The following is a 61,304-nucleotide window of genomic DNA, read 5'->3' on the forward strand; positions in this document are numbered from 1 at the left end:
GATCAAAAATACACTGACAACGTCATGTCTGAAAAAGAAAGACAAACAGACAAATAATAGTCCACAAGATACAACATAGAAAACTAAAGACTAACCATCACGAACCCCACCAAAAACTAGGGGTGATTTCAGTGTAAGCAGACCCTGCTCGACATGTGGCACATTATGTGTTCCTAATGTTATTAAACCCGGTAAATAGTCTTATTCGGTAGGTCAAATTCGTGAAAAGGGAATTGTAGTTAAGACAAAGGAACACATCCAATATCATCTGTAAAACGGATATTCCACGGTCAACCAACTGATGATGTCGTCCGTAAAATTTACGAAGGGATGATTTCAAATTCACTCTTTGGAACTTTTGTTTTAATAGCTTCCTTGTGACTTGAGTGTCAGCTTACAAATAGGGATTTATATATATTTTACTGACATGGTACACAATTGGAACAATACCACAGAGAGGTTGATAGATTTATCTAAATTTAATGATGGATACATACGAAAGCACACACTTACATGAAAACACGGTTGCTATAGTTTCTCTCATAAGTTTGTTCTATTTATATTTTTATCTAAGGAATGAGTGAAGTTTTTTATGTACCACCTATTCAGAAGATCGATTACCGGTACTGAGAGTGATTCAAAACGGGTAACCAAAAATACTGAATGTTACATGTTGTACACAGCAGACTATAGTTAGATTAGATTCACACGACTCTTAGAAAAAAGTTTTACAAGATCCCAACTGTGGTCTGCAGTGTAATAGATAGTGTTGCTTTGCATAATAAAGGTGTAACGTTTTAAAATTTTAAAAATAAACGAATGAGCCGAAATCATCAAGAGTATTCGTCAAGTAAAAATTAGCAATATGAGAACATTGTCCGAAAGAAGAAAACATATCGATTGGGAAATTCTACAGTATCGGTTAAATATCAACCAACATCTTGATACAATTCAAGGGAAATTCATATCGGAATTGCATGGAATAGAAAAGAGTAAAAATTCAAAATCTATCACTTAATGAAAGCTTTAGATGAGTGTGAACGTAAAGTTGTAGCGCACCAAGAGAACACTGCAAACACAAAACAACACGCATCAGATCTAAAGACCTTCTTACCTCTGAAACAACTTGAAGGTGATGTTTATGAAAAATGTCAATTCATTGATTCATTAATTGAAAGTGGTTGATTACATCGTGTGGAAATCAATACCAAAAAATAAGATGTGGTATGATTGACAATGAGACAACTCTCCAAAAGAAAAGTTACACATTAATGCATCGCTGAAAGAAATTGCAAATACTAGTAGTGTTCTTTTGTTCGCAAAAATAATTATAGATAATTCTAGTGCTTCTGTAGTTATTGCGAAGAAAAGACAACAACAAGCCCAACTGATATTACCCAGAAACTTGCATGTGTCTTTTGAGAATATACAAACTAAGTAATAAGCAACACGACGGGTGCCACATGTGGAGCAGGATCTGCTTACCCTTCCGGAGCAACTGATATCACTCCTAGTTTTTGGTGAGGTTCGTGTTGGTTATTCTTTAGTTTTCCTTGTTGTGTCATGTGTTCTATTGTTTGTCTGTTTGTCTTTTTCATTTTCAGCCAGGTGTTGTCATTTTATTTTCGATTTATGAGTTTGACTGTCCCTCTGGTATCTTTCGTCCCTATTTTACAACAGACTATCAACACCTCATCGCATTTTAGTGGAGTGAATACGTCAACAAATTTTCAACTCTAAATGACCACCCTACCTGCTGGCTAAATTATGACTTCTTGGAAAGAGAAATGTTTATACTTTAATTTTTGCCTGGTCGTAAAATCGAAATATGGTGCAATTTGTTTTTAATGAGGTCAAAAGTTAGTGATTGGGTTTTTTACTAGTGTTAATTTATTTCACAAGAGGTTATAAAAATTCGGCAAATAATATCTAAATTGTAACTTAATAATGAAATAAACCGTGACACTAAATTTTCAACTAATGTTGAAAATAATAAAAGCACAAAATGCCAATTTTAAGGGGAATTCAGACTAGTAACTATAGGAAAATATAAGACGGAACAATAACCCACTTTCAATTCTTTTTTTTTACATTGCTTGTACTTCCAAGTATATTCTTATTTAGGGGCTTTTCAAAAAAGAATCGAAGTTTCCTTGGTTTTAACTTTGATGTATATTTATTGCCAGTTTTTTGCCAGTCTATTTCACAGAGCAATTAAATCAAATGAGTTAAACAATAGACTGAAGGTTCAATGTATATTCAAGCCCTCTAAGGATTTCTGAGGTTTTATTGGCTTGTGCCTTACAAAAGCAGACAAAGAACCTCAAAAATTTTGATTGAAGGGTATTTTTACAAACAAAGAGCCAGACTGTTTCGCATACCTGACATCAGTTTAGATTATTTCTACAATCATCAGACCCTTCACATGAACAAATATTGGTACACGCTAAATTATGTTGGTTGCATACACAGTTTTTATTGCAATGTATTTTGCCCTTGCACGTACAAACAAGGTCTTGAAGGAAATCTGCTGACATAGGTGCATTAAAGAAAACCTGGAGCAAACCGTTTTTACCCTCTTGCCAACAAGAGTCTTTTTGAAGTAAAATCGTTCGTTAAGCAATATGAGTGTTCATCCAAATTTGCGTTTGAAGCATTGCACTTAGGATGTGCTAAAAAAATGAGGTTTCACAAGGGGGGATTCTCACAAGATTGGCATCCTAAGTGGTAGCAAATTTCACCCTTAGCTTGTTTAAATCATCATGCAGATGGCTGAACTTTGCCTTGGGATCATTCAATACTGCAACAAATGCACGTCCATTGTTGACGGCGGATTCCCGATCTCCTGTTGAAAAAAACTTATGGAAGAGTTGGGAATTTTTCTTAATCCCTCTGCAAAAGCTTTAAGATGGATGTTTTACCTACACCTAAAATGAAGAATTTGTGTCGCAACCTGTCAAGGCATGTGAAGCTAATAGTAAATTACAGATTGCAGGACCAAACGACCGCATCATTCATGTCCAGTGCAGGATGTTTATTCAATATTGTCGACATCGCGATATCTACAATGTTAAAACGATATCGTGTAAACATCGTTTACATTGTTTGAACCCTTATATATTGTTTACATCGTTGACATCGTTAACATTGCGATGTATACAATGTAAATACGATATCGTGTCAACATCGTTTACATTGTTTGAATTATTATATATTGTTTACATCGTTGACATCGTTAACATCGCGATGTTTACAATGTAAACATGATGTCGTGTTAACATCGTTTACATTGTTTGAACCCTTATATATTGTTTACATCGTTGACATCGTTAGCATCGTGATGTTTACGATGTAAACATGATGTCGTGTTAACATCGTTTACATTGTTTGAACCCTTATATATTGTTTACATCGTTGACATCGTTAACATCGCGATGTTTACAATGTAAACACGATGTACATTGTTTGAACTGTTAGATATTGTTTACATCGTTGACGTCGAAAATCACACTAAACGCATCGTTTTCGGTGCCGCTATAGTGTCGTGACTGTATTATGACGTCGCCGTTTTCGAGTCCGTCGTAAAAATTGCTAATTTATAAGATAGCGAGTCGCCCAAAGGAAAGTTCAATTAAAGCAGGAAAATGATAATGAACATATCATGTTTTTACAACTGTTATAATTAAATTAAAAATGCGTGTCCATAAGGAAGGATCTGATTGTATTGGGGCGTACGGAATACAGAACAATGTATAAATACTGCAGAATAAAAGTTAAAAAAAAAAAAAAAAAGAAGAAAAGATTAGAGAATGATGAGGGGCTAAAATATAAAAAAAAAATACTGGTAACACAAACTTAATATTAATAAATGAATTACACTCTATCCAGACCCTTATGATAAAAAAGAACGTATCTATTCAAAACACATAATCAGTAAGAATGTTTGAAATTCATAGCATATTCAATATTATTAAGTCTTAAGGAAACGATGATAGTCCGTCGGAAGGGGACGATAAATGGCTGACCCGTGTTAAGAGAGAGCCATATCTCTTGCACGTTAAAGACACCCTTGTAGATTTCGAGGTTAATGCCGCTACAAGGCAGCACTCGCACCTGTAAAGTGGAAGGGGATTAATATAAGTTGCAAAACTTGTTTCCCAATCCACTATAAATAAATATGTTTAAACTAATATTATTAAGTACCCTCTAGAACCATTTTCTTGAAAACAAAGTATGTGACATATACTTTTTTTGGAGCGTATTGTCGCGATGCTGTATGTAAGGTTCATGGTATATTTTTTTTTTTTGGGGGGGGGGGGGGAGGGGAAGAGGGATATTAATAGCTCAAGAGTAACAGCATGTTAGCGTACAGCTTCCGGAATCTGTAGTTTTCTGTTCATCCAAGGAGGTTATATGATAACCTTCTTGGTTCATCAGAGTATTGTAAATAAGAACAATGAGTTTCGACTTTCATTATTTTCATATTACATGCAGGAAACGTCATAATTATAGTCTTCTATTCTATATGTATAAATAATTTCGTCTTAGTCTGTCGGGTTAATACAAAGCAGGGTCAAAATTAATATGTTCTAATTCTGAATATTGCATTAAACTTGCCACTGGACGTAAATTATGTTTATAAGTGCTATTTGAAATCGTTATTTATTTTACATGTGACGATAGCAATTATCAAAGTGTTGTCCATCTTTCCCAAATGTTCCTATGACATCTTACGTCTTTTTTTTTATTGTTTTTAGGGGGTGGGTTGAGCATGGAAATGAGTGATTCGTATCTAGTAATCATGTTTATTAAAATATAAAACGTTAATAAAATAAAGCACCGTATTAAATTGTACATGTTGCTCATAATTTTGACAATAAAAACATTATTTTGACAATAAAAACAATATTGGCACAAAAATAAATTATATTGTGTTGTACTTCTTCAAACTTTCGTTAACGCACTGTAGGACCAGCAAGTTAAACATAAGGCCGCTATAGACGTCAAATAATCTGGGAATATCAAACGATATGCCTAGTTCTATATTTTGGTACTATTGATTAACTACAACAACAATAAAAAGCTTCGCTGAGAGCAGCCTTATACGCCCGCAGATGTTGAAGCATGAACAGTTGGGGCACGTATGGACACAATTTTCTGATACTGTCTGAGTTTGGATTGTGATCATCAAATTTTTGAGATAATATAGGTTTCTGACACAAAATATATGTGGTCAAAGGTCTTAAAAAACTATTGTGCAAACCCCTCTTAGAATAATTACCCCAAAACTCATTCCCAGCCTTTCCTTTGTGGTATGGAACCTTGTAGTGCATTTTTAGATAAATCCACACACTTAAACACAAGTTATTGTCAAATAGTAAAACTAGCAAAATGCTTGTTTTTGGCCCCTAATTCCTGAAGGTTTTGAGCAATTACATGCACCCTAAACTCAATTTCAGCCTTTCATTTGTGATATGAAACCTTGTGGTACAATTTCAGAGAGATTCATCACTTCTCAATGTCATATTAGAAATTTATTAAAATCTAAACGGAATTTACATCAACAAATATAAATAATTCTTTTTTTTCTAACGCAGTCAGTAGAATTTCAGTTTGTAACCAGTTTATAAAAGACGCGTCACTATGGTTATAGCATGCATGATGTCACAAATGTTTACACTGAATGGGCGACATGACGGAATCGAACAAAAACCGACAAAAAGATGTATGTTACAATAAAAGCATAACATTACGGACTAAAACAATCAAACTTAAAAATAAATTCTGAATAAATACCCACAAAAATCAAGACGTTGACTTATATTCCGTAATTTACGTAGCTCTTGTGTGTACTTTAAAAGTATATGAATAATGTGGCTGGTAAAAAGAACATTGTCTACTCAACATTCTTTCTCAAACTGAGAGATGATTCAGGTATAAAAAACATGAAATAATTTAAAATACAGGTAAAAATTATTTTTTTAAGAATATTTTGAATTTTGATATTCATTGCATAATAAAAAAAAAGAGCGCTAGTTGCCTGAGGTTTCTAAAAATAGCAACACAAATAATTTCTGAATATGATAATTAAAGTACTTCATTGAAGAGTGTATGAAGAATTATTGGCAGTGTTTAAAGGTTATCGTTATCCTTATGGACCACCATTATCACCAATATCAAATTGTTTGGATTTTTGTAGACTTAGCATGAATATCTAATTATCACTGACAGGTGCAGAAGATCTACCAGGTCAATGTACTGATTTCTTGTGAGCCTCAAATAGCGAAGGAAGATTAATGATTTGTAAATGCTATTATAATTTTCTCAATATAAATTGTACAAGTAATAACTTGTAGGATGGCCTCATAAAAGTAAATATTTGCACAACTTGTTTGTACAAGTAAATATAATTTGGCACAACATTTTGGAATTTTGGGTCCTCAACTTTGTACTGGTTTGGTTTTAAAACTATTTTGATCTGAGCGTCACTGATGAGTTTTATGTAGACGAAACACGCGTCTGCCGTATTAAATTATAATCCTGGTAACTTTGATAACTATTTACAATTTAATAACAAACGACATATATATATATATAAAACATCTTTTTTTAGGAAGACATTACAAATAAAACCATTTCAAAAATCCAAATGTAGTAATGAATATTTGTATTACTTCAATCTTAAAAACAAAAAACAAAGCTGTTGTTCCCTTATTTCTATTTAGAATTATCAGTTAAACCATATAAGTCTTGCTGAATCGCAAATAACAGCTTTATATCTATGAACACAAGTTTACACGAAAGTAAAGCCTGCTACTTTAGGATTTATTTGTCTTTTTTGAAATTGTGTGAACAGGTAAAGTACTCACCTTGTGGATCTCTTCTTAATTTTACAGAATTCGGAGTTCCTTCAAACACTTGTCAAAAACAAATAGATCAAAGAAGACTGATAATTTAATTTTACAGTCAGGTATCTTGATGATGTTCTCTCCTTTAAAATTAGAACTTTTATAATTGAATTCTACAGATATATCCACTAAAACTAGAAATTATCAAAACAAAAGAAGAAATGCCTGTACCAAGTAAGGAATATGACAGTTGTTTTTCATTCGTTTGCTGTGTTTAATTTTTTGATTTTGCTATTCAATAAGGATCTTTTCGATTTGAGTTTTCCTTGGAGTGTAGTAGTTTTGTTATCTTACATTTTCATAGTAATCGGTTTTTTTTAGAAACCGATGTACTCTATTGGAATCAAATAAACGTAGCTAGCTACTCGATTTAGTCATTTGTTTGTTAAATACTAGTATATTGTATTTTTCAAACGATTTCTTATTGTGTTATACAAATTTGACCGTAAAACCCTTTCCTGCATTGAATTTATTAATCAATAAATTTATAAATAAAATCATATTTTCCTTACATATAACATCAAAATACAAATTGCACTTATTGTTTTTCCAATATAAATATAAGAAGATGACTGTCAATGAGACAACTCTCCACAAGAAACCAAATAACTCAGACATCAACAATCGTATGTCACCGTACTGTCCCCAAAAGCAAAGACCATGCCGCATAGTCAGCTATAAATAGACCCGAAATACAAATGTGAAACAATACAAAAGAGAAAACTAACGGCCAAACAAAAATAATAAAAACACAAACAATGACATATTAGCATCACATAGAAACTAAAAACTGAGCAAAACGAAACCCGAAAAACGGAGATCTCAAGTGCTCCGGAATATCAAACTTAATATGCAGCACAAGCTATGTTGCTCGTGTACAAAATAAAATGTATGTTCAAACCCATTTATAAGCTTACTTAGGTCGGTCAAGATCGGGGAAAAGATTGTAATCTAAGTCAATAGAAACATATTCGATCCTATGTTTATGAATGCTGTACCCCTATTACAAATAAAATTGTTAGTTGCAGGGTTTTACTATTGACGTCTTCAAATATGAAAACATATGTCGCTCAAAAGCAACTTTGGTTTTTAGGTTGTTCTTTTATTTTCATCAAGTAATGATATCGACCTTTCGGTACATAGTTACACAGGTCGGGACCACTACCTTATATGGAAATGCATAAATTAGCATACTTATGTTCTCGCACATGTAATTGTTTATTTACATGTGACGCAATTTATTTTCACCTAGGTTTTTGATCAATCCACTAAATGAGTAACAATGCATGTTGGACTACTACGTGTGTACAATCAACCGAGAACACGTGTTATTTACTGAAATACAACACTTTTTTCGTGCAATGCGGGATTCACAATTTCGCTTAGTTTTTCATTTTGTGTATCCTCATTTATGGTTCGTGTTACAAAGTATTCCTTCCATGCTCAGATTAATGAAGAGTTGTTTCTATGCGAAGAAAAAAGGGTTTGAATTACCCGATATATAGCCATTAATATGTTTGATGATGGCACAGAGATTTCATGTATTCTCCCACCAGACAGCAACAAAACAACAGCCAAAAACACAATTACCCATGAGACAAACTTACAAGTGTAAAGTAAGCCGTCGATAACAGCTAATATTCACGAGTACAGGAATTTCCGTAATGATTATTAAAGGCAAATGTGTGATCCTTGAATTGTGTGTTCGTAAAAAAGGCGAAGAAATATTTACATACATGGCAGTGTTAACAAAATCTATAAGTATTTATTTTTGTCACATTTCAGTATATGAGACTTCCAAACTGTTCCCTTTGTTTTGAAGGTAGTGAAGTCAGCAACTGTAGTTTCATTTTGTTTTCGTTTTTTAACGGGCTCGGACATTTGCCAAACTGAATAAAATCATAACAGCTGATTTCCTAATGCTTGCAAAGTAAAACTTTGGTTGGCTTGCTTGCTTTGTGTGTATAGTTGTTTATGCAAGCTTTAAAAATAATATTGAAATCTTTAAACAATATATAAAGGCATAGTTTAACTTGTATATTTTATATTTGAATTTAATTGGTTGTTATCCTAATATGATTGTACAATATACAAACAAGGCAAGCAAGCTAACCAAAGTTTAGCTCTACATGCATTAGGAAATAAGTTGTAATGATGTTATCCATATGTATGTGCGACGAGGTGTAAATTTTGTTTTGTGAAAATTGCAGCGTTGGATCTAATATAAAAAAAGAAGATGTGGTATGATTGCCAATGGGACAACACTCCACAAGAGACCAAAATGACACAGAAATTAACATTTATAGGTCACCGTGCGGCCTTCAACAATGAGCAAAAGCCCATACCGCATAGTCAGCTATAAAAGGCCCCGATATGACAATGTAAAACAATTCAAACGAGAAAACTAACTGCCTTCATTATATAAAAAAAATGAACAAATATGTAACACATAAACAAACGACAATCACTGAAATACAGGCTCCTATATATACAAACCTATATACGTTTTTATTTATTAGATAGATTTTTTCTCCTGTTATGTATTATATTGGGCCGTTTTTATGGGGTTTTTTGTTTTTGTTTTATTTTGTTGTTTGGATTGTTTTACACAAGTAATTTTTGGGTCATTTATAGCGTACGTTTCGGCATTGAACCTATGACTGCTTACTTAACTAGATTTTGTCTTTTTTGGAAAGATGTCTCATTTGGCACTCATATCTCATTTTCTTATTTCTATATAAAAAGCACGTTTTAGAATAAAAATGATAGGTAATATCGCACCCGCTGTGATCCATAGGCTTTAAGTATTTGAGCTATTTCACATACGTCAACATGACAGCAGCCGAACGATAAAAAACCTCTGAGGTATATTTTGTAATAAAATTAGCAACAAACGGACTTTATCGATGGATGAAGCTATACAAAATGTATTAAGCTATAATATACCGTACTCGCTCAGTGGCGGATCCAAGGGAGGAGGGGGAAGGGGTTGGACCCCCCTTTTTTTGAGTGATCAATGCATTTGAATGGGGACATGTTGTTGGAATCCCCACTCTCCCCCCTTTTGTCCTGGGTTAGGACCCCCTTTTTAAAATGGCTGGATCCGCCCTGCCGCTTTCATAACACTTATTTTTAGCATACTGAATATTATGATGTTCTTACTTTCAGTTCATGTCCTGATAAAAATTTTACCGTGACATCCAGTACAGAAAGAAGTGTTTCAATGAAAGTTTTCGTGTTTTTCTAGGCAAAAATGATTTTGGAATGACATTATACAGGTTTGAAAAAGCTCAAAAACTTTCATAGTGGACAGTGGTCATTTCATCTGAAGTTTCACTGTTTCAGGTCGTAAATTATTGCACAGGTACAATGCATAACAATGGAAATAAACCTGTTCAACAAATTTAACTAGCCGAAAAAGAAAGTCGAATAGTGAAGCCCGTAAACAATACTTTTTTAATCTGAGCATGCAAATTGAAGATTATGTTATATATTTTACAATAATCACATTCGCAGAACAAAAACATATATTTTTAGAATCCCAGACACTATATTAGTTGACAGTTCTTCCACTAATTCCACGTGTTTTCCGGTTGTAGTAAACTCGTAGTAGCCCACAGTAGCTCATTGAGTCGATTGGTCAGTTTTTCAAGGCCGTATTAGCCTTGTGTTTTGGAAATTACTATGCAAATATATTCTGACGTAAAGAAATCTAGAGTTCTCGACCTGTTAAAGTTAATGAAGGTAAAAATTTATGCATACTATCTGAGCTTAAACACGTAAAGTTTTAACGAATTGTTGACAATTATATACACACAATTTCAAAGTTTGTCTTTAAAACAAGTCTTGTCTCATAACTTCGTATACTGTCAAAGACGATTATAATACTGTATTACATGTTTTCCCCGTCATTTCTAACAATAACTCACGTATGTTGCAAACGAGTTCTTACATATTGTTTCAAAATCCTTAGCGGCATACTTATTTTTGTAATTTTCATAATAGGCGTTCAGGAGTTATTGAACTTTTACTGTCAAACCCTATATATATCTAAAATGACATGAGAGTCTTGGATAAAAAAAATACTGGCCTTCAAATTACTGGATCTCATAGTTTATAGAACTGGTGTTCAAAATCACGTTGGTGTTTTAATGAAGATTGACGAAGGTGACAAATCCAGCCTTAGAATGATCATATTATTTTTGATTTGCAAAAATTGGCCGATCAGTCATTTACAGATTTCATTATGATTAATTTTGTATGAGTGTATGTTGTCAACTTTGTACATTAGAATAATTCCTAAGTGTTATATAACTATTGCAAAATGATAGCTATCATCAATTTGTTTACAGGTATTACAGTCTGTTCCCCTTTAAATATTTTTGTACCAACCTCTCTGTTTTAAAAGTGTTAAAGGTTATTTTTAAAACTGCTTCATTTTATATCTGGTTTATATATAAAAGAAAAAGAAGATGTGGTATGATTGCCAATGGGACAACTCTCCACAAGAGACCAAATGATACAGAAATTAACCATTATATATATAAATAGGTATGTACAAAAACAATTTTAAATACGGCAACAAACTACAACCACTGAATTACAGGCACCTTACTTTTGACAGGTACATACAATTTTGGGCGCTAACCCTCCCTCTAACCTTGGATTGTTGGGCATGTGGGGGTAAACGGCTCAACATAAGAAAAAACTATGCACAACAATACACAAAAAGCAAATAATATTAGAAACAACAAAAAAAACACAAACACTCGATTACAGGTTCCTGACTTGAGACAGACACATATTGAATGTGAAGGGGCTAAACTGCTTTGAAGTACAACATAATGAAAAAAACTGTAAAAATCATTTGAAATTTGATAAACTCATCAGATAGATAAAAGTAGAAATACATCTCACATCTTCCGTTTAAAGGTTTTCCAATGTTGTACACATTTAAAATGGTGTTCAGATTGTGATAAGGGCCTCTGTATAAACTGCATTAAACATCATGGAATTTCCATAGGGAGAAGCACACATGTAACTATACCGATATCAGAGTATCAAAATCTACCTGATTACATTACAAATATCAAGCAGACATGTAATACACATGATGAAAATTATCAGATTTACTGCAATGAGTATGAATGTCCGTGTTGTAGTCAGTGCATTGTTGAAAATCACATAAAATGTCAAAATATTTCCAATCTTGATGATGTTGTCAAAAACTCAAAGACCTCAAACGCTTTTTTGGAAATTCATGAAACATTAAATGAAGTAGCCGAAAACATGAAGCGCATTCGTCAAGATAAACATAGAAATTTGATAACATTGTCTGAAAATAGAACACAGATCGAAAGGGAAATTCAACAGGTTCGGTTTAATATCAATGAACATCTCGATAAACTACATGAGAACTACATATCGAAATTGCATCAGATAGAAAAAAGAGAAAATACAAAAATAAGTCAAATACTGAAAGCTTTAGATGAGCATGAATGTAAAGTTAAAGAGTATCAAACAAACTGTTCATACATAAAACAATACGTATCCGATATACAGACCTTTCTAGCTCTAAAAAAAAACTTGAGTGTGGTGTTGATGAAGAATGTCAATTCATTGATTCAATAAATGAAAGTTGTTTGCTCAATCATGCGGAGATCAAGTTTAACATTAATACATCACTGAAAGACATTGCAAATCATGCTGCTGTGTTTGGCAAAGTATATATTGACAACTCCAGTACCTCAGTGGATATTGTAAGAAAAAACAACAAAAAGCTCAGTTTATATTACCTAAAGTATCACCCATTGTGTCCATTGAGAATATACAAATCCAGTTGCAACAAATTATAAAACTCATCTATTGTCCGAGGATGGTGCATATTGCCTGATGGTAGAATTGTGGTTACGTATCCATCATCAAACAAATTATCTGTAGTAAAACAAGACGGGACGTATGACTCTTCTTTGAGTGTACGTGAAGCACATGGTGTAGCATACAACAATGAAGATTACACTATAGCGATATCATCTTGTTATGGTAATCAAGCAAAGAAATAACAATAATTGATTTAACGGAACGAAAAGTAAAGAAAACTTTATCACCTGGTGGCCAAACCACTGGTATAGCGGTGACAAATAACACACTGCTGTATCACATTAAAAATAAAGCAATTCGAGCCATGGATCTTGCTGACGAATCAACACGAGATATAACTACTAAGGAGATGGACACAATAATCAACATAACTATATATGGACATAAACTTTATTATTCCAGTTATAAGTATCATACAGTAGTATGGTGCGATCTTAAAGGAACAAAACAATGGACATTCAAAAATGGAAAAAATTTAAAGAATCCATTTGGAATATCAGCTGACAATGATGGTAATGTATATGTTGTAGGGAGTGGGTTGAAGAATGTCGTTGTTATCTTACCAGATGAACAAAACTATAGGGAACTATTACCTATGAGGGAGCCTAGTGATTGCCCACGGTTAATTAACTTTGGAAAAGAAACTAATCAGTTATTAATTGAAAACAATGGAAAAGCTTATCTGCATGTATAATGTGGTTAGTAATTATTAAACCACTGCAATTATATCTATAATGCATTATTGAATGAAATAAAACATTAATGACATTAAAATATACATATATATTCATACATGGAAACACAAATGCTAGCATTTCCTCTCATCGAAAATGTATATTAATGTTGTCATTTCTTTGTTGTATTAAAAGTAATACCTTTAGTTAGTGTCTTGTGTGATATAATTTTCAAACGCTAGATTGATTCACTAAGTGTTTAAGTAATTTATCAATATACTTTTTTTTTTAAATCAAAATGGGTCATATATCATTGCTCATGAATAAATAAATACTATTAGATTACACACACAAACACTTAAAAGAGGGGAGAAAGATACAAGAGGGACATTCAACTTCATATATTGAAAAATAAACTGACAACGCCATGGTTACAAAAGAAACAGGCAACTATTCATAAGATACAACATAGAAAACTAAAAACTAAGGAACACAAACCCTACCAAACACTGGAGGTGATCTCATGTGCTCCGGACGGGTACGCAGATTATGCTCCACATGTGGCACCCGTCGAGTTGCTCGTGCTATTACAAACCCGGTAAATAGTCTAATTCGGTAGGTCACATTCTTGAAAAGGGAACGGGGTTGTAATTACGACGTAAGGAACATATCCGATATCATCTGTGAAACGGGTATTCCATAACGGTCAACCAAATCGTGATGGCGTCTAAAAAATTACAAAGGGATGATTTCAACTTCACTCTTTGGTATTCCTGGTTTAATATCTTCCTAATGACTCAAGTGTCAGCTGACAAATATGGATTTATATACAAGTAACATACATGGTACATAATTGGAACAATCAAATACCACTGAGAAGTTGTTTTAAGAATGATACATACAAAAGCACAGACATACATGGAAACACAACTGCTAGCTTTTCTCATAAACTTGTTTATGACAGCTGGTTTGTTAATCTTTTATTTAAGGAATAATTGAAAAATTTATGTTTATCCTATATAGGTGATTGAATTTGATTACCGCTACTGTGTAGATATAATGAAAGTGGTATAAAACGATAACCAAAACTGCTTAATATTTCACCGTAGTATGATTGGCTGCACATTATTAACCTTTTACAGTAAAGTTGTACACAACTGTATTCTACCCGGTAATAGAAAATATCATAAGAATTATTTATAGTAATGCCAAAATAATAAAGGTGTATAGTTAAAAATTAAAAACAATATGCAAAGTAGCCAAAAACATCAAGAGCATCCGTCAAGATAAAAATTGCATTTTGAAACTAAACTCACATCAGAGTACAAATTCTACCGGATTACATTACAAATATGGACCGTGGTTTAGTGGTTGGCGCCGCATCGGACTAGTAGTACAAAGGTTCCTTGTTCGATCCCACTTCCGGGGAGAAAATTTCAGGGACTGAATTTTCGGCTCTATCTTGACACCATTTGCGAGTATGGTCTTAAAAATATTCATAGTCCGTCAAAAGGGGGCGATAAATTGCTGACCTGTGTTTAGAGAGAGCCATATCTCTTACACGTAAAAGACACCTTTGTAGAATTCGAAAAAGAGCAGGCCAATGCCGCTACAAGGCAGGACTCGCATCCGCAAAGTTGAAAGGAATTAATATAAGTTACAATAACTTGTTTCCCAATCCATTATAAATAAATATGTGTAAACCAAATACCAAGCAGATATGTACTTACTGTTTGATATGGATAAAACGAGAAGAAGCTGACAAGAAATTTATGGACTCTCTTTTTAATTCGGTATGTAACATAGTTGATATACGTATACAACATTATAAAGAACATTTTACTAATAACAACAACAATAATAACGCTATTTCTCGCATCATACATAAGCCAAGGAATTTGTTTTTGTCCAGGCGGCTAAAGCTGCTAATAATATCATTAATGTATGACGAAAATCATACATTGAGGAAATCACAAATTCACCAACATTCCAACTTATTCTATTTGCAGAAAATGACATCTGTAACAAACATTAACTAATAGCTACTTCTTTTAAGCAGAACCAAATGCATTGAAAGTTCCTACAATGTATTGGCTTTCAAAGCTGCATCAAACACCTTACAAATACAGATTTATTTCGTCTTCAAGCCATTGTTCCACTTCTTTTCTATCTATTTTACTTACTAGTTCACTTGGTACCTGATAATAAGGTGTTCAAATAAGGCCTTTCAAAATAGTGGAAATAATTGGAATGTAAAAAAAATGTGTGAAATACTTGATAAATTGCATGCTTATCTTGGTGATTTGGAATCTGTTCAACATTTTGATATTCCTATCCTATATACCCCTTTGCCTCATATTCGTAAGAAGAAAAACTCACACACCTAATTAAATGGTAATTTAAACGTCAGAATGCGAATATATATATATATGTTCAAACTCTTTTAGGTAATTTTTTAGTAACAACAAACAAAAGAAAAAGGTCAATAGGACATGCTTTGATTCTATAACTGCCCTTAAATTTTTACTAGATAAAATAGGTGTTCGCTTTGGAGATTTCGTATATCGTCAAGTTATCGGAAATCCAATGGGGACTTACTGGGGACCACTTATTGCGGACCTGTTACTGTACTGTATTGAGTTATAATTTATGACTAAAGTCGACAAAGACCCATCGAAACAACGACTTATACAAAACTTTGATAATACTTTTAGATATTTGGATGCTATATTGGCTCTTAATAATGACGACCTCAGTATATACACTAAAGAGATTTATAATGTTGAACTAACTTTATTAAATAAAGCTAAATTCACACAATGAACACTGCCCTTTCCTGGATCTTGATATTCATACCATCAACGGAAAGCTTAATACAATTAATGATAAAAGATATAATATGTCCTTTCCTATTGCTAATTATCTAATTTTAGATGGTGACTTCCCTTGTTACCATCTTATGGTGTTTATATATTTCAACATAATCGATTCGCTCGTTTATGTAACAACGTGTTAGATTTAAGAGAAAGAAATCTATGTTTTTCTGAAAAATTGTTACACCAGGGTTTTCGATATCACAAACTAGTCAAAACATTTACTAAATTTAATCATCGATACAAGGACAGCATTCGTAAATATAAATCAACATGCAGGCATCTTATACGTTCAGGTATTTCACATTCAATCTTTTATGGTAATATTCTTTACAAAGCACAAAAATATCGGCATTCACCTCATAAGCTATCAACACCTTTAAAAAGACTTATTAAGAAGGGATATAGTTAAAATACTGTTGTCAAGTCATTAAAGATGTCATATTTTTGCTTTAATATTGATTTACGGATAGGGTCTTTCCATCGGAAATAAACACATTTATTCTAAAACCAGTTGTTGGCATGCTACGGGTTATGTTCCACTCATATATTTTATGATGGTATGATACTAAAGTCCTAACGGGGGTATTTTGCTTGACATTCATATGTTGAAGACATAATCTTTTGATCAGCGCCAGTAAGCAGAGAAAACTATAACACATGTGATCGTTAGAAAGGCACATTTAATAATGATCGTGAGGCGGTAAACAATAAAGGGAAATAACCCATCAATAATCATACATGTATATGACACATGGAGTAAGGGAGATACTACATACAATACATTATACACCTCACCCTGCATGGACTATAGCATTGAAGCGTCCTAACCTAAGAAAACAAGCACACTTCTTGATTTCTGTCTGCTGTATAGTAAAAGACAATGACAATAGGCAATACATTCTATGTGACAGATGTGGTAAAATGTTTTTAGATCCAATAGTTCATACTATTTCTTCGTGTGACTATCTTGACGAAACACGTGAGAACTTTTGGTGTGAAATTATAAACATCGATCCAATTACTTTGAGTATCTTCCTATCAAACATGTCGGATGAAGAACTATTTTATTATTTACTTTCTTGTAATTCGGACAATTTTCTACTAGAAACCGACCAACTAGAGACATTCCAAGCTATATGCGTTCGATATATCCATAAATTTGGGACTTTACTACAATATTAATATAACTGTAATATCCGCTACTGACAATTTACTCACTTCAACTGATCATGACATTTTCTGATTTAATTTAATTGTTTATTTTGTTCAATTGTTTAATTATTGTGTTTATCATGTTCATTATTTTCACTCTCCTCCTGGAGGCAATAAAGAATATATATATAATCATTATATTGTTTAGCTTCGTTTGGTATTACCTTAACCTTTTTCCCTTTGAATACATAGGCTATAATAAAACAAAACAATATATTCATATGGCCGATAACCCAGACAGCTAGACGGCGTGCATGGAAATAAGCTGACCAACAATACTTGCTATAAATCTAGCTCTGAATAAAATCTTTCCATTAGTCACTTGAAACAAAACAAAATTCAAATATTTTTCTAATTTCTCTATCCTTTCTTCCTTGACAAATATGTTACCATTTTTTGTATCCCATGTGAAACCGAGCCAATCTAATTTTTGACAAGGAAACCAGTGCGATTTTTCATGCGCTATTAAAAAACCCAAATCTTCTAATTGAAGTTTAACTTGTTTACTACACTGTAAAGCAGTGGCAAAATCTTTATCACCAGCAAGACCATCATCTAAAAACATTATAATTCTCTTGCCTTGAGATCTGAAATCTTTAACCACTTCTCGCAAAACCTTTGAAAAAATATACCCTGCGGTTGAAATTCCAAAGGGTAAAACAGCAAACACAAAATATTTTACTGTATTATCAAACAGCCATGAAAACCCTAAATACTGTTGATGCTCTTTAAATATCTCAAGATGATGATATGCCGATTTTAAATCGTAACTGAATATGAAATCATTTTCATTGAACAATTCTCTAGCGACTGTACAATCTTCGTATTTAAACCTGTATTTAAATAAGTGTGGATTTATGTGACGACAGTCAAGGACGAGTCTGGGTTTACTCGATTTGTTGAAAGCTATCGTAAGTGGGTTAACGACTAACGGTATAGTGCTTACTTCTTTGATACAGCCTTTTTTCAATAGATTTAAAATTTCTGATGAAACAAAATCTTTGTTGTCTAATGAAGATTTGTTATTTCTAATATGTATACGATCAGGTTCTGTTTTAAACGGTATTTTATAACCGTTCTCGATTATGTCGAGAATGTATTGATTATCAGTTATCAATTTCCATTTATCTAACCTGATCTTTAATCTACCTACAGGTGTGCCAGGTAAGTATAAAACAGTGTCAGATGACAACTGTTCAGTCGTTACATTCTTGTTTTGTATATTGTACTTGCTCGTTATTGAGACAGAAGGTAAAATATTACATGTATGTTCAAAACTAACATTATTTATCTTTGATTCAGATGATAACAAATCGTTATTTAAATGTAATAAATTTAATGTACTTATCTTTGACTTCTTATTTTGTGGACAATTATCACTCCAATGGCCTCTGTTTCCACAAGTGAAACATCTACCAGGCTTGTAGTTTGAGTTCTTGTCTTCAGAGCTCCTGTCTTTGTTATATGGAACTGGTCTTGGACGCTTTTTTGCCTTTTCCGCTTTAGATTTTCTTTCAGCTCTAGATTGGGCCCTATTCATACGTTTCTCGTCCTCAGAATCGTCTGCTATAGGATTTGTAACATATTCCTGCACTACACGCCATCCTAACTCGGAAGAATCCGCTAACTTAATAAGCTTCTGACGCTCTTGAACTAAGTCTATACCTTCCGATATCTTGTCTTTTGCCGCGGCTACTTTGGAGAGGCTGACATCAGGAGTATCCAGCAAGGAACGGGCCTCCGTTAACTTGGAAATTACTTTTACACTGTGTGGAAACTGGTTTTCATTCCCTTTCCTTTGAAACTTGTAATTGTCTGATACACTTTCCTCTATTTTGTTGATCTGTGCGTTGGAAATATCAAACTGAGACTGTTGAATGTTGGATTGTCAACGATTCAATCTTGAGTCCATCATTGCGCTCATATTGTTCAACATGTCCTGCTGAGAACTAGCGATGACACTTTTTACCTCGTTTGCAATGGCTTCCCGAATCGGAGAATCTAACCCGGTGTCCATCTTGACACTACGACTGTTGGGTAGAAAGTGAAGGCTTTCGAAATATTTTCCCGCACATGAAAATTTTCACGTGACTAAATAAGAAAATTCATACGCATCGTTAATACAAATGTTTCCCGCTATTCGTTGAAACGCGGGAAAATGTAATTACCTATTCTGACATTGGACTCGGACTTCTTTTGAACTGTTTTTACTATGTGTAAAATATTTTCTGTGTGTTTGGTTTTTTTTTTCTACATTTGCTAGGGGTATAGCGGGAGGGTTGAGATGTCAAAAACGCGCAGTTTGCGCCTGTTCCAAGTCAAGAGTATAAGGTCTTTGTTAATCTTGTATGATTTTAAATTTTAGTTCATTTATTTATTTCGGAGTTTAGTATGACGTCCATTATCACTGAACTTGGACATATTTATGTTTAGGGGCCAGCTGAAACATCGAGTGCAGACTCTTCTCAATGTATTGAAGACCCATTGGTGGCCTTTGGCTGTTTCGTGCTCTTTGGTCGGGTTGTTGTTTCTTTGACAAATTCCCCATTTCCATTCTCAATTTAAGGTAGTTCACATGATGAAAATTTTCTATTTTACTGCAATGAACATGATTGTGCGTGTTGTAGTACGTGCATCGTTGCAAATAACACAAAATATCAAAATATTTCCAATCTTGATGATGTTGTCAAAAACTCAGACATCAAACGCTTTTCTGGAAACAAATTAAACATTAAATGAATTTGCTGATTGAGTAAGGTCAAACTGGAGAAAAAGGGTTATAGGACAGTTTCTGGACACATCGTGAACACTCAGGCACACAAACACACTCAAAGGAACGGGACAAAACTATATCTTTTTTTATTATTGGCAAGTTTCTCAAGTCGTTCAAAGAAGAGTACTTTGAAGTTTTTGACGATAAAAGGATCATGCTAACACCAAAAAATAGATTTTTAGTCAAATCTGAGATACATACTTTGAATTGGAAATCCTGCTATTTAAAATTCTCCTTTTGTAGATGTTTCGTAAAAGAGGACAACAGAATTCTCCTTCTTTTTTAATAGAAAATTGGATTAAAGCAACCGACATTTAGTCTGACTTCGATTTATCTTCTGTCGTTTATACATTATCCTGCACTTCATACTTTTAATCATATCATTTATGGAGGCCAGAGACATATATAATACAAATAATAATTGAGTCTGAGGAAATTGACGGGAAGATATTGGTCGTACGTCGTCAAGTCCTGACAATTGTCCCAACTCTCCCCTGCACAGTCCGGACGGAATACTCGTTTTCACTTTTTTCTATTCAGACTTATTGTTTGTTTTCACTTTTGTACATACTTAAAACCTACATTTTGTTGTACAGACTATTTATATTCATCCCGTCAAGGGGGTTATGTTTTTCAGTAGTTCTTGCCAGGCCAGAATAATAATTTCGATAGTGATTTCAACCCACCCCCGTCCCCAACCACAGAATAGCAAATGGTTATTTTACTATATTTATTTAAGAATAGTGCGAATCTGCAATTGTATATCAATAAAAATATGTATTGATTGGAATATATCATACTTTTGGAAATATATACTAATTACTTTTTTTCTAATTATAAACACCCTAAAACTGCATGTACATGCTTGACAGCAAAATTCCGCAAGTACTAACAAACAATAATATGGGTTTGACATTATTTGTTAGTCTTGTATGTGTAGATCATTTATATATGTTGGCGTTCAGTATGTCGCCCATTTTCACTGAGGTAGTACACATTGTTTATTTAGGGGCCAGCTGAGACCCACCTCCGGTTGCGAAATTTTCTCGCTACGTTGAAGACCAATTGGTGGCCTTCGGCTATTATCTGCTAAAATAAATGGTCGGGTTGTCGTCTCTTTGACATATTCCTTGTTTCCATTCTCAATTCTATTGGTTCCTTTAATTCATATTTTTTCTTTTCTTTAATGATGACACTGTCCTAGCTCTCAGTTTATACTGGTAGTCATAATTATCAATAAGTATCTACGCTAAGTTCGCATGATAACGCCGTATTTTACAATTGTTGCTTGCTAAATTGAAATATAAAAAAAATATACATCGACTGGATTATTCGGGTTATTTCCCTTGGAAAACTAACATAGGGATACCGTTATGTGTGTATAATTATTGAGTCAAATATGAGTGTTAAAAGTCCCGTGACACTAGAACTACGGGGCGCCGAATGGGACTCTTGTGGTTTTGTACTCAAAATTCAATTTTGTACGGACAAAAGTGACTTTTGTTCAACACAAATGAGTTCAGTTTAACAAAATTTGTATCATACTACAAATTTAAAATTTTGTCATACAAAATTATCTATCAGCGGACAAAAGTCACTTTTGTCATGACAAAATTCATTTTTGTTACACAGACTTGACTTTTGTTACCTAATTTGAAAATTGGGCGACAAAAGTGAATTTTGTATTCAAATTAGTTTAGTTTGGTTTCTGTGAACTAATCTGCATACAAAATCGACTTTTGTTACACAAAATTGACTTTTGTGAGACAAAATTGACTTTTGTCTCAACAAAATTGACTTTTGTCTCAACAAAATTGACTTTTGTCTCAACAAAATTGACTTGTGTCTCAACAAAATTGACAAAATTGACTTTTGTGAGACAAAATTGACTTTTGTCTCAACAAAATTGACAAAATTGACTTTTGTGAGACAAAATTTACCAATGTGATCAACAAAATTGACAAAATTGACTTTTGTCTCAACAAAATTGACAAAATTGACAAAATTGAATTTTGTCTCAACAAAATTGATTTTTGTCTCACGAAACTCAATTTTGTCTCACGAAAGTCAATTTTGTCTCATAAAAATCAATTTTGTTGTTACAAAATTGAATTTTGTTGTTACAAAATTGAATTTTGTTGTTACAAAATTGAATTTTGTTGTTACAAAATTGAATTTTGTTGTTACAAAATTGAATTTTGTTGTTACAAAATTGAATTTTGTTGTTACAAAATTGAATTTTGTCGTCACAAAAATGAATTTTGTCATCACAAAATTGACTTTTGTCTCACGAAACTCAATTTTGTCTCACGAAAGTCAATTTTGTCTCACGAAAGTCAATTTTGTCTCATAAAAATCAATTTTGTTGTTACAAAATTGAATTTTGTTGTTACAAAATTGAATTTTGTTGTTACAAAATTGAATTTTGTTGTTACAAAATTGAATTTTGTTGTTACAAAATTGAATTTTGTTGTTACAAAATTGAATTTTGTCGTCACAAAAATGAATTTTGTCATCACAAAATTGACTTTTGTCTCAACAAAATTGACAAAATTGACTTTTGTCTCAACAAAATTAACAAAATTGACTTCTGTCTCAACAAAATTGATTTTTGTCTCAACAAAATTGACAAAATTAACTTTTGTCTCAACAAAATTAACAAAATTGACTTTTGTCTCAACAAAAATGACAAAATTGAATCTTACCTCACACAATTGACTTTTGTGATTTAATTTCCATATCAGGTAACAAAAGTAAATTTTGTATGTAAATATGTTTATATTTGCATACCTTTTAGACAAAATTGACTTTTGTCATGACAAATATGACTTTTGTCTACAAAAATGAATTTTTCATGACAAAAATGAATTTTGTCATCACAAAATTGAAGTTCTCACAAAACAAGTCTGTAGCACATAGTTTTGTAAGACAAAAAAAATTTTGTTATGACAGAATTGAATTTTGTACAAAACCACAAGAGTCCCATTCGGCGCCCCGTAAGAACGGCAAACCAGAAAAATTTCAAAATCAAACTAGAGTCTTAATTCAACAATTCTAACAACATGATAAAGTTTGTAGTAAATTGACCTACGCATACTTCAACTAATACTTGAGATGTAAACAAAATCAAAAGGAGATTCCAGTTATCAGTCCAAAGTTTTTTATAAAATCAATCCGTTCTGGAGTTAGTGTGGGATATTTATAAACATGTATTACGTTGACCTATAATAGTTAAATTTTACAAATTGTGACTTGGATGGAGAGTTGTCTCATTGGCACTCATACCACATCTTCTTATATCTATAGAATCTGGAGGTTAAAGAGCAACATCGACAAATTTGAGAACCGTTTTCCAAGTTTAAAAATTCAGTTGGCACTGAAAAGCATTACTTGCAAAAACCATCTTATCAGCTCTGCTGCTTTTGTTAAATTGCCAATTAATTATGGCATCCTTTGTATAAATAAACATGTATGTATACGCGTCACGGTATTTTATTGATCAAAGTCAAGGACGTATAATATTGTTAGTTATATCCTTGTCCAAAGAGCAAATTATGCAAATTATTTCAATATAGAGGAAGTAAATCAATATAAATCACAAAGACCATACAAAATCAACACAAACAACAAATTCAATCTAACACACATATTGATTGTTAATAATTAAAAATGATTAAGAACAAATATGGAAATATATAAACTTTAAAGCCAGTACAAAGAGGGATAACTCTATTTGTTTCTCAATTTTCCTGTCTGATCTGTAAAATTTTATTTAGGTACAGTCCAAAAACTGTATTCAAATTTATAAATTTTCATTTCTCATGATCCGGATGAAGATATTATCAAAAAGTAAGGTTTCTCAAGTTTGGAAAGTTTTGAAATAAATTTTGTAAGAATTTAAATCTTGTTGAGCTTATACAGGGCACACTAAAACAAACTGCAATTCATTTGCTATCAATAAAGGTGAACGGTGTTGACAGGGTCTTTATATCATTTTTACTGTTTAGTAATAAATTAATATAAAGGTCCATTTGGTACATCTTGTGGTCAATTTATTTGGCAACCGTTCATTCTATTTTGTCTCTTTAAAATTATATAGTCTATCCTAAATTGAGGTAAATTAGTAGGTACCAAATTAGTATCTATCTCAAACTGTCATTTTTTTTTTCATCATAAAGTAAGTAACTTTCTTAATTTTTAGAAATTTAAATTTGAAATGCTGGACGAATTTTTAAGTATCTTTTGAGTGACTATTTCTTTTGTCTAGCAGTGCATTAAGAAACCTTTTTTTGCTCGGAGACATTAATACATCAAATAAAATTTGATTTAGGGGAAATTCGCATAAATGCAGACATCGGCGATATGCGGACGGAAAACGAATCTCACGCTTTTCAATAAAATTATGAAAAAAAAATTAAAAAATAAGTATATGAAAAAATGTGACTTGTTTTTTATTGACACTCTTTTTTGTTGCAATGATGATATCCTGTTTATTACATACGATTTAATTTGCAAAATTTTTCAGACATATATGATAATGATCCACTTTTTCACTGTAAATCAACAGTATATTCTATACCATGAGTTATTTGACTGGTTACTGTTTGAATTATATGCACTACATCTGCTCAAAATTTAAAGATCAGATGGGGATTGCCCAAATCTATACCAGTACACAAATTTTTGTCACACAGTTTTAACAGTGACACTGTACAAATTATTTGCTTGTGCAGTACAGACTTTTTTTAAGAAACACTAAGAATGTGTTTAAAGAATTTTAAGTTAAGCGTTTCTATTTCCAAATCTTTTAAAATATATTATAGAGAATTTTATTATTATTTTTTTTGGAACACATATAACACAATGCGTTTATGCATCCAAAGGAAGATAACTCTCATCTGGAAAAGTAAAAAACACGTGCAGTTCAGTCCCTTTATGCATCCACAATATATTATACTTTGCATTACGTGGTAGCATTGCATCTGGTTATATAAACAATAACTTTATGCATTTTGCATTGTACAATAAAAACACAAGCAATCGTTTATTATATCCCGAACAATGTGAAGCCTACTTTCGGGAAGACAGATGATGAATATTAATGAGACAGTCCCGCCACCTGGTGTCTATATGAAGTGTATTGTTGAAAAACACAGCTGCCGACAATGAAAGAAGAATATATTTTCTGCGATAATGGTTTTATATACCTGTGTTGTAATATATGACGATCATACATATACATAGTATGTACTTTTACTTGTTTTTGTTTAACGTAGTGGCTTGTTTACGAGATTTTCCGCATTTATGGAAATTTTCTAAGGGGAGGTCACTCTAAATTACTTTTGTGACAATTTTTTTTTTACTTCATTTCCTCAATATATTCGCTATTTAGTTGACCTTTCCAGTAATCCTTTATCATTCTCACATCACATTTCACTTTAATGAAGTAATGTGTTAAGCAAATGTTCTCATTTGTTTACGTTTCAGACATTTCATGGCAACCTATACAGGTAGACGGGCCATCAACGTGCACCAAGAAAGTTGTGATGGCTGCCAACTTGAGCTCTATATTGATTCTATTCTCTGCTAAAGTTAAAAGGTAATAATCTAGACAATTTTTTCCTATCAAATTTTGACCAAAATTATGAAACCATGTCTAAGGCTTTGCCATTCAGAGTAGTAAACAAAATAATCCTGGGACTGGGAGTGTTCATTGAAATGAAAGTGACCATTTTTAGAATTGCTACACCAGTTCCAATATATGAGTTTGTGGTCGAGTGGATAAAACCAATGGTTACGGTTGCTGAAGGTCCCTGACTTGGGCATTTTGGTGGGTCGTTCAAAGTACCAGTACATCAGAAGTGTTATTTTCACCCTCTCACACACATCTCTGGTACCCAGACTAGAGCGTAAACTAGAATATGTACTTTGGGGGCATCTTTTGTTCAAAGTTGCTGCAGACTATGACCTGGAGATCTATCTGGTTTGTCTGTTCATGCCAAGCAACCCAGTGAGAGCACTTAATTTGACTTCCTCCACCATAATAACAGACTCTGCCAAGTGTTAAGTTATTGGGGTGGGGATTGTCGTTGAAAATATTGTTGTAAATACGTTATCCTAATATGAGGACCTATTATTGTCAACCAGTATAATCACGGTAAATCTACTTTTATCGCAAACACATACATACACCAAACCGGCTGTCAAGTTCTGCAACTTATTTATACTACCAGATATTCTCAATTTTTAACATCAAAACCCCAGTTTTACATAGGCCAAGATTCAGATACTATAAAGTTATCTCTATTCTACAAATACAAAAAATCAAATGTCATGAATGTAAATACCAGGCGTACAAGAAGCTTTAAAGGCCGGTGTCAATTGATTTTGTTTACGGAAATATCCTTTTGAATTCACCATGTTTAGTTGCCATGCCAAGACAATAACCTCATTTCACCAAATTTTCGTTTTATGAAATTTACCATGAAAAATAATTGAAATGGCCTTATTCGGTTTTTTTTGCTGTAGAATAGAGATAAATACATATCATATCTGAATCTTGGCCTTGGTAAACTGGGGATTTTGTTGTCAAAATTGAGAATGTCTGGCAGTATAAATAAGTTGGTGGTAACGTGGAACAGCCGTTTTTGTGTATTACTGTGTTTGCGCTAAAGGAACATATTGTGATTATACCCATTGACGATAACAGGTTGTCATATAAGAATGAGTTGTAATTACAGAGTACCCTGTTGTGTTTATATATTCTCCACAGTCAGTTACTGTTTGAGGATGTGTTGCAATATGTTAACTCTGACAGCTTTTGTATTTGAGAATAATTTGAAATTTGGAGTGGAAGTTTTGTTATGTTGAGTTTATACTTTAATAAGATATAAGAAGATGTGGTATGAGTGCCAATGAGACAACTCTCCATCCAAGTCTCGATTTGTTAAAGTAAACCATTTATCTTCAACACAGAGCCATAGCTCTAACCGAACAGCTAACTATAAATGATAAAGTTTATCAGATAAACAACCCCAAAAAATGACTAGTGTTAACCATTCAACCCCCAAAATCCCACCTCTGGATCTGCCACTGTGAAGTTTTTTGGTAAGAAGCACCCTGAAAACAAAACAAAACAACATTCTTTAAGTAGGAACCGAGATAGAAGTTTGCCTCCTATTGTCGAACATCTTGGCCCGCAATAGCCTTTTAGAGGTTTTCTGGCTACAGGCCTGAGAATAAACAATATATTCAAATGGGTGATATTTATATACATGTATTCCCTGATCAAAGTCTTCAGGGGACTAAAATCTAAGCAATCTGACAATTTTTGTTCTTAGATTATCCTGTAACAAAACTGGCCTCTTGTTAAGCAATCAGTTTTACCCTTTTACCTCCAATCCTGTCTGTAGGCGTGATGGCATCAACAATTTTTTGATGGCCCGTATGACCCTTCATCTTTTTTTTTAACTGCCCCAGTTGAACTGTCATGATAGTAGAGACTTTAACAAAGCAGTTCATGGTCCATAAACTCTTCACAGATGTCAGCTCATGAAAATATGGCACTTTGAAAGCCGTATAAGGGCATACGATACAGTTTTGATCCTGTATTTACAAGTTGATGAAAATTTGCATGTATAGACTATTTTTTACCTGATTAAATCAAATATGTAATACAATATGAGCACAAAATTTAGTATATTTTCTCAAAATTCGGATTTGTGGCCGTATTTTCCCTCTCGAACATGTCCAAAGAAAGCCATAACTTTTTTGTTTTTAAAGATGAACACAAATTGTTTTTTGTTGAATAATTTGTAATTTCTTTTTCTTAGTATCTTAAAAATTTATGCATTTTTTATTCAAAAATAATACATATTTATCAAATGGTCATGAAATGAGAAAAAAACATAATTTTTTGCTGTATATTTATCAAAATAAAAAAAATGCACTATTTACAGTTTTATAAAATTTGGTCCACATAATCTTCCTGCAAAATGAAACAAAATGTCATTCTAAAAAATAGGGGTCCATGCACTCGTTTTCAAATTAAATCAGTTTGAATGATAAAAATCAGTGGAAAAATGCATCTTTTCCCGATATTTCACAGTTTGACGTCGGGGGAAAATAACATTTTACGTTAGCAACGTCATTACATCCCCTGTAACAGTATTGTATGCCATTAAGAGTTCAATATCGGAAATGTGAAAAGTAGCCAAACTCAGGTTTACCTTGATATTAATGATACATACATGTATCTTGAAAATTTATGGAGTACGAAATTTCATTGTTTGGTGTAATAAGGATCAGGACAGAAACTAAAATGGAACGTTAACTTTATCAGACTATTTTAAACAAAGTTTGCACAGAGAATAATCTGTATATCAATCAAATCACTACCCTAATTACCCCCCCCCATTGACCCCCATTTTTCTTTTAATAAAGTTCTGCATGTTTTATTATAAGCCTTCTGTAAAAGTCTGATAAAATGTTTGTTATTTTTTGATAGTTTTTCAGAACTTAAAACTTGTCAATGATCATTTGATGATAAAGCTATGAAAATCAAGAGAGGCCATTTCCCAGCCATAATTTCAACGGCTAACATCCTGAAACCAAGCACATTGACCTATATTTTATTTTTGCTCTTTTGATTCCCTTAATAATCCCCTATCATAGTTATATAGTAGTGTTATGAAATGCTTATTATTTTGAAACCGAGTAGCGAAATTCCTTAAGTTTTCAAGAGAAGTTTTGATATTTTTGAAGATTGTAACGCAGCATTATTGAAATATATTCAGAGATCTTTCATAATGTTATATTGAAAGTGCTGTAAGAATAATTATTTTGCTAAAAAAACTCTTACCTAAGTTAGAGATTTTTGAAAACCATACCTGACATGTAGAATTTTCTTTTTTTGTTATTTGTATTTTACCAACTTCAAAACCAAAGGAATATATTATAATAAAAATTGCCAGTTTTCAACAATACGGTATCATGTGGATTTGTTGTTTGTTAAATTTTGTAATTACTATCTTTTTGTTTAACCCATGTGCTAAATATTAAAACACATTTTAGATACATTTTCAATATTAAAATTTAATATTGGCTCAATTGATTTAAGTTTTACACATGATAGTAATCTCTGAAAAAAACATGAATTTTAGAAGTTTTTTAAACCAATTCTCACAACTAGACTTCTAATTTTGAAATTTTTGCACAATGCAGTTTACACTATTTTATTTTAAAATCAATTGAATTCAATTGTTTCGTTATATAACAATAATAATTGCTTTTATTCTCAAATTTTGCTGAATACATGATTTTTTCGAAAAAATGATGAAACCTATGATTATTATAGGAAAGTTTGTAAAATTTAAACATATTGAAGGTCATGAAGAGGAGAAATAAAAGATCATTGATTTTTTAATTATTTGAAAAGTGCATGTCTTATTATAGGGGAGGGAAACCAAATAATAGGGTTGCTTGTTAAAGTATAATTATTATTGATTATTCAATGATAAACATTTGACAGGTGATCTATTCCCAGCAGGTCTGATATTTTAAAAATATATATATCAATTTCTATATGTATCAGAAATTCATAATCATTTCATGATATTTTGTCAAATTGATTTCCTTTAACATGTTTAAACTTAAAATCTTCTTGTGACATGTGAATTAATGGAAGTAAAACCCCCCAAAATACCTATAGAACATTTTGCTGAAATTGAAAAAAATAAGATACATGTACATATTTCCATTTTTAATTTCATTTTATATAAATTTCTAAGAAAATCACAAGGTTTAAAAGATATCTCAGTGAGGGGGGTTTGAGTATTAACAGCAAACTTTATGCATTGTAGATTTTAAAAGTGTTTATAAAACTTGTTAGCATTACATACATACAATGTATTACATGTTTTAGATCTATACACCCATGTCATGCATGTCATGCATGTAGGCTTTATCCTAATTGCATTTTTCGAATAAAAACTGCGACATTATGATTTTGGGAGTTTTGACATTTGAACTGTTGCCTTTAATACATGTTTATATATATATATATGGTTGTCACTGACTCAGAGGTACTTATGAATATAATTATTTTCTGTGACTGTATCTTACATTTATTTGTAGAATCCTTTACTATAGATAATTTAGCTGATCTGTAACAATAACATCTTAATGCCTTATATATCATGTACTGTAGAACGCCGCTAGATTAAAACTGACGTGGAAAGGTAACACATGGCCAGAGAAAGCTCTTTATTTTGAGAGCCCATGTGGTCGTGTGGTCTAGCGGGACGGCTGCAGTGCAGGCAATTTGGTGTCATGATATCACAGTAGCATGGGTTCGAATCCCGGTGAAGGAAGAACCAAAAATTTGCGAAAGCAAATTTACAGATCTAACATTGTTGGGTTGATGTTTAGATGAGTTGCATATATATATATATATTCGAATCCCAGCGAGGGAAGAACCAAAAATTTGCGAAAGCAAATTTACAGATCTAACATTGTTGGGTTGATGTTGAGACGAGTTGTATATACATTATGTACACAGCCATGTATCACCATCATTGATGGCGATCCGATGGATACATCTGTTGTAGGGTTGTCACTGACTCAGACGTACTTATGAAAATAATTATTTTCTGTGACTGTATCTTACATTTATTTGTAGGATCCTTTACTATAGATAATTTAGCTGATCTGTAACAATAACATCTTCATGCCTTATATATCATGTACTGTAGTACGCCGCTAGATTAAAACTGACGTGGAAAGGTAACATATGGCCACCGAAAGCTCTTTTTTAGAGAGCCCAGGTGGTCGTGACGGCTGCAGTGCAGGCGATTTGGTGTCACGATATCACAGTAGCATGGGTTCGAATCCCGGCGAGGGAAGAACCAAAAATTTGCGAAAGCAAATTTACAGATCTAACATTGTTGGGTTGATGTTTAGACGAGTTGTATATATATTCAAGAGTTAATCTAAAAATGAGGGTACTTTCTCTAAAAATGAGGGTGCTTTTTATATGGCCTTCCAAATACTGTTTCGATCCCTAACATCACTGAAGAGACATTTATTGTCGAAATCCGGATATGGTGTACTAAAGAAATATTGACACCGAATGTTTGTGGCACAACATCCTGTCCACAAGTTAACAAAAAAAATTTTCTGTGACGTATTAAATTTATAATAAGATCCATTTTGTTACAACCTGTGATCAATTTTATTTGGCAATCGCCAATGGCAGTCAGCAGGGTTAAAGAACATCAGTTGTTCGACCTGTTAGTCAAATGCGTTTTGTTTAAATATACTTTTTCACTCTTTTGGTCTTTTGGAAAATGTTGTTTGTGCTGTTTTTAGACCCTTCTACAACGAAATTTGTTTGACATGCACACGTATAAAAATTGCGGTTTTTATCCAACGCAGTCATAGGTTTGAACGTAGTTTTCAATTTAGACTCGTTTATATTTTTTGTTTGGGCATGTATCATATTTTCCCTCCGGTTTATATGATCCGTTCATCCTATATATTGACTCTTAAAATTCAAGAGTTAATCTAAAAATGAGGGTACTTTCTCTAAAAATGAGGGTGCTTTTTATATGGCCTTCCAAATACCGTTTCGATCCCTAACATCACTGAAGAGACATTTATTGTCGAAATCCGGATATGGTGTACTAAAGAAATATTGACACCGAATGTTTGTGGCACAACATCCTGTCCACAAGTTAACAAAAAAAAATTTCTGTGACGTATTAAATTTATAATAAGATCCATTTTGTTACAACCTGTGATCAATTTTATTTGGCAATCGCCAATGGCAGTCAGCAGGGTTAAAGAACATCAGTTGTTCGACCTGTTAGTCAAATGCGTTTTGTTTAAATATACTTTTTCACTCTTTTGGTCTTTTGGAAAATGTTGTTTGTGCTGTTTTTAGACCCTTCTACAACGAAATTTGTTTGACATGCACACGTATAAAAATTGCGGTTTTTATCCAACGCAGTCATAGGTTTGAACGTAGTTTTCAATTTAGACTCGTTTATATTTTTTGTTTGGGCATGTACATGTATCATATTTTCCCTCCGGTTTATATGATCCTTTCATCCTATATATTGACTCTTAAAATTCAAGAGTTAATCTTAAAATGAGGGTACTTTCTCTAAAAATGAGGGTGCTTTTTATATGGCCTTCCAAATACCGTTTCGATCCCTAACATCACTGAAGAGACATTTATTGTCGAAATCCGGATATGGTGTACTAAAGAAATATTGACACCGAATGTTTGTGGCACAACATCCTGTCCACAAGTTAACAAAAAATTTTTTCTGTGACGTATTAAATTTATAATAAGATCCATTTTGTTACAACCTGTGATCAATTTTATTTGGCAATCGCCAATGGCAGTCAGCAGGGTTAAAGAACATCAGTTGTTCGACCTGTTAGTCAAATGCGTTTTGTTTAAATATACTTTTTCACTCTTTTGGTCTTTTGGAAAATGTTGTTTGTGCTGTTTTTAGACCCTTCTACAACGAAATTTGTTTGACATGCACACGTATAAAAATTGCGGTTTTTATCCAACGCAGTCATAGGTTTGAACGTAGTTTTCAATTTAGACTCGTTTATATTTTTTGTTTGGGCATGTACATGTATCATATTTTCCCTCCGGTTTATATGATCCGTTCATCCTATATATTGACTCTTAAAATTCAAGAGTTAATCTAAAAATGAGGGTACTTTCTCTAAAAATGAGGGTGCTTTTTATATGGCCTTCCAAATACCGTTTCGATCCCTAACATCACTGAAGAGACATTTATTGTCGAAATCCGGATATGGTGTACTAAAGAAATATTGACACCGAATGTTTGTGGCACAACATCCTGTCCACAAGTTAACAAAAAAAAATTTCTGTGACGTATTAAATTTATAATAAGATCCATTTTGTTACAACCTGTGATCAATTTTATTTGGCAATCGCCAATGGCAGTCAGCAGGGTTAAAGAACATCAGTTGTTCGACCTGTTAGTCAAATGCGTTTTGTTTAAATATACTTTTTCACTCTTTTGGTCTTTTGGAAAATGTTGTTTGTGCTGTTTTTAGACCCTTCTACAACGAAATTTGTTTGACATGCACACATATAAAAATTGCGGTTTTTATCCAACGCAGTCATAGGTTTGAACGTAGTTTTCAATTTAGACTCGTTTATATTTTTTGTTTGGGCATGTATCATATTTTCCCTCCGGTTTATATGATCCGTTCATCCTATATATTGACTCTTAAAATTCAAGAGTTAATCTAAAAATGAGGGTACTTTCTCTAAAAATGAGGGTGCTTTTTATATGGCCTTCCAAATACCGTTTCGATCCCTAACATCACTGAAGAGACATTTATTGTCGAAATCCGGATATGGTGTACTAAAGAAATATTGACACCGAATGTTTGTGGCACAACCTCCTGTCCACAAGTTAACAAAAAAAATTTTCTGTGACGTATTAAATTTATAATAAGATCCATTTTGTTACAACCTGTGATCAATTTTATTTGGCAATCGCCAATGGCAGTCAGCAGGGTTAAAGAACATCAGTTGTTCGACCTGTTAGTCAAATGCGTTTTGTTTAAATATACTTTTTCACTCTTTTGGTCTTTTGGAAAATGTTGTTTGTGCTGTTTTTAGACCCTTCTACAACGAAATTTGTTTGACATGCACACGTATAAAAATTGCGGTTTTTATCCAACGCAGTCATAGGTTTGAACGTAGTTTTCAATTTAGACTCGTTTATATTTTTTGTTTGGGCATGTACATGTATCATATTTTCCCTCCGGTTTATATGATCCGTTCATCCTATATATTGACTCTTAAAATTCAAGAGTTAATCTAAAAATGAGGGTACTTTCTCTAAAAATGAGGGTGCTTTTTATATGGCCTTCCAAATACCGTTTCGATCCCTAACATCACTGAAGAGACATTTATTGTCGAAATCCGGATATGGTGTACTAAAGAAATATTGACACCGAATGTTTGTGGCACAACATCCTGTCCACAAGTTAACAAAAAAAAATTTCTGTGACGTATTAAATTTATAATAAGATCCATTTTGTTACAACCTGTGATCAATTTTATTTGGCAATCGCCAATGGCAGTCAGCAGGGTTAAAGAACATCAGTTGTTCGACCTGTTAGTCAAATGCGTTTTGTTTAAATATACTTTTTCACTCTTTTGGTCTTTTGGAAAATGTTGTTTGTGCTGTTTTTAGACCCTTCTACAACGAAATTTGTTTGACATGCACACGTATAAAAATTGCGGTTTTTATCCAACGCAGTCATAGGTTTGAACGTAGTTTTCAATTTAGACTCGTTTATATTTTTTGTTTGGGCATGTACATGTATCATATTTTCCCTCCGGTTTATATGATCCGTTCATCCTATATATTGACTCTTAAAATTCAAGAGTTAATCTAAAAATGAGGGTACTTTCTCTAAAAATGAGGGTGCTTTTTATATGGCCTTCCAAATACCGTTTCGATCCCTAACATCACTGAAGAGACATTTATTGTCGAAATCCGGATATGGTGTACTAAAGAAATATTGACACCGAATGTTTGTGGCACAACATCCTGTCCACAAGTTAACAAAAAAAAATTTCTGTGACGTATTAAATTTATAATAAGATCCATTTTGTTACAACCTGTGATCAATTTTATTTGGCAATCGCCAATGGCAGTCAGCAGGGTTAAAGAACATCAGTTGTTCGACCTGTTAGTCAAATGCGTTTTGTTTAAATATACTTTTTCACTCTTTTGGTCTTTTGGAAAATGTTGTTTGTGCTGTTTTTAGACCCTTCTACAACGAAATTTGTTTGACATGCACACATATAAAAATTGCGGTTTTTATCCAACGCAGTCATAGGTTTGAACGTAGTTTTCAATTTAGACTCGTTTATATTTTTTGTTTGGGCATGTATCATATTTTCCCTCCGGTTTATATGATCCGTTCATCCTATATATTGACTCTTAAAATTCAAGAGTTAATCTAAAAATGAGGGTACTTTCTCTAAAAATGAGGGTGCTTTTTATATGGCCTTCCAAATACCGTTTCGATCCCTAACATCACTGAAGAGACATTTATTGTCGAAATCCGGATATGGTGTACTAAAGAAATATTGACACCGAATGTTTGTGGCACAACCTCCTGTCCACAAGTTAACAAAAAAACAATTCTGTGACGTATTAAATTTATAATAAGATCCATTTTGTTACAACCTGTGATCAATTTTATTTGGCAATCGCCAATGGCAGTCAGCAGGGTTAAAGAACATCAGTTGTTCGACCTGTTAGTCAAATGCGTTTTGTTTAAATATACTTTTTCACTCTTTTGGTCTTTTGGAAAATGTTGTTTGTGCTGTTTTTAGACCCTTCTACAACGAAATTTGTTTGACATGCACACGTATAAAAATTGCGGTTTTTATCCAACGCAGTCATAGGTTTGAACGTAGTTTTCAATTTAGACTCGTTTATATTTTTTGTTTGGGCATGTACATGTATCATATTTTCCCTCCGGTTTATATGATCCGTTCATCCTATATATTGACTCTTAAAATTCAAGAGTTAATCTAAAAATGAGGGTACTTTCTCTAAAAATGAGGGTGCTTTTTATATGGCCTTCCAAATACCGTTTCGATCCCTAACATCACTGAAGAGACATTTATTGTCGAAATCCGGATATGGTGTACTAAAGAAATATTGACACCAAATGTTTGTGGCACAACATCCTGTCCACAAGTTAACAAAAAAAAATTTCTGTGACGTATTAAATTTATAATAAGATCCATTTTGTTACAACCTGTGATCAATTTTATTTGGCAATCGCCAATGGCAGTCAGCAGGGTTAAAGAACATCAGTTGTTCGACCTGTTAGTCAAATGCGTTTTGTTTAAATATACTTTTTCACTCTTTTGGTCTTTTGGAAAATGTTGTTTGTGCTGTTTTTAGACCCTTCTACAACGAAATTTGTTTGACATGCACACGTATAAAAATTGCGGTATAAAAACCGCAATTTTTATACGTGTGCATGTCAAACAAATTTCGTTGTAGAAGGGTCTAAAAACAGCACAAACAACATTTTCCAAAAGACCAAAAGAGTGAAAAAGTATATTTAAACAAAACGCATTTGATATATATATATATATACGAGTCTAAATTGAAAACTACGTTCAAACCTATATATATATATATATATATAAGTACGTCTGAGTCAGTGACAACCCTACAACAGATGTATCCATCGGATCACCATCAATGATGGTGATACATGGCTGTGTACATAATGTATATACAACTCGTCTAAACATCAACCCAAAAATGTTAGATCTGTAAATTAGCAAATTTACAGATCTAACATTGTTGGGTTGATGTTTAGACAAGTTGTATATATATAATATATACATAAGTACGTCTGAGTCAGTGACAACCCTACAACAGATGTATCCATCGGATCACCATCAATGATGGTGATACATGGCTGTGTACATAATGTATATACAACTCTTCTAAACATCAACCCAACAATGTTAGATCTGTAAATTTGCTTTTCGCAAATTTTTGGTTCCTCCCTCGCTGGGATTCGAACCCATGCTACTGTGATATCGTGACACCAAATCGCCTGCACTGCAGCCGTCCCACTAGACCACACGACCACCTGGGCTCTCACAAAAAGAACTTTCGCTGGCCATGTGTTACCTTTCCACATCAGTTTTAATCTAGCGGCGTACTACAGTACATGATATAAAAGGCATGAAGATGTTATTGTTGCAGATCAGCTAATGGGTTCGAATCCTGGCGAGGGAAGAACCAAAAATTTGCGAAAGCAAATATACAGATCTAACATTGTTGGGTTGATGTTTAGATGAGTTGTATATACATTATGTACACAGCCATGTATCACCATCATTGATGGCAATCCCATGGATACATCTGTTGTAGGGTTGTCACTGACTTAGACGTACTTATGAATATAATTATTTTCTGTGACTGTATCTTACATTAATTTGTAGGATCCTTTACTATAGATAATTTAGCTGATCTGTAATAATAACACCTTCATGCCTTATATATCATGTACTGTAGTACGCCGCTAGATTAAAACTGACGTGGAAAGGTAACACATGGCCAGCGAAAGCTCTTTTTGTGAGAGCCCAGGTGGTGTGGTCTAGCGGGACAGCTGCAGTGCAGGCGATTTGGTGTCACGATATCACAGTAGCATGGGTTTGAATCCTGGCGAGGGAAGAACCAAAAATTTGCGAAAGCAAATTTACAGATCTAAAATTGTTGGGTTGATGTTTAGACGAGTTGTATATATATATATTTCGGTGTATATATATTTTATCCAACGCAGTCATAGGTTTGAACGTAGTTTTCAATTTAGACTCGTTTATATATATATATATATAAGTACATCTGAGCCAGTGACAACTCTACAACAGATTATATATATAACTCGTCTAAACATCAACCCAACAATGTTAGATCTGTAAGTTTGCTTTCGCAATTTTTTTTTTCTTCCCTGTATTTATGTGAGAAATGCCTGATCAATGGATGCTACATTTAATGACATTATGCAGTAAATTACATGTAGTTATATAATATCTCTATATTCAGACATATTGCTCCTTTTCATTCACATACAAGAATGTACATTACAGTTTTATGTTCTTTGATACAATACAAAATAAGATAGATGTATTAAGTGATATATATTTGTTCACATTTTAGGAAACCCATTTAATATGTCAGGGGAACCACCTGTTGGGCACCCATGTCATCAGCTAAGCAACCCTTCGGCACAGTTGTTTTGGTGCCGCCACTGTATGACTGGTTTCCCTGATCCCATGCAGAGATGGCGTCATAGCAAAGAATGTAAAGCAATATCTACTCAGAAGAAGTATGGCGGCTACAATCATTCGAACCAACAGATTCATCCATTTTTGTCAAAGTATGAATCCCCTACGCCTTCCCCTCAGAGTGAGACTTCAACTCCAAATAAAAAGAAAAGGATGGACATGAAATGTTACATCTGTAAAAAAGAATTTATGACGATCAACGAAATGAGAGATCACGTCAAACGACCCTGTAACAAACCAGAAATGAAAAATGAATTGAAAGATACTTTCGATTCATTGATTTCAGCCAATGAGGAAGATTCGGACGATAGTGTGTCACAAAATGAGGACAAGGTCACAAACCAGATAGAAACACTTTTAAAGGCAGCACAGATATTACAACAAAAGAAAGATCAACTAAAACAATTTAGTAATTCGAATGGTACCTCAGAACAGATATCTGTGTCAGAGAATTCAGACATTGATCAGGACTCATCTGACCTCAAGTCTCAGTATACCATGTTGGATCTAGTTAAAAAAGCAAAAGTGGAAAGAAAAAAGGTAGATATGGTTTTATTTTCAAAATCTCATCACTTGACGTATGTCATTGTACATGTTGGTCATCCTTAGTTGTCTGTCATTATCTGTAAAACTTTTGAAAATTTTAATTTCAATACTATAAGACATAGTGTTATAATAATCATTTCAGATATATATGACATAATCTTCAATGACAATATTTCAATTTTGTTCATGGTTTTAAAAGATGATGATATTAAGATATCAAATTTATATTCCTTGAGAAATAGTTTTCCGAAAATAGCTACACACTTTTGTATATCATAAGTTTTCCTAAAATAGCTTCACATTTTTGTATATCGAAAGTTTTCCTTAAAAATATCTACACAATTTGTAGGTCTAATGTGTTTAGCATCAACAACAAAATCATACTCTGATTAAAATGTCTATAGTCAATGATAATTATTAAGTCATTATTAGGCCTAAAATAAAATATTGTTTGTTTCCCCAATCCCAACTGACCCTGCAAAAACAGTGCTACTCATAAAATTTTATTTTCAAAACTAAGTCAAATATTATTTTATTCATTTCCCATTTCCGAGCTTGCCAGATTGTACGATATTGTTCAAGCTTTTTGGAAAAATTAAATTATTTCCCTACCTACCTACCCACACCTGGCTTGGCAGGGTAGGGTTTGTCGAAACAAACAATATATTTATTTAGGCCTTATGTACATGTACCTACATAGAGTCCTTTATACACAAATTTTAACATTACATACCATTACATACCATTTGCAGTTAAAGTTTTTAAAACATTTATTAGATTCATAAACTATCCTGGATTTTTACAAAACTTGGACAGAAGCTCCTTACAATCAAAAGATAGTATCAAGAGGAATATTTGTATTGATTTTTTTCCTCATTATTGTTGAGCCTGCGATTTTCAGCAAAAGTAGGTGAGACACTGGGTTCCACGGAACCCTTACGAATTTTTTCATAACAAACCCCTGTACAGGTTTCTGTGCGGTATGAATTTTGCTTATTGTTGAAGGTCATATTATGTTTTATTGTTGTTTACATTCATTTCCTTTGGTCTCCGGTGTATAGATGTCTCATTGGCAATCATACTTCATCTCTTAGTTTGCATATTAATCAAAACAAAAACTTGTTTATTTCTTTACTCTGGCTGTCTGGAGTGGAAAGGTTAGACCCCCACAACAGGAAAGGCTAAATAATAAAAGATCATAAATAGTCATTTACCTTATATTTAATTCTGAAAGTGAAAGTGAGAGGACTATATTTATAGGGCTGCATTAATATAGTACATGTGAAGACTGAAAGTAGAATACTAAACGTCTTGAGGATAACAGATAACCCAGTTTTCATACACTATAACTATGATTGATCTAGTATGGAAAATTGCAATCTATTTTTTCAATTCTACCACATGCTTTTTTTATAACATCAAAATAAAAAGGAATTATTGATTTTAACACATGGATTTGTATTAAAAGAATAAAAGTGTAAATATGAATCTACATTGATCAGTTGATGTTTTAAAAGTTTTCGGTGACGTATACATTTTCTGACTTCTTAAGCTATTTATTGATGGATCAATAACGACACATGAGTAAAACATTTATTTTTATTTCCATTTGATCATGGTTGATAGATATGATCAAATGAGAAGGTGTGAAATGTTTGTCCGATTTCATTGATTTTTTAGGATTTATATAAATAGAAGGATTAATATAAATGTATGTCAATGAGGCAGCTACCCAAATTCTTCATTTTAAAATTGTTGTGAATTTAGTTGAGGTAAATAATGAGAATTTGACAGCTTATTAATCATTCTTAATTGTTTAGTTTTAAATTGGTGAGGACTTCTAGAAAATTGTACATGTATGTATCAATGTACATACTTTAAACCAACATATTTCTGCAACAAATTTATTTTCGCGACTTTGGGGAGTGCAAATATAATGCGAAAAATAAATAGTTGCTAATATATATATATATATATATGACTTGGGTCTTTTCTCATGTAATTATACATGATCAATAGAAAGAGTAAACCGCAAAAATAAACTGGAGCAAACTCAGCATAATATTGTTAAACGTGAAATAAAGTATCTGCAAAAATAAGTTCACAGTATCTCTATCTATTAAAGGGCAAGACTTATAAATGCTATATAAAAGGTAAAATGCTTGGTTTTGTTTTTTGATGCAACAATAACAAAATCTGAGCAAGTCAAGAAATTTTTAATTCTAACAGAATTCGGACCATTGAACAAGATCAAACAAATCATATTTTAAATAAAAAGATATAAATAGATGGCTGGGGAAAGGATAAATTGCAATTAGATATAAAAAAGAATATGAGAAAAGGTACTATTCTTGGTTTGGTCATTTGGTAGTAAATCTATAGCCTATATTAACGTATAGATTATCAAATTAAATATTTATGAATTTATTATTCTTTCAATATTAATACTTGACAGTACTACATGAAGTTTTAATGAAAATCATTTTTTTTCAGAATGGTTCTCACAAGAAACTAGATGGAAATTCAGAGGATGCCAACAGTAGTCAGGTAATGCAAAATGTAAAAGTTAAAGTGTCAATATATAAGAAAGAAGCTAAGATACAGTACTTAATGACCATATGATTGCCAATGAGACAGCTATCCATCGAAGACCAAAATGACTTACAAGTTAACAACGATTGATCACTGTATGGCTTTTAACAATTAGCAAAACCCATACTGCTTTATACAGAAGCAATGAAAAGCAATGAAATGACAAATATAATAAGAACAATGAAGAAAATAAGAAAACTAACATCCGGATTTATATATATACTAATATACAAAACAATTAACAAAAACCCAGATCTGATATACAGCAAGAAATGACAACCACTGTATTACAGATTGTATAAGATTGTTAATGTAAAGTCAAAGTCTATAAACAACAAATCAATGAAAGGAAAAAGATACAAAAGGGACATTCAAAAGCAAACTGACAATGCAATGGCAAAAATTGAAAAGTGACCCAATGACAAATAGTTATAACAGTAAATATACAAACCACAACATAAAAAACTAGACTGAGCAGCTGGAATCCCACCAAAAACTGGGGATGCTCTGGAACGATACATTAATTATAAACTACTGCCCAACAAGTGTCACTCATTGTTATACACTGAGTTATCCTATGTGTTTAAATTTATGTCTATATAAGATATCATGATAAGCTTAGAAATATATTTATTTTATGGGTTTTGATTTTTGTATTCCATGCTAAATTACAAGATTGAAACTATTGTCAATCACAGTGGTGGATCCAGCCAATTTAGTTAGGGGGGGGGGGGTTCACAACCCAGAGTAAAGGAAGGGTTCCAACTATATGCTCCCATTCAAATGCATTGATCGTCCAAAAGAAAGGGGGTTCCAACCCCAGGAACACCCCCCCCTGGATCCAACAATGAATCATGTTAAATCACTTTCAGATGTACATTTTTAAAACAAACATATGTTCATATATAAGCTTGTACAACCTTGTGTAAAAACAAATGATTTGCTAGTTATTTTTTTTAAGATAAATAAAGCATCAAAGCAGCATATGTCAAGGTTTTTATGTAACAAAAAGTATGTCATTTTTTGCATGTCCTATGATATACATGTATGTTTACCAGATTGTGATGATTGAAGTTATCTTAAACTTTCCTACAAAAACAATTTGATGTCAATTCTTTAAATATTTTTAAACATATAAACAAGTAAAAATTGACATTTACGTGTAGTATTATAACATTTTTAAATTAAACATTGTCATGATTTAACATACATCATTTATAAAAAAAAAATTTAAAAAAATGTATGCATGTCTAATGTTATAAACTTATAATTTAAAGTTTTGGTGTCATACAAATTGTTAAACTATAATATTTAAATTATAAATAGATAAGCTTTATTTAGAGTTAGTTAAAGTATACAAACAGAGACAACATATATACTAGTATATGCTCTAATGAACTTTTAACAGACTTAAAACTGAATTGATGAGACTATGAAATACTTCAGTTACAGAATGTTTCAGGACAAATTTGTGAATGATCGAAAGATTTAAAAACTCTGACACAATATTAATTTATATTTTAATATAATAGAAATAATACATGTATAAATAGACTTCAGAATATGTTTATAGTATCATTGAGTCATTGACATTATGTTTAGTCCATGTATGTATCAAGGCTAAAATCACTTCCATTGTACTTTCATTGACTTATGTTAGTACAAGTTACAAAAGCTGTTTTCTCTCAGCCATATACAGTTAATTATTTTCAGATACATCTGACAAACCATTGTTGGGTTGCTGCCCCTGAATCGGTAATTTTAAGGAAATTTTGCTGTTTTTATCTTGAATATTATTATAGATAGAGATAAACTGTAAACAGCAATAATGTTCAGGAAAGTAAGATTTACAAATAAGTCAACATGACCGAAATGGTCAATTGACCCCCTAAGGAGTTATTGTCCTTTATAGTCAATTTTTAACAATTTTCATAAAATTTGTAAATTTTTATTAACATTTTCCACTGAAACTACTGGGCCAAGTTCATTATAGATAGATTAATTGTAAGCAGCAAGACTGTTTAGTAAAGTTAGATTTACAAACACACCACCATCACCAAAACACAATTTTGTCATGAATCCATCTGCTTCCTTTGTTTAATATTCACATAGACCAAGGTGAGTGACACAGGCTCTTTAGAGCCTCTAGTTATAGATAGAGATAAACTGTAAACAACAATAATGTGCAGCAATTTAAGACTCAAAAATAAGTCAAAATTACCAAAATGGTCAATTGACCCCCTAAGAAGTTATTGTCCTTTATAATCAATTTTTAACAATTTTCATAAAATTTGTAAATTTTTACTAACATTTTCCACTGAAACTACACGGACAAGTTCATTATAGATAGAGATAATTGTAAGCAGCAAGAATGTTCAGTAAAGGAAGATGTACAAACACATCACAATCACCTAAACACAATTTTGTCATGAACTGTCTGCTTCCTTTGTTTAATTCACATATGCCAAGGTGAGCCACACAGGATCTTTAGAGCCTCTAGTTGATAATAATATACTTTATTATTTCAGTCTCTTTGAAAAAAAGCAAGGCAACAACAACTAATTAAGATTATTTTAAAACGTTTGACATAATATGATGATACATGTACTTAGTTGATACAGCTTTTTACAATCTTGATCTCGGTACTTTAAGGTTTTGAAAATGATTAGTACAGACATATTTTCATGAGTTCAGGACTCATCAACTCACCATAGTGAGAACCCTCATTTAATTGTTTTATAAAATTCATGCAAAATCATTGACTAAGTGAAGCCAGAACACACATTATAATAGTGTCTTGTGTCTGTTAAAACAACATGTGCTCTAATTACGAAATTATAACCTCAAATCAATTTGTAATTTGATTAAAACAATGACGTTTTATCTGCTTACAGGTGATGAGAAATGCAGATAAGCTGGACGAAGCCCTGAAAATCTACGATTTTATTTCCGATACACCAGAACCTTCACCACATTCTCTGGAAGCCTGTGCCTCAAAACCAGAAATGTCTCCGCTGCATCTAGAGCAATCACCATGCCAGCAGGTTCAATCTCCTCATAGCCAGGAGGTGCTACAATGTGATCTAGAAACAACCATTTGCAAACCTGATGCATCCCCTTGTAACCCAGATCTTGAAAATGATGGCAACGAAATATCCACGGAATCTCTTAATAAAACATACATTGTTTCTAGTCATCAACCACAGACATCTGATTGTAACAAAATACCCAAAATAACTTTGAAATTAGTCACTGGAGAAAAACCTAAATCTGAAGTGTGGGGAATAGGGGCTGCTCTTCCTAAACGAATTAGGAAAAGGAAAAGCAAAGACTTTTTTGACGATTTTCCGACAAAAGTTAAAAAGAAGGAAATGACCCTTAAAGAAATGCAGGAAAAATTGTTAAAAAACAAAGTAAAACAAAAGATTGACAATAGAATAAAATTAAAAATAAACAAAACGGAACAGTTAATAACAAATGTGAAAGACGTAGAAACAGAAAAAGAAAAAGAAAGTCCACCTGAAGGTGAAAATGAAAGTGAAAATAAAAAAGAGGAAAATAATAACAAAACAAAAAGGAAAAATGATGTAAAAACGAAGACAAAAGAAGCAAAAAACGCTAAAACTTTAAAGACTAGAAATGATGGGAAGAAAAACTTGGTTGTTGTTTTGACTGACTGCCTATCAAATGAGAAATCAGCAACAGATTCTAAAAAGGCAACGAGGGCTGCTAAAAGTGTTAAAAAAGCTGTTAATGGGAAACCGAAACCGCTATTAAAAACAAAAGTTTCTCAAAAACAGAAAAATGGGAAAGTTTGTACAAGAGAAAGAGCAGTAGTGAATTCTAATAAGGCAAAGGATAAGAAAAGTAACATTAAAGAAGGTAATAAGACTGTTGACAAGAAAACCGAAAAGTCCAAAACAGCTGTGTTGAATAGTACTAAAACAAAACCGCAAAGTAAACAAAAACCAGCCACAAAACCCAAAGTACCAGATGGTAAAAAGAACATGGCTCAAAAATTGAAAAATGAAAAGCCTGTAAAATGTAAAGCTTGTGAAAGGACATTCAAAACAAGGGATATGTTGATTAAACATAATCAGATTCCGTGTAGAATGCGAAACACAAGAACTATGACACAGATAATATTAAGACCGAAGAAAAGTGTTGTCCACACCTTGCCTCTAACACAGAGACAGATCAATGCGGCTAAAAGACGGAAACAAATAGCTGGGAAGTTAAGTATTTTGGACAATTCAACAAGGGGTACTGGACAGTCAGAAAGGCAATCTGAAAAACAGGATAAACCGAAGAAATCGGCGAAAAGTCGGAAACGCCTTATATCACCTTACTTCACATTTTGTATTACTCCAAAAGATAAAAGTCAAATTTTTGAACCCTTAGACTGTGAAACATTGTCAGAAAAGGATAGATATTTCTATAAGTTGGGAATGTTTTCTGTTGCCCTTAGAAAAACAAATGAACATGCTGAAGAAAAAGTTGAAAACACTGAAGTTGACAACAAAACTGAAGTCAGTGAAGAACTTAAACCATGTGAGATAACAATTGATTCTCATACAGATGTTCAGTCTCTTCCATCGTTTTCTTCTACTGGGTCAGAAATTTCGCCACCGATTCTTGAAAAAGTATCAGAAATTTCTAAAAATAGTGATGTTCAAAAGGAAAATAATTCAGCGAAAGTAATCATTAGTCAGGAAAGTATGGATCCTCCAGACTTAGTAAATATTCTTAGTGCTACAGATGTTAAAAGGCATGCTCGTGACACTTTTAAGACATCTTTGTCATGTCAGGATCAGTTGGAATTGACTAGTTCTTCTCCGAGTGTCACACCTCTTGTATTGAATGTTGTGTCAGTTACCTCACCTTACAATGGACAGCCTTGTCAAACACCACCATCAGATGGTGCTGCTGGCCTTTTAGTAGAAATTGTAAAATCGCCGACAATCACAAATGGTGCTTATTCTAGTATTGATCTTAATTCTAGTCAGGAAGAAAAACTCTGTAAGACAGTTACAGAAATTGAAAATGATAAGGAAAATAGGGGAGATAATATTGTGATGCCTGAAATTATTAAAAGGGATGTTGGTGTATCGTGCGACGGGGATGACATTCTAAAAGAGATGGAGAATTGTAAATATTTTGATGGATTTAGTGTTGGTTTGAAGTTAATAAAACCGAGGGAAAAAGCACTTTTGGAAAAAATAAGTAAAGATGCTGAGATAAGTTCACAAACTAGGTCATCGCATTGTGTTGCCGAAACGAAATTTGGTACAAACAGGAAGTTGACATATACGGTAACTCTTGGCATTCAGACTGAAAGAAGTTTTTTGAAAATGAAACCAAAACCTCTGAAAAGTACAGAAAAAGATAGCTTAAAATGTAAAGAATCACTATGCTTGGAAAATGAAAACAAGAAACATGCTAAGTGTAAAGAGAATTTAATTCCAGAGAAGGAAAACATGAAAAACAAAGAATTGATCTCTTTAGAGAAGAGTAATGCAAAAAGTAAAGAATCACCCTCTTTGGAGAAGAGTAATGCAAAAAGTAAAGAATCACCCTCTTTGGAGAAGAGTAATGCAAAAAGTAAAGAATCAACCTCTTTGGAGAAGAGTAATGCAAAAAGTAAAGAACCAGCCTCTTTGGAGAAGAGTAATGTAAAAAGTAAAGAATCACCCTCTTTGGAGAAGAGTAATGCAAAAAGTAAAGCATCACTGACATATGACAAAGTAATTAGGAACAAAAGTAATTCCAACTTATCAGGACTAAAAAGTACTGAAAACGTGAAGGAGAAACAAGAGGAGAGAAACCTTTTTCATTCTATTGCAGATCTTATATCTGCACCCGTTGAAAAGAAAAGTATAACTCCACAAGAAGCTCTTTTTGATTCTATTCTCCCATCACCTAAGGTCACTTTTGACGATATATTAAAAATTGGAAATGCAAACTTAAAAAATCAAAACTATGAGAAAACTGAAGATATATCAGATAGGCAAAGTATTACTGAAGTGGAAATTGTCTTACCTAAAGGTTCAAAAATTGCTCAACTCTGTACTGACATCGATTGGCTGGAATCTGCTGATCTTCGTCCGGTGAAATCAACACCCATTCGTCAAAGAGACAATGTCAGCAGAATAGAAAGTGGTATATCAGCATCATCCTTTTCAAGGAAAAATTTTAATTATGATATTGGACAAAAAGTTACCACAAGTAGCTCTGAAACGGATTTATTATTTATGAATAAGGCCATTCCTAACTTTTGTGAGAGTAAGCATGTATGTGATATATTTGTTAGTTCGACTCCGAGCATTGTTTTTAGTGATAGTCAGAAATCTGTTAAAGACAGGTCAAAACCAGAAGAGGTTTATGTTTATCCGAATAAACCAATTATGTCCACTGAGATCGATTCAGTGTCGGTCAAAAGAGCTCAGCCTTCTAAAGTTGATGAAGAGCTGAACAAGAATAGCTCAAATAATTTGTTAGAATTAATTGCTAAGACGATGGGTACTATTCCTGAAGAAGCTAAACAAAAATTTGAAAAGTCAGTGATGTCTTTACTCACCAGTGCTACTTCACCTATGGACACTATGGCTGGTGGCGCCACCACTAAGTCAAAAAGGTCAAAAGAAGGTCAGATTATTATTATGAATAATACAGCTGATTCTGATCTGTTTTCTTCTGATATAACTGTTATAGACGATGAACCTATGACCAACGACCATATAGCAAAAAGGATTTGTAATGATCGTGTGATTAGGCCTTCAAATTTCTGTACTGCTTCGAAGTTCGAAAATAAATTGGAGAATAAATCATTGAGGGATTCTTCATCAAGAAACTCAGTAGATTTTAAACAATATCAGGAGAACAATTTCTCAAATAAAACTTCAAATTTCTGTACTGCTTCGAACTTTGAAATTGAATTGGAGAATAGATCATTAAGAGATTCCTCATCTAGAAACTCAATAGATTTTAAACAAAATCAGGAAAACAATTACTCAAATAAAACTGTTGTACACTCTTGGATAGATGAAATGAAAAGTGAAACAGGCATTCCAAATGATGATTCTTCTGAACAGTTTCTCAAATTCTTCAGTTCGGCCAATAAATTAGATGATGCCAAAACTAATTCAAGATCAATGACAAATTTTATGGATAGCAACAACACTTTTAAACCTTTTTCTTTTTCTGACACCAAAAGTACTTGCGAGCAATCTCAAACACCAATTTCTCAAAACAGCAAAATGACCACCAAGCCAGTTCCTACATTGGTATCTGAAAACAGCAGAAACAATCTATTATTGACACCACCTATGCGCTACACTGTTTCAAATTTTAATGTCAAGCCAGATTCTTTAGCCAGTAGAAGAAGGTCACCTCGACCTCCAAACATCGTAACAAATAATCAGGGTCAACTAAATGTTTTAAACAATGGAAATAAAGATGACATACATGACATAAGTGATACAGATTCTCCTACATTAGTAACAAACTTTGACTTTGAAGATTATGCAGAACATCTGAAAGAAGAAACATTTTTTACAACAGATTCATTATCTCCGATTCGGCCGGTTTCTATAATACCTTCAAGTGAGCAACCTTTATCTGACATTCTTTTTAGGAAATCACCTGGACCATTTAATTATTCAAAGAAAGGAAATGCTGCAGTGATTACACATAATGTGGCCCCACTTAATTTAATGCAATCGCCTAATAATGCTAAAACTGTTCAGAAGTCAGACGCATTTTTGAAGCCTTTAGCTATTGACTGCAATCAGAGTATAAAAGAAAATGAAAGTTATATTTGTGATATTTCTCCACCTCTAGAAGGACCTACTCACATTTCACCCATAGATTTGGCCAAAGTGGCTTCTGCAAAAATGACCAATGAACTGATTTTAAAAAGTCAAGGATTTGGGCATCATGGTTTATTACAGCTTTCTAATAGGTCAATGCCTTCTCCTAATATAGCATTATTACAACAGAAAAGTCCGCAGATATATGGCTCACCTAAAAACTTCAGTCCACTAGGAAATGTTGACCAGCAAAAGAGCATACAGGATTACCCTCCCATCATTCAGAGAGGGAATTCTCAAGACAGTTCCATCCTTAATAACCAGCATACTCATTTTGATACTAGTTTCTCTCCTGTGCAGTTTATTGATGTACATTTAAACACATACAAACCTAATTCTATTCCCTCGTCTAAAGCCTTTTCTCAAAATAGGCAACAGCCTGCTGCTCCGTCACCTGATGTTGAAAGATGGGACAAAAGACAAAATGTGATTGTTTCTCCATCTTTCAATCAGAATAGACCCAAAAATGTTAAAAATGGACAGGACCTTAGTAAGCAGAAGCAACGCCATAATGTTAATATTTTAAGAAATAACAATAAACCTCACGAAAGACGACAAAGTTTACCGGCAAAAACTAATTATTTGAATTCAAATCAACAACAGTCAATGCCACCAGAATATGTTGTGTCTGAGAAATCACATAATGCAAGTATGTCAACAAAATCGAACAATTATGTCAATTCTTGCACAGAGCCGCAGGATGCTATTTTAGACATGATTGATAAATCAAATAAATTTCAGAATCATTTTGTGCCTAAAAAGAATGATAAAATACAGCCGAATTCAAATAATATGGATAAAATTCAAGATCAGTTCTCTGAAAGGAGAAAAAGTGTTCATGATTCTAGTGTTCAAAATAGGATGGAAAAATTACAGGATCATTTTATTCCGAGTAAAATGAATAAAATTCAGGAACATTTGATGTCTCATAAAAGTGATAAAGTTCAAGATCGATTTTTAAACAAAAATAAGGATGAAGTTCAAGATCATTTAACATCTAGTCCAACATCAAATGTTAATCCCAGTTTTCAGTATCAACGAAAGCATCCAAAAATGGCTGCACATCATAGGCAATCGCAGATGAAAAATTCTGACAGGTCATCAGTAGACAGTCCTAAATCTAGTTCAAAAATGGAGCCTTATTCAAGAGTTCATCATGTTCCACAGCATGAGGCCTTATCTCATAGTCAAAGAAAATATCATGACCATTCTCATGAAAAATCGAAATTTCAAAACACATCACGAATACCTCATCAGGAAATGTCAACACATTCTTTGCACCAAAAGGAACAAACAGTGAGCAAGGGAAGAATTGATAAATTTCAACCAGTATTACAGCAATCAGAACCTCTGTCCCTAAGTACTAGAGTACGTACAGAACAGGCACATCATCAATCAAGCTTGTCAAATATGCATAGAAGTCAATCATTTGATCAGCCGCATGTAAAAAGTCATTTAAGTTATCAACATACTCCTCCTTGTTCAGAAAAGTCTGCTGTTTGTTCACCAATACCAAGTTCATCCGCAAGCTATGTTGCCTCTTCTAAAGGAAGTGTGTTTGACTTCCAAAATTCAATACATTCTGTTCGACAGATCAGTAACCAAGGACTTTTGTCAAGTTCGAATCAGGGTTTAGAATTTACAGGTTTAATGAACAGGGATAGATTTAGTAATTCACAAGTACATCGTCAAATGAGTGCTCCGTGTAATTTAACAAACAAACCTAAAGTCTCATCAAATGTTGTGCCTAACACAGACTATGAAGATGTGTCATCCCCAGAGGAGGTTGAAGTTTACCCGACTACGCCTCAGAAAAAAGAAATACCTCAGAAGTTACTGCCTCCGTATCAGCTAGAAAATGAAACAATATCAATACATTCTAGTGACAAAGGTCAAAGTTCAAGGGTAAACATTCCTGAACATTTTGACTTTAAATCTAGTCTTAATCCTAGAGTGCAATATGTAGGACAAAGAAATGTTGATTCAGGGAACAGGGTGTTTCAGGAACAAAGACGAATGCCACCAAATTTTTATCTTCCTCCACGGCTTGTACATAAACCAAGTGATATGTTTGACCCCTCTGTGCAGTTTGAATTTGGTACAGGGGATATATCAGACTCCATTTTAGACAACATTTGATGAAATTTTACCTAGATAAAAACAGGTCATATATTATTACACCACTCATTGAGTTTGGTGATTTTACGCCAGTTGACCAAATTAAATTGCCAAAACAATCACTTTTTGTAAACTACACACATTTTCTAATTTGACGTTGAAGTATAACAAAATATGTTTTATTTTTTTTAACTGGCAGAAAAACTTAAGATTGTTGTTTTTATACATATTGTTCTCAGTCTTGTTAATGAAAAAACTTTCTCCTTTTACCTTCATGTTTGTCAGAGATATGGCTATCAAATTTATGTATTTGAACAAAAAAATGTTTGGCAACAATTGTTTTTTCATTGTTATGACGAAATTATTACGAAATTAATGTAGTAAAATAAGCAACTGAAGTTAATTGCATCCTTATTTTTTCTTTCAAGATTTTTTTTTTTGGGGGGGGGGGGATATAATGATAAATTTTACAACACTGTTGAACATGAAAACTTTTCTATTATGCAGTCAGGAATAATATTGTTAAAGTTAAAATTGAACTTTAAACAAATAGTATTCTACCTTTTTATCTATACAAATGGCAATCTAGATTTTAGGCATTATTTGTTTCTGTCATACCAAATATTATTTTCCCAGAATAAACCTATAATAATAAATGGAAGGTTCTTTTGTGTACTGTATATGTTTTCTTAAGAGATGACATTTTGATGGTAAATTTTTGGTTGTATTTTAACATAGTGCTATATTTTTGTGTATTGCTTATTTAACAGTGCTTGGACAAAATTTTTAGTATTTTAAAATTTTGTTAAGTTTTTAGTAGTTTATATGTGCCAGTATCCCATCAATTGATGTCTCGTATTTAAATCTCACATTTTTAGAGAAGTTGAAATGTTGTGTTTCAGAATTGTTTATTTAACATAATTAAAGTTTTTTTGTGTTTTTATGTACATAGTTTGTATATATATTTGATGCGTACAATATCAACCCTAATTTTTTTGTGTAAATGTAGTGAATGATTTGAAATGGTTTAACATATTTTTAAAGAAATCAAAAACCTTAAATCACATATAGACAGAAAACAGGGGCAGATCTATGGTATAAGGAAAGGGGTGTTTTAAGTGCCCATAATTGTAAAAAGGATGGCAGGTAAAATTTTATTGACAATTTTGTATAAAAGAAAGGGATTTTTTAATCAAAGGGCTTACATCCTTTATGTTGAAAATAAGTTGTCAACTTTGAGGTGAGATGATAAAATGTTTTCAAATTCACCTGAACTAAACAGGACTTTATTTATACATTGAAAACATCCATGGTCTGCATTTCGAAATTAAGGTATTTTCTGTTTGATATATATACATGTATCTTGATATGGGCATTATATTTTTACATACAGCTATAACTACATCAGTTCAATTTCGCAGTTTCCTTTGTTGTGCAGAAACATTAAAGATGCTTATAGAAAAAGATTCAATCCCTATCAGTGGCAGATCCAGCCATTTTAAAAAGAAGGGGTTCCCAGCCCAGGTCAAAGGGGGAGTTCCAACTCTATGTCACTATTCAAATGCATTGATCCTCCAAAAAAGGGTGGGTTCCAGAACCCTCCCCTTGGATCCGCCACTGCCTATTACTCTTTTTAGTTTGGCCTGGTTGTCATGGTTTAAAGGTTGTATTTTTAGGAACAATCAACATTCACTCAGAAGAAAAGGTAAATAGCAAAATACATTTACATTTTCTGTGTAAATGATATCTGTTATTTCTGAGTGCTTAAAACAAGTTAACTGCATGTCCACTGTTTCCCACATTGTAAGCAGAATATATTATCTAGAATCTTCAAATAGGTATATTACTGAAAGATTATTTTATCATTAAAAGATATTAAACCACTTTGAGTAATTCCCAAAAAACAAGGGTGTATATATTCCCCCATTTGATAAAAAAAAATCATTTTTTTGCATTAAATCTTCAAAGTATAACTTGCCTGGTTATACTTTACTCTATTTTATCATTGCAAACAATAATGCCCCTTTAAAATCATTGGAGTTGGCATCTGATGAATATTGTAAAACCTGTTCTTTACAAAAAACACATCGAACAATTTTGTCCATATTATAGGGTCTTAATGTATCACTTCCTTAGAAATTATACCTTTTAGTCCTTTTGGTAAATATATATATATGTTTTGTAAACCAATAAACACTTGGAAAGCAGGGGGGGAAATAATGAGAAAAAGTGTCTCAGATAAACATAAGAAATCTATCATGACCATTTAAGGTTAAGTCATGCTATTCATTTCAATTATATAAGATAATCTTGAAGTTAAAAAAAAACTAGAATAATTTAAATTGACTGCAGTTTGATGTTTTTCAAAAATCCAGTGATAGACTTATGATTTTATTTTTTGTTTCATATTGAAATCTAAATAATTAAATAATTATTCACTGGTACAGCTGATGTTCACAAATGAGTACATATCTGCTCAGTATACAATATGTAATATTTTAATATGGTGAATCTATGTTATAATATATGTGAAGTGTCTTGAGTGGCAGATGTTAATACATTGATTAGTTAGATACCTGTTATTGCTAAATGTTTTTGTAAGTTGTTAAACGTACTTAAAGACCTTTGTTTTGCTATATATAATTTATAAGATAGTGAGAATGTAAGTCAAATCAAAAATCTTTATTTTTTTCAAGAATTTTTATTATTGACGTGCATTCACAACATCTGTATAAAGACCTTCGTTTTGCCATACAAAATTAATGAAATAGTGAGAATATATGTCAAATTAAAAATCTTCATTTTTCAAGAATTTTTATTATTGACGTGCATTCACAGCATCTGTATACGTACATGAGTTGACTGCATGCAGTAGGAATGAACTATAATTTATCATAAAAAGTTAATGACCTGTTCATTTATTGCGATAATAGATCAATGGTTAACTTACATAGAAAAAAGGGGGGGTCTCTGGATCCGCCACTAAACCTTAATGTGATAAGGTGTCAATGAGGGTGGTAATGGGAGAACCTTCATGACAAATAACGGTAAAAATTCTTTCCAAATGACATTAAAGTCATAAGAAACGAGTGACCGGTGAAAAATAATGTTCTTCCAATTCTTAAACCAATGCATACAAACATCATAAACTTAGTCTTCTGTCCTCGAATTTATCATTTTTTTCGTGTAAATTTCGTATAATCGTCAATTGTTTTTTCAATCGGTCAGTGTTGTTGTGAAAATATGGCAGGTAATTAAAGTTCGTGTTTTGAAGCCGAAGTTTAACGATTGTCACCTGTTTGTCAACAATTGACGAAAAATAAACAAAAAAGCAGGGAATTTGAGCACGTGTTTAACATGTAAATTCAGATAATAGTTTATTTTAAGGACATCCATGCGTATTGTGGTCACCGGATTTTTACGAGATGGGTCACACTGAGGTCACCTTGCATACAGAAAATATATCGGGGGAATTGCTTGCTGGAAGGAAGCAATTCAAATAAAGTAAACTTCTTTTAAATATGAATAAATTACAGAATTTTCTTCAGAAAAAAGTATATGTACATAAGTTTTACAATGAAAACTATCCATTGAGTTATAAAAAACATATGCATTATTTTTTTTTGATTTGAGGTTTCTTATGACTTTAACAGTATTTTTTTGGTGCATGACAATATAATATGCTCTTTCTTCTAGACAATAAAAGAATCGAATGATATTGACAAATCACTTAAATATTTTCATGAAAATAACGGTAACGATAATTATTTCAGACCTCTGACGAATCACAGTAAATTTTTAATAAATTTTACGCTAATTGTAGCTGAAAATGGTTGTTTGACGCCTCACTGTAAAGAGCATTACTACCCTCGTCAATCACATGTGCATAGGATTTATAGCATATTTAACAATTATTTGTGTAAAAATTTGTTCATTAAACATGGAATTATTTGAATCTAAAACCATTTTGAATTCAGGAAAAGAAATGTATGATGATAACTAAACCAATTTGGATGGGACATGCATGGCAAAGGGGTTAGTTCATACTGAAATCAAAGTAAAAGTAACCTGAACCTATTTAGTTGGGTTAGATTTCATCATACATTTTATTAATTTTACAGAATTCAAAATTATTCCAGATTCAAATAAATCCTTGTTAGGAACACCCCCCCCCCCCCCCCCCCTTTTGGATCCATGCCTGGATTTATGCAAATAGATTTGAAGAAAATTACAGTTGTAAAACCAAGATGATATGCTCTAATTTGAATTTATCTAGCTGTAAACCATTTTCAAAAACCTGAATGTTTTTCATGTTTATTGTCTTTGTTCTAGTTCTAGGACTGAGTCGGCTCTGTTGGTGCACAATTATTTTAATACTGTGGATTCATTAATATTCGTTGGATACCAATTTTTCGTGGATTTCGTGGGTACAGGAGAACCACGAATTCAAATGTTCAACGAATAACAAATTTTCTAAAGGAATGAGTGTAGACTTTGCCAAAACCACGAAATTGAATATCCACGAATATGTAAATTTTCCTCAAACCACGAAAATTGGTACCCACGAAAATAAATGAATCCACAGTAAAAGCCATTACAATGATTCTGTTGAATATACTGTGAAATTTCAGTTAGTTTTGTGTAAAATTGATGTTATAGATCTAGTTGTATACTTTGTACAAATCATTTAAATTTTTTATCGATTATGTTTAAAAGTTATTTATTGGATGGAATTAATTCAAATTAAAAAGAAGAGTGTGTGAAGGCGATTAGCGAATTTGATTCGCATTCAATACGAATTAAATGTACGTTTGAACAAGGCATTATACTGGTAAAGTTTCTAATTGTGGTTCATAAATTATAAAAATATGTTCATTTTGTTGAATGTTTTGTTGTATGCTGCAAACATCCCATTTATTATGATTTATTTGTCCACACACAAAAAAATCTCTTGTTAAAAAAAATTGTGAGAAGTTTACAAAATTCACATCCTTTTCATTCATTTTTTAATCATAATTTTTTTGAAATCTTAATGAATTAACAAAAAAATCATTTTTTAAAGGGTCATCTTTCAGTATTTTTTTTCATTGATGTTTTTTTTCAATGTTTCATATATTATACATTTATAATAAAATTAGTTCATAAACTTACACTACCTTTCATTTATATTTATTGGTGAAAAATAAGTAAATCATGCCAAGGGAGATAACTTGTGTGCTGTAAATTCTCCAAATTATCTACCGCAATGTAAATAAAATTGTTGATCATCTATTACATCATGTGACTATGTAATTATTACCATGTGACTTTGTAATTGTTATCATGTGATCTGATACAGATATTTATTGTTTGTTATGTTGTCCATTTTGAGATTGTTAACATATAATGTCAGCTTCTGTTGTTGATGTACATAATATTAATAGTATTGTAAATGAATGATGTAGCATTTCAAAATCTTATAAATTCATATTTTCATGGAAAAAAATCTCACTATTTGCATTCTTTGAAGAATAATAATAAATGAATAATACAAATTTTGTTGCACTTATAACAGTAATGTATAGCCAGGTTTATTTTAGGGAAAGGATGGCTCACAAAAGTAACTGTATGAGTCCCTATAACCACTGACTGATTGGCATTATTTCAAACTCTTTTCTTCTTATTCTTGTGAGTACACACAATGTAGTGCAAAGATAACTTGAATTGAGAATGGAACCAAAAAACATAGCGAGAAAACCCATCACCTAAGGGGTCATTTGGCCTTCTAACAAAAATGTGTACTAGTTCAGAGAAAATGTATGCCACTGAATTCTGTAACTTATAAATGAACAAAAAAATAAAAGAAACAGAAAAGATATACAAAGGTCAGTGTTTTGTGAGATATCAACCCTCCTTATACTTTTAGCCAATGTAGAATAAACAAACACACAGCAATTCAAACAGTAAAACTCAGTTGAATAGAAGTCTGAGTCGTCTTCAGAATAGGTAACAGAAGAGTATAAGTAAAATGACTAATGATACATAAATAAACAAAGGACTATCTGTTTCTGAAATGCAAGCTCAAGACCTCAATAAATTAAGTACATTGTTTAGATTCCATGACTTCTATTGTCGTATCTAATTATACCCCCGCTTTAAAAAAGGGGGGATACTGTTTTACCTCTGTCTGTCAGTCCGTCCGTCAGTCAGTCCGTCAGTCCGTCCCATGAAACTTTCGTCACATTTTTCTCAGGAACTACACATCCACCCTTTCTGTAATTTGGTATCAACATTTATATATGTCAGCCATACCGTGTGATGCGTTTTCAGATTCATCATTCATAGACCTCCTTTTAACCGAACACTTGTATGATTTTACACTTGATAGCCAAGCCTGAAAATTTTCGTCACATTTTTCTCAGGAACTACAATACAAGGATTTCTGAAATTTGGTTTTAGGGTTTATCTAAGTCAGCTATACCGTGTGATGCGTTTTCAGATTGATCACTTAACAACTTCATGTTTACCGAACACTTGTTTGATTTTACACATGATAGCCAAGTTGAAAATTTTTGTTACATTTTTCTCAGGAACTACAATACAAGGATTTCTGAAATTTGGTTTCAGGATTTATATAAGTCAGCTATACCATGTGATACGTTTTCAGATTGATCACTTGACAACTTCCTGTTTACCGAACACTTATATAATTTTACACATGATAGCCAAGTTGAAAATTTTTGTCACATTTTTCTCAGGAACTACAATACAAGGATTTCTGAAATTTGGTTTCAGGATTTATATAAGTCAGCTATACCGTGTGATGCGTTTTCAGATTCATCACTTGACAACTTCCTGTTTACCGAACACTTGCATATTTTTACACTATTAATATTATCCACTTGCGGCGGGGTATCATCAGTGAGCAGTAGCTCACAGTTTCACTTGTTATTATCAGAAGTCGCAGGAAGCTCGACATAGGTATACTGAACAACGGCAGCGTTAACTAATTTCTTAAAAGCTTAATTGATATTGTAGAAGGTGAAGACCCAGATGCTTCATATTTTATTTATAGATGCCGTATGTTTTCTGTCTGTTACATGTCCATTGTCCTTGACTTCATCTTCATGGCTCAGTGCCTACTTGAAAAAACGTGAATATTTTTTTGTAATGTTTATCTTTTTGTCGAGCCTTCGACTTTAGTCGAAAAAGCGAGACTAAGCGATCCTACTTTCCGTCGGCGTCGTCGTCCACAAATATTCACTCTGTGGTTAAAGTTTTTGAAATGTTAATAACTTTCTTAAACTATACTGGATTTCTACCAAACTTGGATAGAAGCTTCTTTATGATTATAAGATAGTATCCAGAAGTAAATTTTGTAAAAATAAAATTCCATTTTTTTCGTATTTTACTTATAAATGGACTTAGTTTTTTCTGCGGGAAACTTTACATTCACTCTGTGGTTAAAGTTTTGAAAATTTTAATAACTTTCTTAAACTATCGTGGGTTTGTACTAAACTTGGACAGAAGGTTATTCATGATCATAAGATAGTATCCAGAAGTAAATTTTGTAAAAAAATAAATCAATTTTTCGGTATTTTACTTTTAAATGGACTTAGTTTTTCTGGGGGGAAACATTATATTTACTCTGTGGTTAAAGTTTTGAAAATTTTAATAACTTTCTTAAACTATCGTGGGTTTGTACTAAACTTGGACAGAAGGTTATTCATGATCATAAGATAGTATCCAGAAGTAAATTTTGTAAAACGATAACTTCATTTTTTCTGTAGTTTACTTTTAAATGGACTTTGATTTTCTTCCAGTTAACATTACATACAGTCTGCTGTTAAAGTTTTCAAAACATTTATTAGATTCATTAACTATCCTAGATTTTTACCAAACTTGGACAGAAGTTTCTTACAATCAAAAGATAGTATTAAGAGGAATATTTTTATTGATTTTTTTCCTCATTTTTGTTGAGCCTGCGATTTACAGCAAAAGTAGGCGAGACACTGGGTTCCGCGGAACCCTTACAAATTTTTCTTATTATGAGTGATATGATAGCTATATTTGGTTTGTGCGTATTTTTTAAGTTCACACCCGGGTCCCCAAACAGTTTTCATTTGACTTCATCTTCCATTTCATGGATCATTGAACAAGGTGAAGATTTTGTGGTCAAATTCATACATCAGATAAAATAAGCAATAGGTAGTCTATATTTGGGGCATGAAATGATTGTGATGTTCAATTGGATGGAAGGTGTCATCTGAATTTGACCTCACGGTCAAAGGTACGTTTTAGAGAGAAAAACCTTGTGGTGGGGCATTATGTTTTCTGGTCTGCGTTCGTCCGTTTGTCACGCTTCAGGTTAAAGTTTTTGGTCAAGGTAATTTTTTATGAAGTTGAAGTCCAATCAACTTGAAACTTAGTTACATGTTCCCTATGTAATGATCTTTCTAATTTTAATGCCAAATTAAAGTATTGACCCCAATTTCACGGTCCACTGAACGAGTTAAATGATAGTGTGAGTGGGGCATCCATGTACTATGGACACATTCTCGTTTCTAATACATTGTCCTACATGTATATGCAATGATGTCAACTATTCGGTGTAATGTTTTATGATGTACATGTCAGTCTCGCAGGTTTTTTTTTACCTTGACCTTATTTTCACAGTTCAATGCTCATGCAGTGTTTATGTTTTATTGATTTGGTCTGTTTTTCATAATCTATAAACAATATGAGGTCAACTATATGATGTATGGAATGGTTGTAATGTGTCTTTAAGTCTGTCTGGCAGGTATCATCTGACCTTGACCTCATTTTCATGGTTCATTGGTCAATTTAAGTTTTCATGGTTAAGTTTGTTTCTTAGATACTTTTTGAAATAGGTCAACTATATTGAATGCATTAGATACTTTTAGAGATAGGTCAATTATATTGAATGGATATATTGATTGTAAGGTGTACATGTCTGCCTTGCATGGTTCGTCTGACCTTGACCTCATTTTCATGGTTCATTGGTCAATGATTAGTTGTCTATGTTAGTCTATTTCTTAGATCATGTCTTCACAATGTCACTATGCAACATGTATCAAACCGATGTATTCACCATGTCACTCACAGATTACTATGCAACATGCGCATGCATACGGCCTTTTATTACACAATGTCACCAACAGATAACGTTGCAACATGCATCAAGGAAGTATCACACAAAAAGTATAAACACAAAATCACATATATACAACTTCTATTTACAACGTCCACCAAAATGTAGTATCTGTATTCACCTTGTTAGTCTGCAACTAACCATAATAACACAATGACACATTTACACTTGCACAAATCCTCCAATGCACAAGAAATATATATGAATAAACACAGATGAACTCACGCACTGACTATTCCTTTCTTTGGACCAAATAATTCAAAAGTTGGTGACTATGTTGAACGCATCGAACTAGAAATAAAGGATATACCAGATACAGTTAAGTCGGCCGCATATCATGAGTAACATCTAGATATTGACGACGAGGGTCGGTTGAAAATGAAACATTACGACAAAAGAGATGATTTCAGCTTTCCAATTGTGAACTTTCCATTTCTAAGTAGCAAAATTCCAGCAGCACCTGCATACGTGTATGTATCTCCCAATTGATACGATATTCCCGTACTTGCATTCCCTATCATGATTTTCTTGATAGAGTGTTGCTGCTTACAAGGAAGCTATAATAGCAAGAGTTATTTAGTGTTAGTTCTTGATGAGGTTGGTGCTGCTTATTCTTTAGTTTTCTATGTTGTGGCATGTGTACTATTGTTTGTCTTTTTCATTTTTAGCCATGGCGTTGTAAGTTTATTTTCGATTTATGAGTTTGACTGTCCCTCTGGTATCTTTCGTCCCTATTTTATAATAAATCAAACTAAGGCAAAAAACTAATTATGTTGCCTACATACTACTTTAAAACCAGCCTACCTGAAA

The 61,304-nt window shown here is 32.6% G+C and overlaps 1 protein-coding gene across 2 annotated transcripts; it reads left to right on the forward strand.

Annotated features, from left to right (window-relative positions):
• Nucleotides 1-25,441: 25,441 nt before the first annotated feature.
• Nucleotides 25,442-53,432, forward strand: LOC134683046 (uncharacterized). Of its 2 annotated transcripts, XM_063542074.1 has the most exons (5): nucleotides 25,443-25,566; nucleotides 25,811-25,922; nucleotides 38,092-38,759; nucleotides 41,259-41,312; nucleotides 44,252-53,432. In XM_063542074.1, the coding sequence occupies exons 3-5, from the start codon at nucleotides 38,106-38,108 to the stop codon at nucleotides 51,362-51,364; spliced, it is 7,821 nt and encodes a 2,606-aa protein (XP_063398144.1). In that variant the 5' UTR covers nucleotides 25,443-25,566; nucleotides 25,811-25,922; nucleotides 38,092-38,105; the 3' UTR covers nucleotides 51,365-53,432. The 2 variants fall into 2 exon arrangements, with proteins under 2 accessions (XP_063398143.1, XP_063398144.1); XM_063542073.1 differs by lacking the exon at nucleotides 25,811-25,922 and having other exon boundaries at nucleotides 25,442-25,566.
• The last annotated feature ends 7,872 nt before the right edge of the window (nucleotides 53,433-61,304 follow it).

Source organism: Mytilus trossulus, chromosome 9 (assembly GCF_036588685.1).
Source record: "Mytilus trossulus isolate FHL-02 chromosome 9, PNRI_Mtr1.1.1.hap1, whole genome shotgun sequence".
In the NCBI taxonomy this organism is placed as follows: domain Eukaryota; kingdom Metazoa; phylum Mollusca; class Bivalvia; order Mytilida; family Mytilidae; genus Mytilus; species Mytilus trossulus.

Coding starts and splice junctions, on each gene's coding strand:
- LOC134683046 (XM_063542073.1), top strand. CDS start 25,545: ATGACGATCATACATATACATA. Junction 38,760..41,258: donor CAAAAGTGGAAAGAAAAAAG/GTAGATATGGTT, acceptor ATTTTTTTTCAG/AATGGTTCTCACAAGAAACT. Junction 41,313..44,251: donor AGGATGCCAACAGTAGTCAG/GTAATGCAAAAT, acceptor ATCTGCTTACAG/GTGATGAGAAATGCAGATAA.